Here is a 72,089-nt window from a genome sequence, read left to right on the forward strand (position 1 = left end):
ATCCACAATGGTGGTGTCTTAGAGGGGTGTCTTAGGAGTGGGCCCCACCTAAGACACACCCCTCTCCAATGCATTGTGTCTTAGGTGGGTGCTTAAATCCCCATTTCCACAAAATTCATATTTCTATACTTTTATTTTTAAATTCCCAATTTTATTAAAAATAAAATTAAACATTACAATAATTAAAATAAAATTAATAACATAATTAAATAATGAATTTTGAATTTTTAAATAATGAATTTCGAATTTTTTTGAATTTAAATAATGAATTTCGATTTTTTTTATTTATTTAATTGGGCGCGTCCTTCGGACGCGCCATACACCACCGCCGCTCGCCCCGGAACGAGGCTTCGACACGGCCTCGCATCAGGCCGCGTCTCCAGTGCAACCCCCCTCCCCAAGACCCGGGTCGATCCCCCCTTCGATTCATGCGCTGTGGATGGCCTTACGAGCACATGCGCGTCTGTAAAATAAAAAACGTATACCAACTTTACCAACTTTTATCTTTTTCCATAACAGTTGTTAATTACTTAATTAGTGAGTTAGGTATTGGTTAAGTAGCTAAGTACCGGCGGTTGATAATGGTATGCCCAATTATTTTGAAGCCTATTTATATAAGGATTAGTATCATTTATTGTCTTATTATTTATATATTTTTTTTCAAAAATGTCCTATCGTAAAAATATTGACAATGTAATATTCAATTCATATATATAAAAAAAATACTCTCTTCATAGACAAAATGAGTATCTATTTAAGGGTAACACAAATTTTAAGAAATTAATTAAGTGTGTGTGAGTGGAATAAGAGGGCCACTTTTATTGTGAGTGAGTTGTGTGAACGGACCAAAATGAAAATATGGATACTCATTTCGTGGATGGATGAAGTATTATTTATGTCCCATAATTATTTTTTAGTGTCGTATGTTTGACATGAAATGCTAGTTCAAGCAACTAGATCTTTCTGACCACTTATTCGACCGTCCAAATTGTCTATACCCATAAAATGGCTTATTAGATCAAAATATAGTCAAATTAAACTAAATTTACCTATGAGGAAGAAAGAAGCCATGAATAAAGATAATAATAAGTGCTCCTTATAGCCTCCGTCTTTTGTGTATATGCTGAATCGATGTTTATTAGAAAAAGAAAAATCTAGAAACTCATTAAGTGCACAGAGCAGCAATCTAATGAGTCGAGCCTCGTCAAAACCTTACCGGTGAAAATCCTATGGGAAAAACACTGTGTAAGGCAAATGAGTACACGTCTATTACAAGGGAGAGAAAGAAAAAAAAGAGCAAACACGGAACAAAAACACACATAATAGAACAGGCGACGTGAACATAGGAAGCCCAAACCAACGGGATCCGACCAGAACGGGCCTAAGGCCTAGCACACCAGAGCATTGAGAAAACCCACAGTTTGACACCCCAACGCCCAACAACCAGAAGAAACACGCCAATAAGCAAACTGAAATAACATGTGCCATAGAAACGAGGGTGACTGTCACGACCGCATTTGCTAAGGATAGCAAATTCGGGGAAACTGCGACTAGGGGAGGGGATTTAGGAGCGAGATTTAGAAAAGGGGCATGTTTAGCTTCTTGATGACTCGACTTTGTATAAGGGAAACAATTGAACTTAACTAGATATCAAAGAAGGCCACAAGGGGACCGTACATGATATTATCCAACAGGGGTACTCAATGAGTTTGAATACGTTGTCAATAATACATAATGGTTTGACAAAATGACATAACATCTTAGTAAAATCAGTGTTTGCAGCGGAATGACAATAATTTGAGTATATGTATGAAGACATATACTCTACTCTGAGGTTCTCATCCTAGATCGACAAAAGCTCCGCTTGCACACTACATCCCCGATCACAGCTCAACCTGCACATTTAAAAATACATACAGGGCTAAGTACGAGAGTACTTAGTGGACACTTGCCGAAATTTACATACATGCATAATATTTTATTGTCAAGCCTTCAACAGTAGTAAGATACGAGGGTTTTCCTTTAAAGACTCGTATTTACCAAAAATAATATCATTTCTTTCATCAATAACCTGCGCAGGCATTTTAATATCATTAATCACCATATCAGTAACTCGTGCCGAGAGGGAGGCCTCCCTCTACGGACACTATGATCGGCCAACCCGCTAGATGACTCACGATCACAAGGGTGTACACTAATTCCGAAGGGATTTGCGGTCCCATCCAGAATCCGAATTCGTTTAACATCAGATAGGCAATTAATAACAAAACATAAAGCATTTAGGCATTGACAATATCATTCAAACTCATAGCATAAAGTCTTAACAATTCTACTATATGATTTTAGTTTATACGTAAGAAAGCCCACCTGGTAGTGGAGACTCACGACTAAGCCTTGAACTCTTGCGTTCAACCTTGATTCGAAAAAGAATAACATAAGGTTTTAGTCCGTGGAAAGTTCTCAAATATATGAGGATGCGTAATATAATTATGCATGGCTCCTATTCCTTTTTATTATACTGAGATAATAATAATTAGGGAAACTTTATTACTAGTCCTTGTTATTAAACAATTAACCCAACTAGGTTTCGTCTCAAGAAGTCAAGTAATTAACTATAATGATCCGCTCTCATTAGGGTGTTCTAATCCGTCAGTTAAAAATAAATCCCACTTCTTGTAGTCGATGGGAAGCAAAGAAAACTATTCAACTCATTCGCCCTCTCCGCTCTCTCGCGCTCTGGTTCACCATGCTCTCCGCTCTGCTCTGATCGTTTCTCTGCTCTGACCATTCCTCTGCTCTGACCATTCCTCTGCTCTGGCCATTTCTCTGCTCTGGACATTCCTCTGCTCTGGGAAGAACGACGGGGACTCCAGTTTCCAAAACCAGAATTCTCCGTCCTTATCTCGCCTCGATTCTCACTCGTATACAGACCTTAATCTCTACCTATGTGAGCATGCTGCGATTATTCACGTTCGTCTACGTTTAAAGCTAAAGTTCTCGTCGTTCATCAAGGTTTCAAGTTGTAGGTTCCACAAAAACGTGACTTAACATGTTTTTTGTTCATTCGTTTACAGCCCATAAAACATGATTTCTGCGAGTGTGATTCATGCCGATAGGAGTAGCAACTGAGGTCGAAGGTTACCTTGATATATCGCGTGCTTTGGTCGGGTAAAGAACGATGGTTTCTCTCTCGCTTTTTCGAGCGTCGAGGTGCAAACTGAAAATGAAATGGCTGTTGTTCTTAGGCCGAAAACAGGTGGAAAGAAACATGGCGAAGGGTGGAAAATTAAGCCGAGTTTTTACCTTGTTCAAGTCGGCAGCAAGAATCTCGCTCTACTTCCCTTCGTTAATGGCGTCGAGAGAGGTGAGGCTTCCTGCTGTTGCTGCTGAAAACTCTAAGTGCCGGAAGGAGAAAGGGGTGGCTCAAGGATTGAATAGTGAATTTATACTAGGAGCTCGGTTGGTGTGCACTTGAGTGCCGAAGGGAGGAGCATGGTTGTAGTGTGGCTGAAATGACATGTTAGGTGTACTTGGGCATGGTTTGTTGCATGGGAAAAGATGTTGCTGCAGCACACCTTTCTCACCCTTTTTCTTTCTTTTTCCTTAAATCTTGGATGTGGCAGACGTAGAGAGGTGTAGGGTGGGCGTGTGATGTGATCTAAATAAAAGATCTAAATAAAACCCTTCAGTGTTGGTTTCTCTGTATTAGAAATACTGGTTTCGTGTTTGCTAAAATCGATAAATGCTAAATTAAATCCGTAGATTTAATTCGTTCGTCATTCTAATACTTAAATTAAATCCGTAGATTTAATTAGCTTCAAAGTCGGAAATAATTCACGACTTAAGTAACAACATGAAATAAACTCCATCTTGATTAATAAATAACACAACTTCGCTAAGTTGGTTATAACTTTGAGTAATAATAATTCATCGACTCAAAGATTCTCATCGCGGTCTTAACCACGCGAAGATAAATAAAAATGCATACTGCTAGTGTAGTGACTCTGTCTCCAAAATACGTAATTCAGAAACATAGTTGAAATTCATAAAGTGTTTCATTTACTCAAAGATAGATAAATAAACACAAAATACTGGAATTAAAAACTGATAAAAGAGCGGGTTGTTACAGTGACGCCCCCTCAAACAAGTTGTCGCCCAACAATTAAGCAATGAGCCACACGAAAAAAGGTGTGGCAGCATCATAAAGTTTTCTCCTAAAGACAAGACTTAAAAATAAGAAAAAAGGTTGTCTTTTCTTTCGAGATTGGATTGATAAAGAGAAAAATACAGAGAAAAAAATAAGGGAAATGAGAGGGTGAGTTATTTACCTCTCTAGCAGAAAGAATTCGGTGGTTTATAGGTGTGAGGAAGAGAATGAAAAAGGGTGCTATTTATACTAGGAGCTAGGGTTTAATTTTGGTAAAAGAATCAATCAAGAACAATCTTTCCAAAATTTTAATATTATCAAGAAGGAAAGGTGAATTAGGGTTTCCAATTGGTGCTGAAAATTCTAGAGAAGAAATTACTTTGGGCTCAAGTAATGGGCTGGAAGAAAGAATTTGGGCTGGAATAAAAATATAATTGTTTGGGCTTAAAATATGTAGTAACTTATAACAAAAGAATAATAATAATAATAATAATAATAATAATAATAATAATAATAATAATAATAATAATAATAATAATAATAATAATAATAATAATGCTTGAAATGATTAAATGCTCATGCTCATGCAATATCTAGGCGCGACTTATAAGACTTAAAATTTAAATAGTAAAAAAATAATTAAAGAATTAAAAAAAAATTGTAGTTAAAAAAATATTTTGGGGTACTACAGCTGAGACCAGAGGAGCAATTTCCGAGATAGCATGGTCCCACCATGCCTCCTGAATAATGTGCGAAGCGAGGTGGTCCACGACTCGGTAAACCTTGCGGTATATGTGTTAAACTCTCTATTTTCTCAAACAATTAAAATTATAGCCCTTGTTGCTTCACAATTTTTCTTTCAAAAATAGTAATGGGGATATATATATATATATATATATATATATATATATATATATATAGTTGTGTATCGATAGTAATATGTCTTATGGTTGCGTATCGATAGTAATATGTCTTTAGGTAGTATGTAGTACAAAATTTAGGCCACAGTACTTTTTGTATATGTGGCGCAGTAAGAACATGATACATGGCAGAGATCAAAGTCTTCCAACATAAAATCCACGCAGGGATAAAAGTAGAATAAAAATTTTGGATATTAAAAAAAATCTATTCTATATATATATATATATATATATATATATATATATATATATATATAGAATGGTTTCAATGAGATCCCTCATATATGGTGAGATCTTAGATTGATTTGTATGTGTTGGTTTAATGTATCTTATGACTGATATTTATCTGGAGAGAATTTTTTTTTACCTGGATTCGAATATTGGATGGAGCGAAAATTTTACTAATTTTTTTAGTATCGTGACTATATATATTGCCTTATTCATCACTATATACAGACTTATTCATTAGTCTCACATCTCAAGAAAAATAACAATATCCCTAAAACCTAACCATATATATATCGTTATGTTACAGTGAGATTACAATTTTTTGTGATAAATAATAATAATGAATAAGACAATATATATTGTTGAATAATGATATTAAAAAAATTAGAAAATTTTCACCCCCTCCAATATTCGAATTCAGGTAAAAACTTTTCCCCCCCACTCCTCCTTCAGGTAAATATCAGTTATAGGATACATTAATCAAAACACCAACAAATCAATCCAAGATCTCATTTAAATCATGCCCCACACACACACACACACACACACACACACACACACACACATATATATATATATATATATATATATATATATACATAAAAGGTGACATTTTACATACAAAAATACATAATATTGCACACACAAATGTATTGCATTTTTCGATCGATCGGGTATTTTTTACCGCTGACCCTGTACCATCTCGATCAATTTTTTTTTTAACTGATATGTTTTTGATGCATAAAGTTGACATACATCAAACTTATATAATAAGGATACCATTACGAGCACAAGCGTAAAGAAAAAAAACGTATATACCAACTTTACCAACATCTATTTTATTCCATTAAAAGGTGTTAATTAGTTAATTAAGTAGTTGGTTATTTGTTGCTAACAATCGGCCAATAAATAGCCAAGTACCGGCGGTTGGTATGCCCAATAAATATTTTGAAGCCTATTTATGTAAGGATTAATATCACTTATATTTGTGTGTTTCCTTAAAAATATTCTACCGTAAAAAATATTGATCGTAATTATTTTTCGGTGCTGTGTGTTTGATATGGAATGTGTTTGATCGTAATAAATATTTTGAAGCCTATTATTTTTCGTAAAAATATTGATCGTAAAAATATTCTAAGACGACCGATCAAATCAAATTATAGTTGAATAAAACTAAATTTACCCGTGAGAGAGAAGAAATCATCCAGTAGAATAATAAGCGCTCGTTGTAGCCTCCCTACTCCTTAAAACATATTTAAATTAAATTATTATAAAATTGTTGTGTTTAAACAATAGGCTATGAAAAATAGGCCAAATAGAAAGAAAAAGTCGATCCAACCAAAATCAAATTTGAATGAAAACTCATATTTATTGGTTAGATTGAAAAAAAATTATAAAAAAAATCAAATTTTTTACTATGAAATTTCGTGCCTCAAGATCACGTGCCTCGAGATCACTTATGAGTCGAGGGCTGCATGGACTTGACTCATCCTACTGACTCTATAGAATTAGTTTTGATTTTCGACTTTTTCATTTAATTTAAATGACATAAATTTAAATGATGATTAAATAAAAAAAATTAAAATTAAAACTACATTAATAAAAAATACGAAAATTAAAATGAAACAATAGGGCCGGATGGCCCTATTGAACTTACAAACTCAAATTTTGGTCACAAAATGAAAAATCTCAATATTTGGTCATCTTTTATGCGGCATTCCTAATCTATCATTTTAACCTGGCAGATCCAGCCCAGCTTCCCGTCGGAACCAAATCCAATCTCTCTCGCTGCTCTATCTCTCTCTCTCTCGCTCGCTGCGACGTGCTTTCTCTCTCTCTCTCTCTCTCTCTCTCTCTCGCTTCCCGTCGGACCCAGACCCAGACCCATAGCCAATTCCAATTCCCGCGTCGTGCTTTCAATTCCGGCGGCGTGCTCTTTCTCTCGATAGAAATCGGTCGTGATTCTAATTTCGGCGGCGTGCTTCCCTCTTCTCGCTTTCTCTCTCTCTATCTCTTCCGCGTCGATGAATTGCAAAAATCGGTAGAAATCGGTCTTGATTTCAATTCCGCAGTCGGTCTTCCCTCCTCCTCCTCCTCCTCTCTCTCTCGCCGCTTTCAACGAATTTGTAGTGATCCAACGAGTTTTGGTGCGAGATTTTGTTTGTTTTTTGTTTGTTTCATGTGCTTCATCTTCTTCACATTGTGATTTCTTCATTCTATTGTTGTTGTTTCTGTAATTGTGCTGCGCGTATGGCACTTATGGCACTAATAGTGCCAAAGGGTCCATTTTTTAAACACTTCCCCGTAGGGTTTAGATGTTCCATTTAGGGTTTAGATGATCTATTTAGAGTTTTTTGTTTGTTTGTTTGTTTCATGTGCTTCATCTTCTTCACATCATGATTTATTGATTATATTGCTGTTGTTTCTGTATTTGTTGTGCACGTTTGGCACTTATGGCACTATTAGTGCCATAAGTGCCAAAGAGACCATTTTTTAAACATGGTTTAGATGATCTATTTAGGGTTTTTTGTTTGTTTGTTTGTTTCATGTGCTGCATCTTCTTCACATCATGATTTATTGATTCTATTGTTGTTGTTTCTGTATTTGTTCTGCACGTTTGACACTTATGGCACTAATAGTGTCATAAGTGCTAAGAGGACCATTTTACTTGATTTTATTTTAGATTTCCGTTGGCATTTATGGCACTAATAGTGCCATAAGTGCCAAAAGGACCATTTTACTTAGTTTTATTTTGGATTTTCGTTAGCACTTATGGCACTAATAGTGTCATAAGTGCCAACGAAAATCCAAAATAAAACTAAGTAAAATCTTGGCACTTATGGCACTATTAGTGTCTAACCTGGCCCGGAATGCGACCCGCGTGCCTGACCCTACCCGGTCCGCCTCATTAAGGGTAAAAACGTCTGAAATCAATAAAAATGGCCAAATTTTATGTTTTTTCAATGAGTGGCCATAAATTGTGTTTTATGTTTCATTTTGGCTACTTCAAATTTTACTCAATTAAAATTACATAAACTAAAATACGAAAAAAAATTAAAATTACATAAAATTAAAAAATGAAAATTAGAAATCCCCGCTTCTCTGTCTCGCTAGAATCCCACCACCCGTTACGCATGGATTTCTAGTTGCTTGGGTGTCATCCTCGCGTATCCATGAATAAAATTATATCGTCATGGATCTCTCGCTTGACGCGATTCTTCATCTCGTACCTCTTGGCGATTCTTCCGAGACCTGTACGCGTCTCACCCACAAATTCAACATACTCGGGAGGAGGGACCGAGCTTTCCGACACTTTTCCCTTCACCTTCTCAGCGTTGTGACCTATTGGTTGGGAAGACGATATTTCTCCGACGTCTTTGTCTTCTTGGAGGAATGAATATCTCCTTCAAGGTACAACGACTTGAACTTCTGATTCGGCCAGAGAATCCTCCACGCATTCCACCACTTGAATGGGACGCCCTTGCTACGCGACGTGTATAGTGTTTGCACCTTTTCCCGAATCATGTCGTCGGAGTGACCACTTGACCACTTGGCGTTGGCTTCCACCCATGTAGCCTCTCGAAGCTTTATCTCGACAGTGACACAGACCCGATGCGATTTAATTTGGCGGACGGTAAACGACCTGCCTACTATGGCGTTAACTTGGGTCCATTACTTGCCACCAATAGGCTTCGTTTTTTTGGTCGACACTACCGATAGCATCGTTGGTCTCCTCGATCCACACACGGGTGATGAGATCGGTCCCCTCGAGAGTGTAATTATGGCGACCTCTCTTGTCGCCTGCACTAGCCGCCAATGCCTTCTCCTTGTAGAAGGCCTTCCTTGACGTTGGATGTTGTGGCTCCGCCAAGCCGTAACCTTCTCCTTGAGGCTCGTCACCCTAATTCACCGCCCAAAGGTTTGGTTGGTAGTATGTACCAATAAGATCACTGGTCCAATTTGAAGAAAAAAAAATGGGGAAGTTGGGATCTATTGAAAGACAAAGAGAGAGATTGAGAGAAAGTTGAGGGAAAACTATGAGGAATGATGATATTGTGAAGTGTGAAAATAGTGTAGTATGAATAGGTATTTATAGAAGAAAACAAAAGGAAAAAAGGCAAAGTGCCGTTGGAGGAAAAGAAAAGAAAAATAAAAAACTGCAATAACCGTTGAAAAAAATGAAAAAAAATGAAAATTAAAAATCGATCGAATAGCCATTGAGATTTCAAATTTTAAACACATGCATGATATATAATCGGATGAGTCAAGTTATCCTATCGCGCCACGCCTCGAGCCACCAAAGCCTGCATCGGTTGACTCGATGCATCGACTGACTCAAGTAAGCCGAACGAGTCAACTGATATGGATGCTCTAAGAGGTGTAAGATATTATCAATGTATAATTTGATGATGACACATTAAAAATAATTTAGTTAATTAAAACAAAGAATGCCTATATTTGTAAAAATAAGCATGTTATTATATAATAAACTTAAAGTGTGAGCATTTTAAATTTTAACTTTAAAACGATGCATTATTTGGTCAATTAGAAGAATTCGATGAGAAATTCAGTCACAATGTCTTATTAGGTCAACTAAAACAGAAGTATAAGCAAAATGCGTATTCTCCCATTATCATTAACCAAATAAAACATTCTAACTCATTATCCCACTATCCAATAATAAATACTCTCTTCATCTCCCAAATTACTTTCTATATTCTTTTTGGGCATTTTCTAAATAACTTTTAGTCATTTTGAGACATTACACTAAAAATACTTTAGTTATTCTTAATTTTCAACCTTTCACCATTCTTAATATTAATTATAACATTTTTTTTACCACTTTTAAACTAATTATAACATTTTTTTTCTCCACTATTAATACACTTAACAATTTTTTTTAAACCCATATCGTACCCTACTAAAGGTTATTTGGAGAACGGAAAGAGTATATATTCATTTTGCTCATATTTATTTTAAAAATATGGTCAACTCAATAACCAACTCTAGGAGCTCACAAAGAACTAGATAGAGACCAGGGTTGACAGTTTTTTAAATTGCTATTAGCTAGATTCGAATTTAAGAGTTTTTAAAAATAAAAATTGCTAGAAAATACTCATCTTTGTGATCCATAGCAGCTAATACATGCATCCCACTCGAAAAGAAAACTGGAAAAATGAATAAATTCCAACCACCAACTTCCCTAAAAATAAAGAATAAAATAAAATTCCAACCAGCAAGGGTTCAAGACATTAAGCTTATTACAGTTAAAATGAATTTACCAGATTTTGTGGGGCTGACCCTGCAAACCCGAACTTGGGCCACGCCGACCCGCTTTGACGCGTGTCCTTTTACCTTGACAACCGGTGATGACATATCGGATATGCCCCATTTACCGGCATCAACCGGTCACCCACCCTCCACTCTATTTCTTCCCGCGAACTCACTACAAAACTTCCAAAATACGACGTGGCACTGGGATCTAGGGACTCAATTTCTGAGGTATCTTCACTTCTCAATTCGAGGGTGTTGATTTTCTTCTTCTAATTTGACTTGGTTTTTGTTTATTTTTATTTTTCTTGTTTTGGGTTCTGGTTCTTGGTGTGCTGCTGTATTCTTGATTTTTTTTTCTTGCCTTGTGTGTCTGCTTTCTCTACTTTGTGAGGTAATCCGAAAAGGGGAAAAGAATTATCAAGGATGCATGTATCTGATTTCTTGATTGTTAAGTGCTGCGTGTCTGCATGTGTATTATAAATTACAGAGTAAAAACCTGAGCTTTCCCTATTTGTTTCCTTCCCTCGTTGTCGGTGTGATCAATCGTTTCCTTTTCTCTATGTATATTTTTTCTTTCAGTTCTTCTTGTTCTAGCACTTGGCATTTATGTGCATTGTGCCTATAAGGAGATATTTTTCTTTCTATAGCTGCATCCTGCTCCTGCATGTCCTTTTCTGTAAGGGGAAGTTATCTTTGGTTGCAAATTTATTGAGTGATGAGAAAAGATCGGAAATTTTTATTGTATTTTACTGTTCCCACCTTTTTTTATCGCATTTTCTTTGGGGTGGAAAAATGTAAGAAAGTATTATTACATCAATACCCCTGTGAAAAGGGGCTGTCCGGAAAAAAAATTCATCCTGTCTGGGAAAATTTATCCTCCTTACGGAACATGTGAAAAGAGTGAAAAAAATGGTGAATGTACATTTTCCACCCTTTTCCATCAAAGAAAACACACCCTTATTGTCAGTTCTTTAATACATTTTTGTGTTCCTGCAGTGTAATTTACCTAATGTTACAACTTGTTTTGATTTATGGAAATTATTTGAATTTTTTCAATTCAGGTGTTAGTTTTTCGTGATACACGATGATTATGGCTAAGTGGGTGAAAATCTTGTATGATCTAGGTGTAACAATGTCAATGCTAGGACCACTTAATTAGTGTAGCTTTTTTTGTGTGGTTTTCTGAAGCTTTAAGAGTAGGTTTTTCGAACTTACGATCAGAACAACATAAATTTCATGTTGGCTTTATGATTCTTTAGGATTTCTTGCCACATAACTTTCTGAAGGTGATGGCTTTGGATGCTTTTCTGGATTCCGGCAGCCTACCTATGGCATTGCCTGTTAACGGGGCTGAAGGGATTCTGGAGGCACTAATCTCGGACAGCTCACTCAAAAATGAAGAGCATTTCGGTTATATTCTCAGTCTTGTCCAAATAAACCAAAATCCAGGTTCAAATATTCAGAATTCAACAATTCTAGGAAGATCTTCGACTTCAAGAATCGGTATAGGCCATGATGCTGCCGTTGCAGTCGCAAACCCAACTCTCCCAGCTGGTACTTATTTGCAGAGTCATAGCAACACTACTCTGGAGCCTTACATCAGCCTACCCGTGTCATTTCCAAGTGATGACGGTCTTGTCAATGTTTCTTATAACTGTGATATATTTTCTCAGTTATGTCGAGCCAGAGAAGAAGAGAGTAATAAGCAGAAATTAGAAGGTGCTGTAGGCTCTACTGATTTATGCAAGACTAAACGACAATGTAATCAGAATTCAGTTCCCGCTAGAATGCAACGGGAGCCGGGAATTCTTGCTCCGGTTCTGAAGAAACCAAGACTCCATGTCGGCCAAGGGAACATCCAGCAGCAGCAGCAGCAGGAGAGTATTCAGGAATTGCTGTTGAAGGAATTAGACTGCAACCCACAGCTTAAGGTAATGATGCAACAATCGGTTTTGCATTCAGCTCCCCAACTTCGGGAATCTCACCTGCAGATACAGAAACAGCTGCCAAAACAAAAAATGAGAATACTGCTGCACGACCAGGGTAATCAACAAGAGACTTCTGCTCCATTACTTGACGGTGGCATTTGTTCTCGGAGATTGAAGCAGTATCTATATCATATGAGAAGTAACACACATGTTAGTTGCCTTTTTTCTTGGACTTACATCTATTCTCGTCTTCCATACTAGGAGTTCCTTAGCATGATCTATCAAATTTCATGATTGGTGACTTTGGAAAGGAAAAAAAGTGAAGCTCTATTGGTCTTCTGCAGGACAATGGCATTTCCTATTGGAAGAAGTTTGTTTCTGAGTACTATGCTCCCGGTTCAAAGAAAAGTTGGTGTTTCTCTAAATATGGAAATATTAAGCTGCAAACTGCTGGTGTTTTCTGCCCAAAATCCATGGTGTGTCTCTATGAATCCTTGCATTTCACGCGGAGCCTAAATTTCATATTTTTTCATGTGTATCCTTACACTCGACTTCATCTACATTTCATAATTCTTGTTTAAAGTGGTACTGGTTGTTGTTTCAGGGCACGTATGGCTGTCAAATATGTGGTCTAAAATCGGGGAAGGGACTCGGTAAGCAGAAACATATGTTCAAACTATTGTTCATTACCTCGCCAGCTGAAATTGCTGACAGACAGTATATAACAAAATTTGTCTTTATTTTTCATGTGCTTTGGTAGAGGCAACCTCCGAAACGTTTCCTAGGCTGTTCAAGATGAAGTTTGAGAGTGGTATGCTCGATGAGATCCTGTACATCGATTCACCCCGAGCACATAAAGTACATAATGGACTAGTCCTGGAGTACGGGAAAGCCATTCAAGCGAGTGTGTATGAAACATTTCGTGTTGTTCACAATGGTAAACTTCGTGTTGTTTTCGGGAATGACTTGAAGGTATTAAGTTACCAATTCAGATATGATAATTATTTTAGATAATCTAACATGGCATGAAGGCTGAAGCATTATGATTGGAATTGTTTGTTTCGTGACATTTCACAGATATTGTCCTGGGAATTTTGTATCGAAAATCATGAGGAATATCTGCTCCAAACATTGTTTACTCCTCAGGTACCTATTCTGCTTTTGGCTTGCTTCCGTTCGAGTTTTTGTGATATCCATTACCCTATGAAATAGTTGATTAAGTTTCTTGCACTTGTAGGTGAAGCAATTGGTTCAGGCAGTTGAGAAATATCAAGATATCCAAAATTGTGTCTCGTCTAGAGCCTCGTTGCTGGATCTACAAAGAGTTTGTGACATGTAAGCTTATTTCTTGTGATATATGTAAACTAATCAGTAGATATAACAAAGTCGTTAGAAACAATATTAGGACAAAACACATCAAATCCTTCAACGTATTCACTATATTAATCTTGATGCTCGGATTTGGAATATAATATTGCAAAACAGTTAGTATTGAGTTAGTTCTATATGGTCACAAGAATTCCATTTTTGACTCCCTCTAACTTATATGAGAACTTGGATGCCGTTGATAAGTTTCTCTCCCGTTAGGTGTGTATCAGCTGGGATTCAAACAGTGAGGAACATGGAACTCCCGCTTGTGAATGATTTGGGGTACCCCAAGCGATTTATCCGGTGCTTGCAGGTAAATCATCCTCAAGATTTTGTGCAGCTTTCATACTCCATAGTTTAAGGTCTCGTGTTTTAATTTGCATTGCCTCTGCAGATCTCCGAAGTCGTTGATAGCATGAAAGATCTCATGGCATTCAGTCAGGACACAAAACTGGGAGCGATTGGTATGTGCTGCTAACTTACTTCATTACTAAGAACAGGTTTCATTTTTACATTCTTTTTCCGGGACGAACTTTAGACCCATTTTGATTTTGCACATAACTTTAATATCGAAGACAAACTTTACTATCATGATTCAAATTCTGGCCAAATTGATTCATGGTTATACGTTGTAGCTATAATATTGGTTACAGCAACATCTCATATACTAAAATCAAAATCTTATTGTAGAGTGCTTAAACAACTATTCGCGAGGAAGGAACATCCATCACCAAGGAACGCTACTACCTGTGGACGATGATCAGAATTCACCAGTGCTGTACACAAATGGCTGCTCGATGTCTGAAAATGGAGTGGTTTCAGGACTCAAGAGCTTAGGTTTGGCTTTCATCGGGCAAAACTCCTCAACTATCATGGCTTTCGAGCAATCTTTCGACTCTCATTTTCACAAAGAGGTAGCTGCCACATACTTGCCGAGGTCCCAAGCTTCTGAACGCGGTCAAGCTTCAGTCGACAAGATGCTCCTTGAGATGTTGGCTGCCAGCAGGGGAAGGATCGTGCAGGACAGTCACAAGAGGCCGGATGATGACCAAACATGTGCAACGAGCAAGAAACCTCGTTGCAGTGAGGGCTCTAATGCCGCCACTGCACAGGTAATTTCAACGAACTGGTGGTAAAAAGAAACTCAAGGGTTTCAACTAGTAGACCGTGTGTCGTTTTTTGCAGGAGACAGCGGTATATTTAGTTCTTATTAACAGCCAAAACTGCTACCTTTTTGAAATAGTTATGAAAATGGCTCGTAGCCTTATCCTCCGTCTCATTTTGTTTGTTGATTCTGCATATCGTTGTATATTTCACTTGGTGTAGCATCTATACGGTCACTGCCTACTTAGGGAGAGATTCTTCGCAACAAAAAGCGCTGTAATCTCTCCCACTACCAACGGGGTATATCGCCACAGAATCTACAGAGAGGCCGCCTTTTGTGTGCGTGCAGTCGATCTGTGTCATCGAGAACTTGAGCTTGGTGGAGTTGCAGGAAGCGAGCACGACAAAATCGCCAACGTGATAGTAGATCCATCTCCCAGGCTCTCTCAAGTGGTACTGTTTGGTTGTCTGGTGGCCGTCACTAGTTGAAATCTGGAAATTTGCAGGCTTCTTATCCCAGCCGTGGACGTGCTCGAGGCGGCGGCGCCCCAGCCTCTTGCCCAACTGCAGGCGGAAGAAGAGACTGTATTTTCCTGCTGGGAGTGGGAAGTCAATGTCCCCATAAACCTCAAGCCACCATATGTGTTGGAGATATGCTACTGACCCGAACCTACCACATGGATTATTACGTCAATTTCTAAATATTTCAAAATTAATTAAATAAAATATATATTTTCTAATTTATTATTATCCAGGGTAGATATATTTTAAATCTCAAAATATTATTCTAACCGCATTTTACCCATCAATAGAGCACTAGTATGTGATTTGCAAATTTTAAATACCAAGAAATGATCAATGGAGAATCTGCCCATGGCTATCAAGATTGCTCCCTTCGTTGGCCTACTTTTTCGATTGGACGTCGAGAGTTTTGGATGATGACTACGTCGCAGATGAGAGGGTCGCTGCTGCGCATTCCTAAAGCTACAAAATGATCAATGTATGGTAGATGAGTTCACATGTTTTAAATATATTGACTGGTTGAATCTCATTCTGCGTTTTTTTCTTTATTGATGTTTCTTGTTGTAGTAACTAGTAAGTTGTTGGTGATGCATTTAATAGATAACTAATTTCGTTGTGTAAGTGGATTATATTGAGTAATGTAAGATAAGATGCAAGATAATTATCTCAACTAAATCAATCTAATACAAAAATTCTCTTTACGAACGAAAATCGTGTGGATTTTGCAAACTGGTTGTGGTATAGAATCTTGGTTTTATCATTATCCCACATCGGTCGCAATGCCATAGTCTTACCTCTTTATATTATGAAAATATGTACAATACATTGCCGAGCTCTGTAACGAGAGCTTGTGACCCAAGTGGGGGCATTAATGTGATTGAACGTTGGGCCAAATCACTCAGCTGGGCTTTGGGCTGCTTTTCTGGCCCGCCCGTTCCAAGCGGTGGAGTTGGGCCATGCGGTCCATTCGAAGGGATGGGCCACGTGGTTCCTAAAGTGGAGGGCATCGCGTCAGGCTGGTTTCACAGAGCAGCGTTAAACTTCCCGCTCTCTGCAGTGGAAGGATTACGGGCCTGTGCTGTTCGGGTCCATTCAAGCTGATTTGGTTGGCCCAATTGAACAATCACTTTTTTGCCAAATATTTGATTCATTATAATCATTTTTTTTTTTGGGCTCGTTTTTTTTTTTGGACTCGTTTAATAAGCCATTTTTTGTGATTTTTGCTACTACTCAGTTTGTGTATACATTAGCTGTTGCAACATAATATCATTTTTCTTGCCGAGCTCCATGATATCATAATTGTTATTAAACAAATAACATAATTAAATTTAGGAGAGACTATAATTTGAAATAATCATTAGGTTAACGTAAAACTAAGTTTTTTATGTTTCCATAGTTATTGTAACTATAATTTGAAATAATCATTAGATTTTTTCAATTCTACGAATAATAAACAAGCTCTCAAAATTTTGTGGTTGAAACTGTTTATATTATATTCTCGAACTTAAAAAAATCATAAGTTTCTTGAATTTTTTAGGGAAAAGAAATTATAAATAATAGAGTAGTATATAATTTGTAAGCTTTTAGTTAATTCTTTACATAAGAAGGAATTAATCCTAATTTAGTTTCGTATACTGTTGGTGTGTATAAGGGTGAATTTGTGAAGAAGGGTTCGCGAAGGAACATATTTGGTAATAGAGATGATCGCATATATCATGTTGCTTGACACTACATGATTTTTATTGGTTGCTCCTTTTTCTGTTAATTCATGATTGAAAAGTCTTCAACTCATGACAACCTATTTATTTCTGGGTTGAACTTAAAAACAATTAAAATAACTCTTACTGCTCACAAATTTTCCATTGAATTTTCTATGAAAGATTTTAACATGGTTCGTTCCTTGAATTTTTGGTTTATTAGATCAAAACTTAAATGGATATTTCATTTACATAAGAATTAAAAGTTGGTCTCTTAGATGGGTTTTATATATTAATCTTGGGTCATCTTTTATAGTTTGCTTAGATCGTAAGAAAATTTATATTTAAAATTAGTTAAATATATATAATGGTTGGCGTAGGGATTTATTTTTACTTCATTGCTCTCTATCCCAAAAATAGATAAAATGTTCTTTTTTTTAATTACAATTCACACACACTCATACTAATCACGCATACCGAGCGTGTTACCATGTATTAATAAACTTGAAAATGAAGAAATTGACACATCACGAAATTATTAAATCCTTATAACCTTTTTTTTTCTTTTTTTATAGAAATGGGGTTAGCCCCTTATAATTTTATCTTAATGGAAGACCAGTATTTTCAGGATTACCTAAGAAAAAATGTAAATGGACGGATGAAAACGAACTTGTTACGTAATTTTGGGATAAAAATAGTGTTGTATTTTCTATGTATTTTGAAAGTTCATAACACATTATAATGACCAGTTACTAGACAAAGATGTGCGGAAGAAATCTTTGTTTTATCATCATCCCACATCGGTCTCAATACTATAGGCTTACTACTTGATATACGGAAAGTCGATGGAATATGACGCCGAGCTCTGCAACGGGAGCTTGTAACCCAAGTGGGGGCGTTAATGTGATTGAACTGTTGGGCCAAATCACTCAGTTGGGTCTCGGGGTAGCTTTTCTGGCCTGCCCGTTCCAAGCGGTGGAGTTGGGCTATGCGGCCCGTGCGAAGGTATGGGCCGCTTGTCTCCTAAAGTGGGTGGCACCGCGTCAGGCTGGTTTCACAGAGCAGCGTTAAACTTCCTGCTCTTCGCAGTGGAAGGATTACGGGCCGGTGCTGTTCGGGCCCGTTCAAACTGATTTGGTTGACCCAATTGAACAATCATTTTTTTAAAAAAATTGGATCCTTTTATTATTATAAGCGAATTTTGATAATTTTTCCATCCAACACGTGTTTCCTTAAGCACACGATTTGTTTTTTGATATTGTGACATACCGTATAATTATATTTATGATTAGTGCCCGTAATTTGATTTTTTCATACATATTAAAAAAATATAATTATTCCATTTTGCACTTCTTTATTGTTCCACATATTATTTTCACAGATATTAAATAAGGCTATTTTAATGAAAGAAGATTTTAATGTAATTTAAATTTAAAAAATGAACAATATATTGGGTCATCTTAAAAAGGAATAAAGGACCATTAAAGTGGGGCAGATAGTAGGGTTGTAAATAAATCAAATGTTTTTGTTTGATTCGAAATTTTGATATTCGTATCTAAAATTATTTCATTAGTAATCGATTTTTCACTTCTTTATTGTTCCACATATTATTTTCACAGATATTATTAAATAAGGCTATTTTAATGAAAGAAGATTTTAATGTAATTTAAATTTAAAAAATGAACTATATATTGGGTCATCTTAAAAAGGAATAGATGACCATTAAAGTGGGGCAGATAGTAGGGTTATCAAATGTTTTTGTTCGATTCAAAATTTTGATATTCGTATCTAAAATTATTTCATTAGTGATCGATTCGATATTCGATTTAATATTTAAATATTTACACATCATACAAAATGATGTTGTTTAATTATTTCAAAACATGTGAGTGCCACGTCAAAAATTATACTCCCTCCGTCCACGAAAGAACTTCCTATCTTTCTTTTTTGGGACGTCCACAAAAGAACTTTCTACCTATTTTTGGACTATATCCCACCACTTATAATTCTCTTACTTTTCACTTTTCACAACTCTCAATATTAATTATAACACATTTTCACCACTCTCAATACACTCATCTACCTTTTATTCACTCTCAATACACTCAACAATATTTTTTCTTAAAATCCGTGCCACTCCCTCCTAGGAAGTTCTTTCATGGACGGAGGGAGTATTAATATTGTCACACCAAATGTAGTTTGGGGGTAATTCGTCGTTGAGTGCAAAATCAGATAATTAATAAAGTTCATATATTTATGCACAAAATTTGAAATATGGGTGCAAAATGAGAAAGTGGGTAAAGTTTGAAAATTTACAAGCCAATACCCTTTTTATTTATAGTTATTCTTATTCAACATAATTTGAATTTATTTACAAAATACTCTCTTCGTCCCTCAAACATCTTCCTAAATGAGGGTGATACGAGTTTTAATAAAAGTTAATTGTGTATTTGATGAGTGAAGAATGAATCCAAAAAACGTGAAGATTGTAATGGTAATTATTAGTGAAATTGTTTCCAAAAATAGGTTAATAAGATGTTTTGAGAACATACTAAAATAGAAAGAAAGAAATATATTTGAGGAACAGATGAAGTATAAAGTATCGTCTTTTACGCCAAAGATATGTAATTAACATTATATTGTTAAATATTTTCATTTAACTACTTCCTTAGTTTCATTTATAACATTCCAAAAAAATGAGGCACATAAATTAAGATGGGGTTTTCAAAAAAAAAAAAAGAAGAATAAAACTCAATTAAGAAAAGTAAACGACGAGAGAGAGCAGTAGAAAAAAAGAAGGGTAAATATCAATTTTTGGCCCATCGTTTGAGCGTTTTTTCAAAAATATTCCATTTTAAGCATAATTACAAAATAATACCCTTCATTTCATTTTTTCTTATTTATGGCCCTAAAAAAATTCGGTTATCGGTAAATGACGTGTGCCGGGCAAGTGCCATGTCAGTAGTACACGTGGAATTAAAAAATAAAAGAAAAAGGATAAATATCAGTTTTTGGCCCATCGTTTGGGCGTTTTCTCAAATGTATCTCACCCAAAGCATATTTACAAAACAATACCCATCGTTTCACATTTTTCTTATTTGTGGCCGGCAAAAATAATCCGGCGACCGGTATTTGACGTATTCTGGCCAAGTACCATGTACATATTACACGTCAGAATAAAAAAAATAGAAAAATAAACACTAATTACACGTAAGAAGTGAAAAGTGTGTTTTGATTTCTCAAAATCGCGATTCAAACCCCTGAAACCCCTAATTGAACCCTAACCCGACGTAGAGCTCTTCCACTGCCAATTTTGGAGGTTTTGGAAATGCCCTCTTGGAGATAAGGTTTGTATTTTAGTGTATGTTTTTTTTTTTTTTTTTGTATTTCTTCCTCAATTTGAATTCTGCTTTTCAGTTGTTAACAAATTCGCATGTGAATAGCCAAATGGTTGTGGCTATTTTTGGTTGGCAGATGTTGCCTTTAAGGGAAGAGCGAAGGCAGCGCTCATTGATTCCATACGAAGAAGCCATAGATTAGTGAAAAATGAAAAAAAGAAAGCTGTTGAAAAAATTGAAGAATTGAAAGACGAGCTAGAGGTGAAAATAACCAAATGGGATAAGTGATTATTTGGGCAAACTTGCGCTGTAAAAGTGACAAAGTGCATAGTCCACGAAGTTTAGATAATTTCAGTGATACTGAAATATGTTCCTCCAAAAATTTGCGCTTTGAGAAATCAAAACACACTTTTCACTTCTTACATGTAATTAGTGTTTATTTTTCTATTTTTTTTTTTAAATTATGACGTGTAATATCTACATGGCACTTTGCCGGAACATGTCAAATACCGATCGCAAGATTACTTTTGCAGCCACAAATAAGAAAAAAATGAAACGATGAGTATTGTTGTGTAAATATGCTTAGAGTGGAATATATTTGAGAAAACGCCCAAACGATGGGTCAAAAACTGATATTTATCTTTTTTCTTTTATTTTTTAATTCCACGTGTACTACTGACATGGCACTTGGCCGGAACACGTCATTTACCAAATAATCAAAAAAACATTGCAGGTCATAAATAAGAAAAAAAAAATGAAACGATGAGTATTGTTTTGTAATTATGCTTAGAGTGGGATATTTTTGAGAAAACGTCCAAACGATAGGCCAAAAATTGATATTTACCAAAAAAAAATTTATGATAAATTAAAAGTATGGCAAGTAAGTTAACAAAATTGTTTCTTTTTTTTTTTCTTTTTTTCTTTTTCGAGTTATGACATTATAAATGGAACCGACAGGGTATTAGATATGTCACTAAAATATTTTTAATTTTCAAAAATTTATAAAATTCAATATTTTTTTTGTTGCCTTGTTGTTGGGAATTGAAAGGTGAAGAAAAGGACGACTGATGATATTTTCCCTAATCTCATTCATTACTTTTTTTGAGGGAGTTTTCCTAATCGTATTATGATTGAAGAAGAATGAGATATTTCTTTTCAAGATTCGCCACCACAACTTCATCAATTTTCAAACAATAATAAACATTAAAGCTTAAATATGAACCATTACAAAAGCAATACAGATAGGTGATATGGCAGCAATGGTTGTTGTGGTGGCAGCGACAACAGCCACAAAATTGACGGTGAATAATCTACAACTTTAGGGGTATGATTTGCAGAATATCATGTATTTTAGGGTGGAAATATATTAGTAATTTATTAATTGATAAATTTTAGAGCTAAAAGGTTGAAATGGTAAAATTACTTTAATTTTAATTATCTATCAAAATATGAGGCTATGAAGAGTAAAATGGAGGCTACATCTATAATTACCCTTTATTTAATTCTTTAAATCTAATCCATCTAACTCTCACAATGTTGATGGATCATGTCAACCCTCATGATTCGGTGATTCCCCATATTCTTTTAAATTTCTAATTAGTAATATATGTTGGAAACTTGGAATTTGTTTTTACCCTTTTGCACTTCTTTTCGTTTAAGCATTTAATTTTGTTTGCCTTGGTACTCAAGATCATAATTACAAATTACAAAATCAAACTCCGAATATCTAATAAACGAAAACAAAATAATCTTTTTTTAGGGACAAAAATAAAATAATCTTAGGAAAGAGTAACACAAGTTTTAATGAAAATAAAGTATGTTGTGAGTGGAAAAAGAATCACTATAAAAGCAATGTTAACAATAATAGTGAAAAAATAAAATCATGTGATAAAATAGGTAAATAAGTTAATATACTCCTAAGAATAATATATTATGGGATATTGAATGTAAATAAAATGAAATTAATTTTTGTAATGTGTTAAATCTTCAAATGCCATTTTGTGACGCAAAATCTGAATATTTCACCAAATCGAAAATTTCCTAGGAAAAATTGTTGAAAGTATTTATGGAAAATATTGGATGAGCTCAATCAAGGATTAAAATCAGCAATCTAAAATCCTTGATTAGAGTAGGATTTATTCCTTCCTTATGTAAATCTTTCTCTACCCTATAAAAGGACCTTGTAGTTGACACAAAAGATATCAAGCAATACAATTCAATTCAGTCTCCTAAACATGTCTTCAATCTATACAAATTCATTGATACCATGTTCTAACATGGTATCAGAGCAGGCATGATTCTGGGAACTCAGAAATCATTCATCACGGTTCCAAATACCTCAAAACAATCAAGGCAGTAGTAGCCTTTTTTCCTTCCTTGAAAAAAAAATGTCAGGAAAGATTCAAGCCACAAATCCAACCACCTCAAATAAATTAACTTCCTCAGCCGAATCGGCCTTCTCAAAAATGAGAAGGGAGGCCGCCCGACTACAGATCTTGCAGTCGGCAACCAACCGCTTCGACACCAACATTTCATCATCGGAAGAGATCGGGACCGAACTTACCACCACATTCCGCCCTGCAACACGGCCGGAAGCGCGGTTGCAGGAAATCACCGCCGATAGAAGCGAAGAAGGCGGATGAAATAACCCAGGCGTCTCGGCCGTCGCCGCCGCCCAATCTTCGCTGCCGCCGCCGAATCATTACTACGGCGTGGCTAACTATCAAAGGCCTACCGGAGCAGCGGCGGTGGCTGCGGGAGCAGCGGAGGCGGCCACGAATCGGACATCTCCGGTTGGGCAGAACGGAGGGAGCAGATGCGAAAGGCCTACCGGAACAGAGGCGGTGGCTGCGGAAGCAGCGGCGGTGGTCGCGGATCCGGCGTCCCCGGCTGGGCAGAATGGAGGGAGCAGATGTGAGAGGGAGGCGGATGGAGAAGGGATGGGAGACGTGAGAGGAAGGGGATTAGGTATAGGGTTTGGTGTTTTCACACTAAACCCTCATTCTTCTCTTTATTTGCAAAAGATACCCCATCCTTTAAAATCTGCCCCCCTAAGTTCCAATAAAATACGAAAGCTACCCCGATGTTTTATTAAATTGCAGAACTTACCCCATTTTATGCAAACTGCCCCCCTAAGTTTTCAGAAACTACAGAAACACCCCAATCTTCTACATAATACTAAAATCACTCCCCAATTATGTAGAAATTCCCTAAATTTTTCCGCTGCATATCAAACCTCTTGTGATAATAGGGATAGAGAGGAAGGGTGGATTTTTTATTGTGGAGCTACTGATACGATGACCTTTGATAAAACTGATATTATTAAGTCATCAACATCCCACCGAACACATGTTCAAACTGCTAGTGGTGATTTAACTCATGTTGAAGGAGCGGGAACTATAGAAATTTCTCCTACTCTTCGTCTCTCAAATTGTCTATATGTTCCATCTCTTTCTCATAAACTGTTGTCTATTAGTCATGTTACAAAAGAGCTCAATTGTACCATGATAATGCATCCCCACTTCTGTTTTCTTCAGGATATCAGGACGGGGGAGATTATTGGGCGTGGCACTGAGCGGGATGGATTGTACTATGTGGATGAGATAGCTCAACAAGGCAAGGTGATGCTGGCTCACGGAACTGCTGACCGGGAAGCCTGGCTTTGGCACCGTCAGTTAGGGCATCCATCCATGGGGTATCTTAAGCTTTTATTTCCTAAATTAATAAAAAATGATGAGACTTTATCTTGTGAAACTTGTGTTTTAGCTAAAAGCCACCGAAAATCTTTTAAGCCTAATGACACACAAGTGAACTCCATATTTTCTCTTGTTCATTCTGATGTTTGGGGTCCTTCACCTGTTGTGGGGGGTCAAGGTTTTAGATATTTTCTACTCTTTATTGATGATTGCACTAGGATGACATGGGTGTATTTTCTCAAAAATAAATCTCAAGCTTTTGAAAAGTTCACTCATTTCTTTAAAATGATTCAAACTCAATTTCAAAAACATATCCAGACCCTTAGAACCGATAATGGGGGGGAGTTTGTCAATCGATCCATGCAAGACTTCTGTCAACAAAGAGGGATAATTCATCAAACCACTTGTTCCCATACTCCCGAACAAAACGGTGTTGCTGAACGAAAAAATAGAATTCTCCTTGAAATGACCCGTGCTATGATGCTTGAGTCTAAGGTACCCACCCACTTTTGGCCTGAAGCTATCGCCACCTCTGTTTACCTCATAAATCGCCTTCCCACCAGAACCCTCCAGCTTCAAACTCCTTTACAGAAATTATCCACTATTTCTGATATACCTCTCGCTCTTATTCTTCAACCTCGAGTTTTTGGTAGTTCCGTATTCGTTCATATTCCCAAGCATGAACGGACTAAACTCTCTCTTTGTGCCATTAAGTGTGTGTTTGTCGGGTATGGTGTTAACCAAAAAGGGTATAGATGTTACAATCCTAAAACCCGTCAAATCATAACCACCATGAACTGCGACTTTCTTGAAACTGAGTATTTTTACAATACCCACCTTAACAGTCAGGGGGAGAGTGAGAAAGAGAGTGAGATCTGTTAAGTTGGTTACCAATGCCAGGCCCGGAAGCAGACCCAACAGAAAAAGTTAGCCTTGCCACCGAGCATGTTTCATCCACTCCAGAACAATCTAGTCCGCTGCATGAGCCTATATCTTCTCCGCCACTGATATCTGAGGTAAGAGCTTCTGAACCTACTATTGTGACTTCTGATTCTACTGATCATATTTCTCAAGTCATTGAAGAAGAACAGGAGGATAATACAGTAGATGGAGATACTGGGAGATATGTGCTACCACCCAGGAGTAATCGGGGTGTACCTCCTAAACGGTATACCCCAGAGAAAACTGTGAGGAATTCCCGATACTCAGTTGGGAATATCGCCAAGGGAAACTTGTCCAAAAATGCCACAGCCTATGAAGCGGCCTTATATGATGAGGAGATTCCACAAACAGCAGAGCAAGCCCTGAAGATCGAGCATTGGAGAAATGCTATGAAAAAAAAAGATAGGGGCCCTGAACCGGAATCATACATGGGAGAAGTGTCGGTTGCCGAAAGGGAAGAAAACTGTGGGATGCAGATGGGTTTTCACCATCAAACGAAAACCCGATGGATCTATTGAGCGATACAAAGCTCGGCTGGTTGCAAAAGGCTACACACAAACATATGGGATCGACTATGCAGAAACCTTCTCGCCTGTAGCAAAAATGAACACTGTTATAAATGCCTTCCTTCATGGTGAGCTTGAAGAAGAACGGGAGGTATACATGGAAGCACCCCAGGGTTTTTCAGATGAGTTCGAAGAAGGGGAGGTATGCAGATTGAAAAAGACTTTATATGGGCTCAAACAGTCTCCCAGAGCTTGGTTTGGAAGATTCACCACAACTATGAAGAAGTTCGGGTACCAGCAAAGCAATTCCGACCACACCTTATTCTTGAAGAAACGAGGTGATCTTATTTCTTGCTTAGTCATTTATGTTGATGACATGATCATAACAGGAGATGACTTAGAAGAAATTCAGAAGTTGAAAGAAAATCTTTTCAAGGAGTTCGAAATGAAGGACCTTGGGAGACTAAAATACTTCCTCGGGATCGAAGTACTCAGATCGAAGAAAGGAATTTTTATCAATCAGAAGAAGTATACTCTTGACCTTCTTGCAGAAGTAGGGATGCTAGATTGCAAGCCAGCTGAGACGCCTATGGCTGTCAATCATGGGCTACAGATTGTGAAGGGAGCTGAATTGGCGGATCGAGGAAAATATCAACGTTTGGTAGGGAAACTCATCTATCTTTCCCATACTCGGCCTGATATTGCGTATGCTGTTGGAGTTGTGAGTCAGTTTATGCACCAACCACAAGCTGACCACATGGAAGCTGCGCTCAGAATTGTGAGATACTTGAAAGGAACCTTTGACTATGGAGTACAGTTCAAGAAAACTGGACATCTCGAGATACAAGCCTACACTGATGCTGACTGGGCAGGAAACCCGATTGACAGAAAATCAACAGTTGGATACTTTGCATCTGTGGGAGGAAATCTTGTCTCATGGAGAAGCAAGAAACAAAAGGTGGTGGCTCTCTCAAGTGCAGAAGCAGAATTCAGAGGAATCAAGAGTGGGTTAACCGAAGTCCTTTGGCTAAGAAGATTGTTGATGGAATTAGGTCTTCACCCAACAAAGACGTGCCAAATGTACTGCGACAACAATGCTGCCATCAGCATATCTGAGAACCCAGTTCAACATGATAGAACTAAACATGTCGAAGTAGATAGGCACTTTATCAAAGAGAAGATTGAGGGAAAGATTGTGGAGCTCCCGTTTGTGAGGTCCGAAGATCAGTTCGCTGATATCCTAACCAAGGCTGTGAACTTCAAAAGTTTTTCAGAAGTTCTTCACAAGTTGAGTATCGGAAATCCCGTTACTCAACTTGAGGGGGAGTGTTGAAAGTATTTATGGAAAATATTGGATGAGCTCAATCAAGGATTAAAATCAGCAATCTAAAATCCTTGATTAGAGTAGGATTTATTCATTCCTTATGTAAATCTTTCTCTACCCTATAAAAGGACCTTGTAGTTGACACAAAAGATATCAAGCAATACAATTCAATTCAGTCTCCTAAACATGTCTTCAATCTATACAAATTCATTGATACCATGTTCTAACAAAAATTACAAGGTTAGTGAAAATATTTGGATGAGAGAGGCGGAGGTCGTCCTTAGCAGTTAGCACCACCTAAATCTGGCAGTGATTGAAGATGAAAGGTGCGTCGAGTCTCTCTCATCTATCTCTTCACACACAGTTGATGAAATTAGATAGATTGTAAAGGACTATAAATACATTGAATTATTGGAAAACAGCCAATCTGGAACCCACCCAGGTTCAATTCAATGATTTAGGGTATACCAATCATATGTATATCAATATATAGATCCATATACATGTAACACATTATATAAGACCATGCTCAATGGTTACCGGAGACAACAGAAACGCTCACTGTCGAAAATGCTAACATGAATTTCAATTAGAGTGTTACGCTTAACCTGTAGTCTTAATTAATATGCTATATTAACTCCAGATACAAGGCTTCTTGTTTGCTGGTCAGACCCAGTTCGCTCAACGTTGAGCTGCTCTCTCCATCGCTGAAAGCTCGCCTGGGATAGGGTCTCACCTAACAAGACAAACATCCACACAATCATGAGAACCGACTCTACCATGACTCTACTCAATTAGGGTACAGGCTAGTCCAGATTGGTAAGATAAAGACCAGCACAAGTAAGAAGAGTGCGCTCATATACTTACCAATCTATAGCTTCCTGGTTTGACCCCTCTGCCGACATCAATGAAGTCAAGGAGATACTGTACGATAATTATAAAGAAAATCAAGTCAGCTAACAAGTAGAACATAGTGTATACTTTATATTGTTTTACATTAATGTTATTAGAAATGCTATCCAAGCATATTCTAGCAAGCAACATCCTGTCTTTAATTTGCCATGAGCATATAACTCCAGCTCAGCTTTCTAGTGCACCAGAAGGGTGTGATGTGACGTGAAGAATGCTACATGTGCCCTCACTATGTCCAACTGCATGTTCTTCTACCCCATACATAGAACACTGAACTTGCATAATTGAGTTTCCACTTGGCAAGCAAGTCATTATCAAGCACTGATCTTCAAGTTCCGTGAGAATATAAGCTTCAACATATTACCTGCAGCTTGTCCGACTTCTGAAAACGTCTTCCTCTCCTACTTCCATCAGGCATCCGCACAAGAAGTGTGATAGCATTCTCATCATCTGGTGTTGGTTCCTTAGGAAGGGCAGCTTCTTTTGCTGCTAATTGCCTCTTGATTTCCTAGCATACAGTAAAAATGCCATGTATGAGTAATGAGGATACACAGAAGTACTCTACCAAATTACTATCAATTACAAGAGCAAGAATGGCATCTTTAATTTGTAAGATGACCAAACTTCTTAATAAAATAATACTGCCTCTGTCCACCAAAATAATTGGTAGATGTGTGTTGAGTAGGAATGAGTGGTTGTAGTTAAAAAGAGAAAGTGGGGCCATATAGAAATGAGTGGTTGTAGTTAACAAGAGAAAGTGGGGTCATGTTCAAAAAAGGAAAGTAGTAGACTCTTTATGGATGCCAAATCAGGTAATTGTTGTATACTCTTGGTGGACAGAGGTAGTAACAATTTTTTAATATATACAGTGGCTGGTGATATGTGAACTGCAGAGATACATGTCTAAATTTATGTTTCTCTCTAAATTACTGCTAAGCACAAAGAATTTGGTGGTGAAACAGATTACTTTCAATATTACTTTTATATGAGAGCTACAGTGACCTTGCAATATTGATTTTTGAGAAACAGATTACCACAAGAAAATCTAACAAGGTGAATTTCAAGTTTATGCCACATTATACTCATTAATCTGAGGTAATAAGAACAAAACTAGTTACTTTGCATAATAAGTAATGATTTATGTTAGGTCAGAAGAATTAATGTGCTAATGATGCACACGTGGAGTTGCTACATGTGATTAATTCATATGCCAATCAACGCAAGCTACCTCTTCTTCCTGCAGTTGCCTGCGCAATTCATCGTCCTTGCGTATCTCTTCAGCAAGAGCAGCTTCAGCTTCTTCCTTAGCCTTCAATTCCTTCTCCCTGTCAGCTTGTAATGCAGCAAGATATTCATCATCCTGCAATAAAAAAAGCCATCATATAATTATACTCAAGCTCCAGTTAAAACACTAACCACCACTCAGGCACACAAAGCAAAACCTGTTGTTCTCGTATCAATCTCTGAGCAGTAAGAGAAGGTGATGGAGGACGAGGTATACTCCAGGGGTTAGGACCCACATCTCCGTGTAAGCCATTCTGCATCATCCGATGAGGAGCATGAGGAAAATGATATCCAATTCCTTCGGGTACTCCACCAAACATTGCAGCCTCAAGCATTACAGCTTCGTCGTGCTCCACAGATGAGATGCCACCCCACTTCATAAAATTACACAAGCAAAAGCAAGAAAGAATGGATGTATTTATTCATGAAATAGGGAACTTCATCCGCATTCGAGATGATGGTATAAATGTGGAAAATGCCATTCTAGAAATTTAATCAGTTACCTCATCAGAAGGGAAAACACCTCCATTTTGCTCCTCCGAGTGATGAGCATTATTATTTGGCGGACGACTTGAAGGTGGGTTAACTTCAGCTCCTTCGGCATCTATTGTTGCGTCAGTAGAACTGGAAGTCATGCGCCTTCTCCTGTGCCTGACTAGTTGCCTCTCTTCAACATCTTCATTTTCATATTGGACAGATGTACTTCCTATCTCCAACCGAGGTAGCCTAAGAAACAATATGAAAGACACATTGAGTTCCAACATGAGTTCACCCAATTTATATACGCACATTTTGAAACCCCAAATTATTCTTTAATGTTGCTAATCCCAACAACACTAATTGATTAGCTATGTTCCAAATCAAGTAGTTCAAAAACTCTGTGAGATGGTACCATAAAATATGCTCAATATCACATCCTTTTCGTGTCAGTGTTAGGAGTAATATAGTATACATATTCCTCATCAGTATCTAAAGCATAATATAGTGACATGCTTGGACCGAATAATGGAAGAAGGAGCCCGTCCAAATATTAATGACAAAAAGTATTTACCTTCCATCTGAAGATGTTATCCTCCCCATTTCATCTGATGATGACTTCTGAGTCTCCTGTTGAGAAGCACCAACTTGTCCTTCTAGCTCCTCGAGCACTTCGTCCTTCTCTGCAGTCTGGTTATTACCACTTATTAACCACAAAAACTACAGTAACTTAAAAAATATTTCTCTCTAAGGATCAGAATACCTGCAATGAGAGGGAAACTGCATGTGAAATCTCTGCATCCTCTCTATTAGACTGTACGGACTGAATGGGATCCCCAGGATCCTATATCAGAATGAAGTTAAGAACAATAACAACAAATTCAATAATTAGGATTGATATCAACTTCTACATCATCAAAGTATCACATACCAGATGGTCATATTGTTGATTTGGCATAGCAGCATCCTGCCTTGAAGCCTCAATTGCAGCCTGTATCATCTCCTCCTCTATATCATAGCTATCGTCAGGCACATCTATAACTGTGGGAGCAGTTGGTCCATGTTGATCAGAACTGCTTCGAATAGCATGCCCCTCTATGTCAGTAATACGTCCTAAATTTGGAATGTTTTCGTCGTCGTCATCACCATCATTAGGAGCACTACCAGACTGAGCTGATGTTCCAGTGCCATCTTTAACCTTGTCTGGCGCAATACCAGTAACACTATCAATTAGACTTGTTCTGAAGTTGGGTTCAATGGAAGAAGAATGATTCACATCTCTAGCAAATGGTGGCAAGGAAGAATGTGGTCTAGGGGGCTCGACTTGAATTGGATCATCAATATCCATAATGTTGTCCCCAGGAACACCAAAAGATGCCTCTTGGACTCTGCTCATAGGAAAATATATAAGAATTAATTAAAAGTATCCTGCACTAGAGCATAGTAATTGTAAAAAATAGCTGATTTAGACGACCAAAGAAGGTAGCAGCAGAAAAAACACCAACATGTTTCTATCCCCTTCAGTGAAATGCGCATTAACAGCTTCGTTGAGGCTGCCATGATGCTCCTGCTCAATCAAGGATATGACTAGTTATCAAGTCAAATTCTAGTGAAGAAGAAAGAAAATAATTTAAGGAAAAGACACTTAAGACATTGCAATCCCCCAAAGACCCCAGTTTTAGTAAGAAATCTTTGTGATATATTCACTTAAAGCAAAGTATTACTTTCCAAAGATTGGTTCACATAGAGCTTTTTGCGCCTCGATATTAAATACAATTAACATGTAACGGGTGCTATATAGATTTCATTTATTTAAAATGACAATAAAAACCGCCCACATCATTCATTACTTCATCACATACACATGAGAATCTATCAAATAAGACTAAAAATGCATTCACGCAAAGCTATATCTATACCATATACAGCTCAGTTTCTCATCAAGCTGGAGCAAAAGATTAAACTTTTTTAGCTTATACAAATTCTAAAACTATTAAGAACTAAAAATTCAGAACTGACAGAATTCGCCAAAAAGGGGAAGACCAAGAACCCCCATCTCTCATTCACACAGTCGAGCAATGCGGCAACTAGAAAAGTAAAATTCCGATAAATTGATCAATTGAATAATAGAAATAAACGAAAATCGTTCAGCACAGTAAATCAAACAGTAATTAATAGTGAATTACAAAAATACCTCCAATTTTCGAACGGCTGCCGCTTCAGAAACACCGGTGATGCTTATGAAAGTGTCGATTGCTTCTTGATCAGGTCTCGCCATTTTCCAGATTACAATAATTAATTTTTTTGGTTTGCAGAAGATGAGAAGAAATTTGGAATGGGGAAATTGTAATATATAGGGATGAGGAGTCAGCGGTCATTTTCGTTTGGAGTAGGGGCAATTAGTAAATAGTGCAAAAGTTTGGGAATTTAAAAGCTACTCTTTTCTTTGCTTTGTTGGGTTTTCGAATATAACATGCCTTGTTGCATAAGACATCTAATGTCCTGTAAATTATAGTGGATAGTAGTTGATAATAATGATATTATTATAAGTAGAATTTGAATCTCACTATTATTGTCGTGAAAATTTATGGATTCTACTGCTATAAATGAAAATAAAAAGATATCGTGAACGAATCAAAATGACAAAAATAGAAATGATATCGTGGAGAGATGGAGTACTTCCTTCATGCCATTAGTAATACTATTTCATTATTTTTTGGCACCAAAATTAAGAAATATATAATTAATTAATAAATTGAATTGGTGAAATATTTTAATATACACTAATTACTTAACTCTCTCATCCCCTCTTATGAATCTGGCGAAAATCACCCCCCACTAGAGGCTCGCCATCATTATCGCGTCCTTCTTCTCCATTGAGGTTCGCCTCCTTCGATTAGTCGACACAAGTGTCACCACCGCCACTTCTTTTATGATTTCATCCAACCGGTCAAACATAAATCTGTCAGTTACTCTGTCGCAATTAAAAACAGCCTCTACACGCCGCCATCCTTCTTCTTCAACGGTCTCCCCTTGCCACCTTGCGTTGTGTCGCTCTGATGCGTCTTCGACTTTTGGGCCATTTGGCCCTATTTTTCTCTTTCTTTTGTTTTGTTTGAGTCCTCTAGGGGAGAAAACAGGTATTCAGGAGGAAGAAGGCTCAGTCAAGGGCATATGCACGAAATGTGGTCAGAATGGGCATTACCGGAACAAAACTATCCAAACTTCCAGAAGTGAAACTTACCAGGAAGAGAGCTCGGCGAAGTACCCCTCAGAACCATTCGAGGCGCGGGAATCTCCGAAGTGTACCACCTGGTGTGAGGCTAACCGAAGGAAGCAGTTGGTAAGGCCATAACAGCAGTCACAGTCAACACAGATGAGCTACATATGAACCAGGAAGAGAGCTCGGCGAAGTACCCCTCAGAACCATTCGAGGCGCGGGAACGTTCGAAGTGTACCACCTGGTATGAGGCCAACCGAAGAAAGAAGCTAGTATGACCATTCCCGTCAACAGCAGTCAGCAGCTGGAGCTATATATGGAAAGACGTGTGGAGGAGATTGCCCGGAAGATTCTGGCGAATTCTAGCAATGGAAGGATCTGGAATAATGTGGAATCAACCCCAAATCCGCTGGAGATCCATTATCTATCAAATCAAATCAAATCAAGGATCAAGCTAAATATGGAAGGAAATAATCTGCCAGATTTGGTCTGCCGGCTAGGGTTTACCGAATCGCTATATATGTGTGGCTGGCAGAGGGCAGTCTTGCGAGTTTGAGAGCAGTTTTGGGGTCTTACGAATTTCAGAGAGAAAATTTATATTCTAGAGTTTAAGATTACTCTTCTAGACTTAGATTTTAGTTAGTTCACCAAGAAAACAATTTACTTTGTTATTTTACATTTTTCGCACCAAACACTTTAGTTGCTTTTCGTATTTCAATTCCGTTGTGACGAACAAAGCCAAGGTTGTTTCCTTAGGTATTTTTATATCAAGTATTTCGAATTTCCTTTTATTCATGTGTTCATTCTATTTTGCATTTACATTTTTCAATATGTGTGAGTAGTCCCCTTGGTGAGGTTTAAGGGGTGGAAATAATTGTTGTCAATATGTAAACATTCGTGAGGCATTTGTTCTTTCGGTTGAGTCTCGTGGTTCCGGAAGGATCTGTTCGATATCATGGGCAGTAGAGGCCTAACGGGAGACCCTCGTTCGGTAAAATGCTGTCCGTGTCAAGCAAAGGCCAGGGTATACCAGGGCGTGACAACCGGTATACCCAAGACCGAGTAGCTGAGCAGCGTCAACAAAAGGTGTTGTAGATCCGGAAGGTGGGGAAAGGATTGATGGGATACACTGTCCTTCCTCAGTCTTGGGCTTCTCTAGAGAATATCCATCAACTGTGACGAGGCATAAAGCCATGGTTATCAAACGAGGAAAGCAATCTCGGCGCCGTAGCATGTCTATGACTGGTCGGTCGACAAGGCCGGAAATAGTTGAGTCCAGGAGGCATGTGTCACTCTAGTGCGGAGTTGGGGACCTCGGGAGAGAAGGTTGGTGAGGGCCATACTTGGTGAGTAACGGGTATGACTACTATCTAAGGAGGAGTGAAGCACTGCCTTGTGACCGGGGATTGTGTGACCTTCGGACCAAGTGACCGCAATGAGATCAACCATCCTAAGTGTGAAGTATAACCTCTTGAAACGCCCCAATGTCTTTGGGCCACGCCTTGAGTTTATACGGATCATGGACGGATCATCAGTATGCCTATGACCGAAATAAATATTGACAACAGTTATGACCTAACCGTAAACCTTACCCTTTGTTATATTTGATCTTTGTTTAAGTTTACTTGTGCAGATAAACAGGTTGAGACCGTGACAACTCAATTTGTGCACCCGAAGAGTAAAGTAGTTCCTCACTCTCCGTGGGATCGACCCTATACTTGCTGCTAATACTGTTATTTGGTTGCGAGCAATAGGAGCGTGTACTGTCCGTCTAGGGCACACACAAATTATTTTGATACCGCGCGCCGGGCGACGGGCGCGCGTCGCTGCGATTCAGAGGTGCGACTCCACTAGAAACCCTAGCGTCGCCTTCCTTCTTCTTCAACGATCTTCCTGCGTCGCTCCACCGCACATATGAGGATGAAGAATGAGGTTTCTCTATGGGGAATGGGGAAAGCAACAGAAGGAGATAGAGAGAGGCGGCGGATGTGAGGCAAAAATGAATTAGGGTTACAATGTTTTAGAGTGAGAGAGAGAAAGCCAGTCATTTTCCAATTAGGGTGGTTGGGGCCACAAGTTAATTAAGTAATTAATTCTCTAATATTTTGCATAAAATGGAATGAGACATTACTAATGGGAGACCGTTAACTAATTTCAAAAGTACATTTTTATGTAAATACATGAATTATTAGTTATTTTATGAATTATATACTGTAATTTTTTATTTTGGTATTATAATATATAAACTTTCAATTTATCATAATTTTTTATAACATTAAAATCACTAAATTAAAAGTTGACGTTGAGGCTGGAATTTGCCTATGTGGACTCATCATCTGACGATCAATACACGTCATTTTTAACTAAATAAAGCAACGGCGTGTTGACACTTTCTTTACCAAAACTCAATTTTTGAAGGGCAAATTTCTCAATGAGCTAAAGAACCTCAATTTCGTAGGGAAGTACACACCAAAACCATCTACAACACCTTCCACCACAATCAAGTAATCATAGCCAGATTGATTCGCCTATACTTTTTCAAACATGCGACAATTCGTCTACGTTCATTTGGAATCTTATCATCAGAATGCACATCGTGAACGATTGCGCTCATTGAGCGATTCAACTTTATAATTTGATGATTCATATTCGTTATGAAAGTGTGCCTCTACGCTAAGATGCACTGTGACAATGTGAGCCTGAACAAGTATACCTTACTCGCTCTTTTGATGGCCTTGACCGAGATGGAGAGTATCGAGAAAGAAATGGGGATTGAAGTTTAGGGAATCAAATTTTGGGAATAATTAATACTCCATCCGTCCCACGAATCTTGAATCATTTAATTTTGGCACGAAATTTAAAGAATTGAATATTAGTGTTTTAAGTGTGTAAGTAATTAAGTAGAAAAGTGATTATATATGTAAGCTTCGTATTTTAATCCTTTTTTATTTTATTTTTTGAAATGATTTTTAATTAACCGAATATATAAATTTAAATTACATTTTCATTTTCTTAATGCAGAAAAAAATTAAAATAAATGTAAATAAAAATTTCATTTTTAATAAATTTATTTATTTAAATAAAATTTAAATAAATTTAAAATTTAAACGAAATTAAATAAATTTATTTTTTGTTTTTTAATTTAAATTACATTTTCGTTTTATTTTTCATTTTTTCAAGAAGCTTCCTTGCAATTAGGCGGATTTTAATTAGTACAATTAGGAGATTTAATTAATTTAACTTAAATTGTACATCCCTTATTTTTTGCCTAATTTTTACTATAAACATAAATGACTCAAGATTCGTGGGACGACCAAAAAAGGAAATTGACTCAAGATTCGTGGGACGAATGAAGTATTTAAAATGAGAATAGAGAATAATTTTCAGTTTTTTTATCGTGAATATATGTTTTTGAAAAAATTATAAAGTTTTGATTTGATACCAAAATCCAACTAATGATTATATGTCAAGGTTGTATCTTCTAAACTGCAACTCATATGTTAGAGAGTGTGCATTTTATGTTTATATGATATCAACTCCATGGATCAGCTGACATGCTCAGATAAAGCTTGAAGATCCAAACTCGAGAAGATAGGAATTCGCGAAGTATAGAAGACTAGTTGATACTTGATCAGCTGATGACATCCGACTGAAAGACGTGATCGCTAATAGTGCACATGTTATACTTCACGAGAGCTCCAAAAGTCAAAAGAATTAAAATGAAGTAAAAAATTATATTATAATTACCAACAAAATAAAAGTAAAGTAACTCTAAAATTGAATATATATATATATATATATATATATATATATATATATATATATATATATATATATATATATATATGAGCTAGTCATTGTTAAAACATGATTGTAACTTAGTGTTGTTGAAAAAGAGGACTATATGTTATGAAATTTGAAAATGAGGACTATATGTTACGGAATTTGAAAATGATGACTATAATTTCAATTTTTTACATTTACACTCCTATTTAACACATCAAAATGAGGACTATAGATTTCATCATGACCCGAAATAGGAGCCTAAATGTAAAAAATGAAAGTTATAGTCTTCGTTTTTAAATTTCGTAACATATAGTCCTCATTTTCAAATTCTGTACATAAAATCGTCTTTCTGAAAACACTGAAAGTTACGGTACTATTTTAACAATTAGCTCAATATATACAGTAACTACTATGATTTTCGATATGACATATGAAATGAGAAAGTACCCAACGAAAAATCAAATAATAATGTTTGGCTTGTTTTAGAGAAAAAATGTCAAATAGTAAGTAATTTTGTTATGAAAATTGTTTCAAATTTTCGGGACTGAGGCAAGACAACCGCCTCTAAAGAGTGGCAAAACATAAATATTTATACTGAACGATCTAACGAGAATGCCGAAATATGGTGAGAAATGAAAATAAATTTGAAAGATCAAATATTCAAATCCTATAATTAATATAAATTTATTTAAATTTATCATATAAAATGAAAATAACAAATAACTCAATATAAATCTAAGAATAAGTCAATATAAATATATGAAAAAAAAATCGCTTGTAATGCATGAATAACCGTTCAAATTCAGGTTCGAATTCTGGAGGAGACACAAATTTCACAACATTAGCTAAATATGTATATTCATGCATTAGAAACAGTTTATTTGTTGATTTATATTAACTTATTTATCATTTTCATTTTTCACGAAAATAGTACTCCCTCTGTCCCACGAATCTTGACACGTATTCCTTTTTGGGCCGTCCCACGAATCTTGACACGTTTCTAAATATAGTAACAATTACTTCTCTCTTACTTTATCACATTATCACTTTATTACCTTCTCTATCCTACTTTATCACCTTATCTCTCATAATTTATCACTTTTATACTTTATTACCTACACACTTAAATCACTAATCTACAACTCCTTAATTCCCGTGCCGAAACCAAACGTGTCAAGATTCGTGGAACGGAAGGAGTAATTCTGAATGTAATCTAACCCTATTTCTATAAAGTTTAATTCCCTTTTTACTTACCTTTGATGCTTTGTTGACAAATAAATTTCACATATTAAAATGTATAGTAAAAGATTAGTGGAGAAACGGAACTATAAATATGTCCTCAAAACACATAATTAAGGTCTACACTTAATACTCTAGCAAATTCCTCTTTTATTTTTGTGGAGCTTTGAAGAATAAATCAAGAGACAAGAAGATCATGCAAGCATTTAAGATTGAAGAGTTGCTCCAAAATATGATTTTATGTTTATGTATTTTAATTTAATCATGTTTTCTTTTGATTTTAGTGTTTTAGTTGTCACGAACATGAGTGGCTAATCCCTTTTTATTCGATGACTAGACAATAGGTGGATAATGTTTATTTGATTTTGGTTTATGATACGACATTATTCTCATATACACAATTTAAATCGTACACTCACCATGTGTTAAATAATTGATTAACTAAACCAACTGTTTGCACAAACCTTCAATTGTCATTCCTAAAAGTAAAAATAACACAAGTTTCCATCTTTGTTGCGCTGTTAATTTCACCCCACTTGGCAAAGGTGAAGATAAAAGGATAATTTTAAATTCGAAAATAAAGATATTAATTTGCTGGTGTATTTAATTTTCTTTCTATAAAATATTTAACTTTAATATTTGCATGTGACCTTATTGTGTTAATTAAAGACAAAATGTGGCTGGACCGTTACTATTAGGGGATGAAGCTGATTGTTTGATGGGCCAGCTAAGGATTTGCTATGTCTAGTAAAGCCCAATCCAACAGGTTCGAATTTGTAATTCTCTGCGATTTTTTAAAGAGTGTATAAAATTTGTTATATAAAAATATGTACGTATTATTTTATTTCATCTTTGTGCTCTTATAGCTGCAACAACTTAAAAATCATGTGGAATCAAAACCAAGCCCCAATTATTTAGTTGTAATTTGACATACTTTATTAAAATTACGATAACTATCATTATATACATTGCTTTCACAATATATATATATATAGATATAGATATATATATATATATAATATTTATTTATTTTTTCTTTTTGGAAACTAGTTCCATATGACATTCCAATGATATACGACTTTGACTATAATTCACTTCCAAATAAAATAGTTAATTCAAAAGACTTACAAAAAAATGGATGAATATTTTGATTTTTTGTGTAGAAGTAATAACCTGGCCTATTTTAGTAAAATAGTCATACTTTTCTTTAAAATGTTATTATCTAAATCTCTTTCTCAGAACTAGATTTACATGGCTATCATACAGTATATGATTTTAATTATCTTTAAACAAAGTAGTTTAATTTTAAGAAAGTGGTTTAATATTTGAAATTTCGTGTAGACGCAATATTCTGGCAAACTCAGTAAGAATATCATAAACTTTTGAAACAACCTAACTTTTTACCTTTAATTTTTCTTTTTTGTAGATTCATGTGTCTTTGATTAAATACTTCAAAGACTTGCAAAAAATTGATTAAAATATTTTGAATTTCTGTAAAAAAAAAAAAAAAAGCAGTATCTTGAAAAACTAGTGAAATAAAAATAACTTCATGCAATAATAATTTAATTCAGAAATTTCATTTACAATGAAAATAGTTTAATTATTAAGTTGACTGACAAATTAGAGTTAGATTGCCAGGACAAAAAATCAAATACTCCCTCCGTCCCACGAATCTTGATATGTTTCCATTTTGGGTAATAATTATTACCTTCTCTCTATACTCTATCACTTTTATAACTCTCTCTCTCCTACTTTATCATTTTAATTACCTTCTCTCTTCTACTTTATCACTTTTATATTTTATTAACTACACACTTAGGGCGTGTTTGGTGTAGCTTTTCGGATTAAGACATATTAATTATCTATGGATACCTTTTACGGATTTAAGCCAGATTAAATTTTCGTATGGGTGTTTGCTACCAGTAAAAGATAACTCATTAATCTTTACATATTGTTTGGTGCTCAATACAAAGGCAAAGATAAATGAGTTAAAAGACACAACTATCCCTCCATTAAACCCATAATCCCAAGCGTACCCCTTTGATTTTCAAAGGGCGATACTTATTCCTATTCCTTCATAATCTGTATATTTCACTTCTCGCGCCATAGCTAGAAACAGTAGTTGAAACGACACGCCTGGAAGTGGAGGGTTTGCACAGATCTGCGCCGCGACCAAAATGAGTTCAGCCACTCAAGGTGAAAACGCTTTGAACTTCTTCATATTATTTCTAGAATTCCACCGTGTTATATGCGTTGATTTGAATTTTACTCTCTACTTTTGATATTTGTGTCTAAAGCATATACGAAATATGTTATGCTCATGTAAAGCAATGCTTCAAATATTTAAAGATCTGAGCTTTTTTTATGTTTCGTTGCCGGAAAACTTGGGTGTTTGGGGTGATGCATATGCTGACCTTTTTAGAGAGGGGGACTACTGTTCCATTGATTATTTTTGTGTTGATGCTACTGTCTCAACATGTTAAAACCCAAACACTCATGATGTTCCAATGTTATTTTCTATGGCGTTTAGCAACAGGAAGCAATGGATTCGTTCGTGGTGGTCGGATAAACAAGACCGACAAGACCCGACGTAGTTGGTCGGTTCGAGAGGAGGAGGTTTTGTTGGCTGCTATGAAAGAGTTGGTTGCGCAAGGCTGGAAATCGGATAATGGTTTTCGCGCCGGATATTTGAGTAAGTTGGAGGAAGCGATGAAGAAGGAATTCCCAAATACGGATTTGAAGGGAATGCCTCACATAAATTCCAGAATCACAATATGGAAGAAGAATTACTCTTCGCTATCGGGAATGCTAGGGAAAAGTGGATTTGGCTTCAACTTGAATGGGAAACACATGATCGATTGTACCGATGAACAATGGGAGGAAATCATGAGGGTAATAGGCTGTTTTTATGTTGTATTTTATAATTTGTGGGGCTGCATTAACTAACAATCTAAACTTATTTCAGCGTGACAATAATGCGCGAAATATGCGCAAGAAGAGTTGGCCATACTTGGATGATTGGAGTGAGATCTTTGGAAAAGATAGGGCTACCGGCGATGGTGCGGAAGATATCATGGAGGCTGCGCACGAGATGTACCGTAACATCGACCTCACCGAGCCACACGTTGATGGAGATTATCATGTCACTCTTGATGACATGTACGAAACTACGGATGCAGCTGATAGTGTGAGCCAAAGCTTCAAACCAGCACCTGAAGTGCGTGCACCGGCGAGGAAGAGGAAACGAGATGACGACGTCGATAAGATGTATGCCGCACTGTCTGAGATAACAAGCATGACGGGCGAGCATTTGAATACAATAGCAAGTAGGATGGGGTACGATTTCGACATCTCAAAGGCGAGGAAGGAGGTCTTTGCCCAACTAGGCTCCATCCCGGGACTAACCCTCACGGACAAGTTCGAAATCACCGACTTGCTTGCTAAGGAGGTAGAGCGCCTTGACGTTTTTACCAGCCTGCCGGATGAAGCGAAATCCGAGTATGTGCACTACCTACTTCGCCTGAAGTTCAAGTAGCTTGCTGTTTGAATTACTCGGAGTTGCTGCTGTTTTTTGTGGAACCCCTAGGTTACCTTAAGTACTCCTTGTGTGTGATGATTTGAATCTGTTTAATTTGGGGTTTGTGTTCTTTTTTTTAAAGTACCTAGAATGCTATTATGGACATGCAGTATATGTTTGGCTTGCTAATGTTGTTGGATTATTGATGACATTTTATCATTTGAAGTCATTGGCAGATTTCTTCTTTGTTTTAGTTATTCAACAAATTTGTATTGTCCATAAAAAGAAACAGGTACTTGATGCGAGCAGTTAACCCAAGAAGGCAACAATGACACTATAAATATAACAACTCTAATACTTGATTTGTTTCATTATAAAACCTCCAACTTAATTATAGAAACCAAAATTAGAGGACAAAATCTATGCCCTCTTATAGCTGTTGAAGTATCAACAACAAAATAAACTTCAATGAACCAACTACAAAAGGAAATTCAATGGACCAACAACACATGCGTAGCAATGCATGTGTTGTTTTATTTCAGGTCCAAATAAAAAACATAGCTTCTCGAAAACCTGAAATCTATTTAAAAGGTGACGACGACGCACAAGAGCTACCGCCAAACCCACCTTCGCTGTTTTTGTCATCTTTCGGTTTAACCGAAAATGCATTTTTGGGCGGATACTTGGAACGAGACGGTGCAACGAACTTGTCTTTTATTTTTGACCATGGGACGTTCAGGGGCGGATCCAGGATTTAATAATGGGGTGGGCTGAAAAATAAATATTTCGACACATTAAATTTTATACTACCAAAATATTTCGTTGTTCACATAAGTTGTGCCCTGCGAGATTTCAATACATAAAATTCATCAATAACTGAGTCTATATCTATATGTTTAACAAAATCTCTCTCAATATAAAGCATTAATGAATCTTCAAGTAAATCATCCCCCATCTTGTTACGAAGTGCCGTCTTCACATGTTTCATTGCAGAAAATGCTCGTTCAGTTGTAGCAGTAGAAACAGGCAGCGTCAAAATGAGATGAATCAATCTAGTTAACATAACATAGACCTTCGACCTTTCGCTCTTAGCAAGTAGTTGACTCAACTCAACAAGTGTAGAAACTTGAAACTCTTGCATCACTATCACATCGTGCTTATAATGTCTCAACTCATATTCTAATGAAACAATATCTTGATCAGTGAAATCTTCAGGATAGAATTTCCTTGCAAGCTTGCAAATATTATCACTGTCGAATGATTCAAAAGCATTTTTAGGATCTAAGGCCACACTGAGAGAAAGCAATTCAATTGACACATCATTAAACCTTGTATTCAACTCCATCAAGATGTAATCTATTGCTCCATTGAAAACATCAAAATGATAATGATGTTCAATTGTAGTTTGCCCACGAGAACGACCAACCTTGTATGGAGATCCTAAATCGGGGACATCAATATCATTCTTCAAGCAAAAGACCTTAACTTCTTCGAAAAATTCTTCCCAGCCACTTTCTCTGAATTCTTGAAGAATAGTTTTAGTAGTAGAGACAAAAGCAATAGCAGCCAAAATATCTTGAACTTTTCTTTGAAGAATCTGACAAAGAGAATCAGTAACTCGCATAATCCTATGCATTAGGTGTAATGTGAATACAAATTCAAAGCTTGCCATATTTTTGTAAACTCCTTGAACTTCGGCCTTAGATCTTTCATTTTGAGAATGTTCAATGAGACATTCAAACACTTTACAAGTTGCAGGATACATACCTATCAAACTCCTCACGGAGTTATAGTGTGAACTCCAACGAGTAGCTCCAGCTCGCTGCAAATTACCAATTTGATTGGCACCACTTCCAGAAACAAGCTCTTCTGCAGCCAATAAACTCTGAATTTCATTTCTTTGAGCAGCGTGTAGTTGAGAGACACGCTTTGGTGAAGAAGTTATAATGTTAACAACATTATCTAAGTGAGAAATGAACTCCCAAACAACACCAATATCTTTAGCTGCAGAAACTATTGCCAATTGCAGTCGATGCGCAAAACAATGGATATAATAGGCATATGGGCAATCTCTAAGAAATAAAGCCTGAAGTCCATTCCATGAACCACGCATATTACTAGCACCATCATATCCCTGACCTCTCATTTTCTCAACATGTAGATCATGATGAGAAATAACACGACATATCTCTTTTTTCAAAGTTAATGAAGTGGTGTCACTAACACTTTTAATTGCAAAAAAACGTTCAGTTAAAATTCCATGATCATTGACAAACCTCAAGATAATGGCCATTTGCTCTTGCTTGGAGATATCTTGTGCTTCATCAACAAGAATACAAAAATATTTATCTCCAACTTCTTCACGAATCATTTGACGTACTCTGTTGGCCATAATATTCAAAAGCTCTTTTTGAATTTCTGGAGCAATAAATTGGGCATTTTTCGGAGCATTATCAAGAACAACTTCATTTACCTCCTTATTCATATTTGCAAAAGCCTTCACCAATTCAATAAAATTCCCACGATTCGATGAAGATGAAGACTCATCATGACCTCTAAAAGCACAACCTTGAAGTGCAAGCCATCGGAGGCTTGTGATCGAGGTCTTCAAGCGCAGTCGATTCCTCTCCTTCTCAATAATCGTTTGAGAATGCATCACTTTGTCTATATGCCCAACTGGTCTCATCAAATCTTCTGCACGTCTTAAGCACATAGTATGTGGTGATGTAGCTGCAGAACCAACATGAGTAAGGAATGCACAATTTTTTCCTTGATTTATTCTTTTCCAATTGTCAAATCCTTCCTTGACTAATGCAGAAGAGCCAGGCAGATTAACTTCACTGATGAAAAGAAAGCAATAGAAACAATATGCCTTATTTGTGGAAAGCGAATACTCCAGCCAATGAAACTTATCAAACCATCTCTTCTGAAAGCTACGATTTTGAGTGCCAAACTTTGTAACAGGATACGCTTCCATTTTCGGTTGATAAGGCCCAGCTTTTAGATATGCACGTCTTATATCATCTCGTGCATTAACAGAATATTCACACAATTGTTTCCTTTTACCCGGATCACGCTCAATACATGTAACTGAATTTTGCTCCATAGGAGGTGAAGGAGATTGATTAGTTTGATTTCCAGCGGCCATGGTTGAATTTGAAGGTTCCAAGCTATCTCCATTGTCTTGAGTATCTTGACGATCACGTTTCTTAAAGAAAGATGATATAAGTCCTTTTCCTTTCTTTGCAATATGTTGATGCTCCATTTAAATTATTGAAGAACTACAAGATATAAAAAAACATTAAGAATTTCATTACATTTATTTATATTTATTTAAAATATTAATTGCAATTTACAGGTGAGTTTCAAATAAAAAATAAGAAATTCTTCTACCTCTATTTCAAGTTTCAATTTCATCAGTATTCAGTAAAATTCAACAAAAATAAACTTAATTTTAATATTAATTCTAATTTAGGGTTCTTGAATTTACATACCTTGAATAATATGAGACGAGAATAAGTAAATAAATTGGAAGTTCAATTCTCCACAGCCACAATAGGAGAAATTATTGCTTTGCAATTGCTGTGTGCGTCACTCTTTGTCTTTGACGGTAGGTTAGAATATTTTTATGTTTTCATTAGATAGTTGGGCTGGGCTATGGGTAATTTATGAGGTGGGCTTGCTATTATATATTATATATATATATAGAAAAAATTTGGGCTTTGCACTGGGCTGGAGCCCAGTGCAGCCATAGCATACATCCGCCCCTGGGGACGTTGGCTGAACCTTTGACGTAGTTAGGGAGCGCCGGAGAGACACTAGAGCAAGCGTCATCTTGAAATAGCTTACGGTAAACATTGGGCGAATTCACTTCATCTTCCGATGAACTACCATCAGGATTCATATGAGTGCCTCGGTTTTTTTTAGCCGTCGGCGAAGAATCCTCTATCACAATGACCGTATGTGTTACCTCCGCCTTCACATCATTAGCGCCAAACAACAAACACATACGGTAGAACTCGGGCTCGCCGCGATGATAGTACGCTTGGTAGAATGGGTCGTCCTACACGATGGAAAAAATGTTGTGACTATTTTTTATTGAAATTAAAATAAGACAGCTGAAAAAAAAATCACGACGAGACATATTTACCTTGAACAGCCGAGACCACACGGCGTCATCGGCGTGGACAACATTTGTGAGTTCATCCCAATCTGTTTCGGGCAAGTTCATGAGCTGCTTGAACGTCACATAACGACGTTGGAGAAAATCCACCCGATCCTCGACGTTGGCCAATGATAAATCGGCATTCAGTTGCGAGTTTAGTGATTTCATAGCGTAGATAAGTACATGTGGTGCAAGCTGCGGCGGCGTTGGCTTGCACTCCTCGATTTTCTCTGTTAGGCATTGGAGTAGCAGCTCATCTTTCGCGGCGTCCCAGTTATGAGTATAGAGGAACCATGTTTGGGGACCAACAGGGGGGAGTGACATTTTGGGTAGAAAGCAACGATAGGAATAGCAATGGAGAAAGGTGAAGATGTTGTGTGTGATGGTGGATAAAAACGATCATCACTAGTGTAGCTTTTATAGAAGATCTCAAGCAGTATATCACCAATTGTGGTAGGATGAATTTATTTCAGTAATTAATTTGGTGGTGGGTGGAAGTTAGTTTGAATATGCATAAACATTGCAGCAGAATTTGTTCGACTAACAAATCAAAAAAGGAGACAAACAAATTTAATGCATTAATATCAGTCAATGCATTTGGGAAATACAAATGTCTCCAAAATTCGAAATATTTGTTTATCTATTTTATGATAATTGTTGGTAGGTTATATTTGTTTTATAGAAACACAAAATTTTAAAATTTAATTATATATTCATTAGATATAAAAATATTATAAATTGATATACTATATTAACATATATTAGTGTTGTGTATATCTTAATATATCTTATTGCCGGAAAATACATGTAGTTTGTCACTTTTCTGGTTTATAACATGACCTTATAAATATTTATCTATTTAAATTATGAAATTATAAAATATTCGGACCAATAAATAGTTTAGGTACATATATAATAGGAACTATATTAAAAAATAAATAATATTATATATTATTTACATATATATATATATATATAGTATATTGTAAGATTAAAAGAAAATTAAAAACTCTAGAATAATATAAATTATAGAAAGCAAAAACAAAATTTTAAAAACTCTAGAATAATATAAATTTTGAAAGATAAAATATATAAATATATTGATCGAAATTTTGTTAGTATTATAATCATGTATTATTATGTAGAAACAATCAAACAAAACTAGTTTATTTTTTGTATGTATTATAGTTGGACTCCATATTTTATTTTCTTTTGTTAGTTTTACACAATATTTAACTTTCCACCAAGAATATTTGTTATTCGAAAAATCAGTCGAATAGTCATAATATCAGTCATTTAATCAGTCAATGCATTTGGGAAATAGAAATGTATCCATAAATCCTCACATAAAATCTGTCAGCTATAAAATCAGTCAATGCATTTGGGAAATACAAATGTATCCATAAATCCTCACATAAAATCTGTCAGCCATAAAAGTACACGAGTATGAGATATTATACTACAAATTACCATCTTGAATTAAAAAAATAAAATAAAGGCAAACCAATCGAGACAACGAGATATAAGTTCGAAATATTATAACGAAAGGTTCAATTTCTGAAAATTCAATTTTACCAAGTGCGGATAAGATTCAACACAAAAACGACAACACAGAGGCATAAGAAAGTTAGGTAGTCAAGTACATAGTCAATGGAGCCATGAACCATCCCCTTACATAAATTTGCCCATCACAATTCCAACAACAACTAACACGACGGCCAAAAACAGGATCAAGGTTATAAGTTCGAGATATCCAAGTGGAGAATGCAGGCCAATGCTCCGATGAACTATATCTTGAGCCGTATCAAAGACAGCAGGTGGCATGAATTGAGAATGCGCTCGTGGTTGATAGTTCTGAATTGGAGAATTGGTGGAAGAGGCTGACCTCCTTGAACACATACCGTGATACTCATCGTACCAATAGAATCCCTTGGGGTGATCGCCTTCTAGTGGACATTTGTAGTAATATCGACCCGGAAAATTTGCTCCGGGACCAGCGCACTTCAGTTTCATTGCTCCGTGACCGCAACTACAAAAGGGGGTGGTATGTGAAACTTCAGACATGGCCTCCATTCTGAAATTATACACAACACAACAACAAGTATATATCAAATTTACAGAAAAACACAACAGTAGCATTTGAATACTTGTTAATGGCAGAATTTACACAAGTTCCATCATCAACTATACGCATAATCAACATATATAGAGATAACAGTTTACTTAACCATGAAATCTGTTGTAGGGAGACATATTTTAGGCAGAAGTAATATACTGCTGCCACATTCCTTCCACCAAAGTATCTCTAGCTGTGTTCCAATGGGGAGAAGTCTCGACATTATCAATAAAGTTAGGAGGTTCAACCTCCACATCACCATCTTGAACCATCGAATCGTATTGCTCTTCAATTGGGTCGACAGCCATTTGTTTGCGGATAAAGTTGTTAATTAAAAATGTTGCCATTATTAGCCTATTTTGGACCTTTATCGGATAAAATGTTGTAGATCTTAGTATCCCCCATCTCATCTTCATTATCCCGAAAGCCCTCTCAATCACATTACGTGCCTTAGCATGTCTCAGGTTAAAAAGTTCCTCTTTGTTTTGAGGTCGAGCAGAATTAGGACCCCACTCTTTGAGGTGGTATCGAACACCTTTAAAAGGTGTTAGAAAACCCTCGCTATTTGCGTAACCATTGTGACAGCCCGAAACCCATTTAATTATTTAATTATTTTGTTTGATTGCATTATTTAAATTTTTAACCATTTTTTTTTATATCATGAAAAGAATATATTTATATAGCAAGTTCATAAAATATATAGTCGCGCCCCTAGTTAGATAAATAAATTTAGATTACATATTACGACTTTAGCAATAAAATTTTATGCTCAAGAATATTAAGTCATATTTGGGCCAATAAAATAAACATTTGCAAATCTTCTATATTGGGCCTTATGTGTATTTTATTTATATATTTTTCCTTGGGCTGAAATTTAAGCCCATAACATTTTATAAAATCAAGGCAATACGTGTTTTTCTTCCTTAGCCAAGATATGTATTAAATTTTAACCACAAATTCTAAGCTTATTTCCATCAGCCACGTGATCTGATTTATGCTACAGCCACGTTTCATCTCAAACTTTCTTGAGCTGCAAGCACCATTTCAAGCCTTCTTATTTAAAACATCAGCCTTTATCACCTCTGTTTTCCACCGCCTCAATTTTTCCAATGTTAAATTCTTTCATTTTCTGAAAATAACTCAAAAACCCAGCAATCAACTTCTTGTTTCTGCTGCTTTCGATTCAAGTGGTAATTTTAATTCTTGTACAGAGCTTATGTAATTTTATTTCAGCATCTCAATAGTTTCTCTATTTTCTGCCCAAAACCAAGAGTTTCCAAATCCAAACTTGCATACATACATCAATAAATTTAGTGTTTGTATTTCATAAGAAATTGAAATAGAATGCATATTTCACTGTTTTTACAATAAAGAAACTTAGATTTAGAAACCTAGAATAATGGAGGGAATTAAAATGACATGGGGTAAGGGGTTGCTCGTCGGAGCAACGGCCGCCGCTGCATGTGCCGAGGCGGCGGTGTAGAGAAGCAGGGACGGCGGCGGCGCTATGGCTTCGGCGGCTGCCCCGCTGTTCCAGTCGAGATAGGGGGAGGAGGTGGCTGGGCGGCTGCTACTGTCTGTCGTGGGACGGCGACGGCGGTGCTTCTGCCGGGCAAGAGAAGGTGGTGGCAGGCGACGTGGATCGCCGGAGAAAAGGGAAGGGGAGCTGCGGCTGCGACTGGGGCACAGTGAGGAAAGGACAGAGAGGATGGTGAGGAGAGATAAGAGGGCAAGAGGGAGAGAAGGTGGAGCTGCCGGTCTCCGCCGACGGCGCTGTCGTCCGGTGGCGCGGCGGCAGGTGACCGAGAGAGAGAGGGAGAGAGGGAGAAGGGAAATGGGGGCTGCGTATTTTGTGTTTGTGTGGTGGAAGTGAGTTAAATTAGGGATTTAAGGGAGAGAAGGAAGTATGGGCTTGGGCCTAGGAAGGTTTTAATTTAATTGTTGGGCTCTTATTTTAAATGGGCTGGACTTCATTTTAAATTGCATTATTAAGTTGGGCCTGATTATTTTTTTATTAAATCCCAACTCAAAGTTTTAAAGAAGCATATATTTTATTATTTGATTCATTAGACCAACTATTTTCCAAATGATTTTATGATAATAAATTCTTAAGATTTAAACTACTATTATTATTATTTTAAAGTTCAATTAGGCCCTTATGTTTATTATTTGAATTTATCTGACTAGGTGCGGCGCGACTAGGATATGGATTTTAATTTGAATTATCAGAATTAGCTTTCAAGTTGAAGTTCAAATTCAGGTGTGGGATTTATTTCAGTACATGCTGTGGTTAATTGTTGTCCATTTTAATATTATGTGTTTGCCATATGTGTTGTAAATTCAGTTATATCGCTAGGGGCCCGCTCAATGGGTCCAGGACTTCACCGTCCTTGGTATGCCACAATGCGATTTCATGTTACAGTTAAGGTTGCAACCTATTCGCCAGGGGCCTGCTCAATGGGTCCAGGACTTTAAAGTCCTTGGTATGCCACCGTGCGAATTTCAGTTATCAGTACAGTGCAGTGCGTATGTGTTGACCATTTTATTAACGTGGACAATTATTGCATGTTTCCCACACTGAGTATATTTCATATGCTCATCCCATATTTAACATTTTCAGGTAACTAAGGTTGGAGACGCGTGGAGGATCGAATGGGCGCGTCAAGTATATATATATATTTTGGAAAATATGATGGCGTAGTTACATCTAGCCTTTTGCTTGTATAGTTTCAAAGTCTAAAACTACTTTTGAGATTTTAATATAACTTATCAGGTTTAATGTTATCATATTAGCTTTTCCTCCATGGCTGGCCTTCTTTTAAAGTTATTTCAAATATTTTATTTAGGAATTTATTTCTTTGAATTTCTTTATAATTTAAATCCTTATGTTTTTCGCTGTCAAAAGTCATTTAAATTCATTTTAACACTTTAATTAGATTAGGGTGTTACAACCATTGTCACACAAATAGTATTTTCCTGTTGTGAACACAACAAAGCAACAAAAATAGTTATATTCCAGCAATTATTAACAACCATCAATGGCAGCTATAGTCACTAATTAAGTATGTGAGTTTTTGGATATACCCTTGAGAACTTTTAATCCGTGTGGTCTGTTCAATGCGTCTCGCAAGATCCTACAATCGTTGGCTGAACCTTCCCACCCGGAAAGGACGTAAACAAAGTTCAAGTTCCGATCACAAACGCCTAAGACATTCGTAGAGATCTGCCCCTTCCTTGTCCTATATCGAGGTTTGTCACTATTGCTCACTGTTACGTTGATATAGGTCCCGTCTAATGCGCCTAGACACCCCTATTCATGAAATCAAGTTAAAACAAATTTATATTATTATATATTAACAATTCCACATAGTTTAATATGGAATTACTATAGTTTAATTTAGTTACCTTGAACCATTTCCATCGCGTGTCCGTGCATTCATCTGTGACAGCCTCGGGCTTAACCAAGAAGATATCATGTAATCTAATAATTGCTTCTAATACCGCGTGGATATAATGCGATATTGTTTGCCCAGACCTCCAAAAATCAAATCTCACTACCCTATTTTTTTTATGATGGGCCAACATAGACAAAAATATGGCAACTTGTTCCTCTACTGTAACATAATTACCATTAACTAAACCCCCTCTTACCCTCAAGATTTGACATAGTCTCCCAAAGGTACTACGGTCCATACGTAAGTTAGAAATACAATCAATGTCCGTGTAACCTATCATTCGATCTAGATGTTTTATTTGGTCAGGCATCCTACAAATCATGCCATATTTAGGTACTGCAGTCCCACGTTTTCTTTTCCTTGATTCAGCCTTAGCTATATATGCAATGACAATACCAATTTGTGCAATATGATGAAGCAAAATGTGTTGTAGTACCAAGAAAAATATGTCTTTATCACAAGGACGTATTCTTCCAGCCATCTAAAACAGAAAATGGGTATTTGTAAGTCACAACTATATTTTTCAGCATATATTTATGCCTATTGTAGCACAAGATCCACATTAGGTAATCACAAACTTTATTTTAATTCAACACCAATAGATATAGCAGCAACAAGCCATGTAATAACAACAATGGGGCCAACGAAGTAGTGTTAAATCAAGCAAATTATCTCATATAGTACAACAACACAATTGTAACACTAGCTATATCAAATTGATAAATTTTCCTCAATCAGTTTATCTATAATGTCGAGAAACGAAGAACAAACTTACTTACCTTCAATTGTTGCAATGCAATGCCCAACCAAGCCTACCGTCTCTGCGCCGCTGGTATGTATTCCACAACAATGTCGTCTACGAAACAAAGAACAGATGAGCTTAACCCAATATTAGGAACTGAGATAACCCAATATCTAGGTGCAGAACTGCCAAATATGTAGATGCACGAATGCCCAATATCTGGGTCAGAGAGCAACCAATTTGAGATTCAAGTTCTTGTCTTCCTAATTTCAGACACATTAATCGCTACATATGTAGATGCACACTGCGTGGCCGTTTATCCAAACCAAATAAAAATTCTTGTCTTCCTAATTGCAGAAGTTCGTGTGAAACAGATAGAAACATTCAAAAAATGTTGAAATCAAAGCAAATAAATCAACTTATATCTTGTGAATCAAACCCTAGAAATGGTTGGGGAACCTTAGCTCTCAAAAAATGTTGAAATCAAAGCAATGAAATCAACTTCCATATTACGAATCAAAAAATGGTGGGGAAATCTTAGCTCTCAAAATCAAAAGGACATCACAAACAATAGGAACGAAAGATTATATTGATGAATTCAAACCAATTTCTAAAGTTTGGGTTCTTACCGTTCTCCAGCAATTCTTCGATCTGCTTCTTCTTCGTCACGAGTTTCAGAGAGTAGCGAATGTGAAAAAACAGGCGGCTGGGAATTTTTGACCTAGAAATCGAGTTTTGAATAAAGAAGTCGAAGGGTAATTAAGGCACCGAAAATTGTTTTCTGAAAGCTGGAAAAAGAATCGGAGGGGTGAGGCGCGAAACGTTATACGGAGAAAACAATGGATTTTCACCGGGCCATGTGTTTATTGCGGGCTGCTCATAAAATGTTTAATGGGCACCAAACAATTGTAAAGTGCCCGAAACCTTTTCTTATCAGCAGTATTTGAGGGCACCAAACACGCCCTTAAAATACTAATCAACAACTCCTTAATTCTCGTGCCGAATTCAACGTATCAAGATTCGTGGGACGAAGGGAGTATATATTTTTAATTAATTACGAGGGCCGTGAATAAAATTACCCTTCTTGCAAAATATGTTCCCAAAGCCCAGTTACATTTGAGACCATGAGAAGAAACCATATTTCACATCATTATACCTTAATGTCTATATCTTTATATTGGATCAGATGTCCAAGTCCATAAGAAAGATAACCACCATTTTATTAGAGGAAAAAGATAGTATTACATTACTTGTTAAATATCATCACTTATAATATCCCTCAACTAACAAGAAAAAAATAGTGATCCAACAACTTGATCGCTAACAATGCACAACATGTTGCGCAAGACAGTGTACCTTCTCCTATCGCAATTTGATCATTTCAAAATGTCTTAATTTGTTAGGCATATACTTCTTCATAAAATAATTATAATAATATGTAGTATTTGAAATGCATTTACAAAATAAATAAATGGTTAATTGCTTGTAAAATACTGAACTTTTATCAAATTTTAGTTTTGCATACAAACTTTAAAAGGTAGCGTGATAATTATTGAGCTTTCATCAAATTCAAGTTTTGCATACAAACTTTAAAAGGTAGTGTGGTAATTATTGAACTTTCATCACTTTCTAATTTTACATACAAACTTTAAAATATAGCGTGATAATTATTGAACTATTGACGTGACATACAAATTTTGCATTCTAATTTTGATTTCGACTAAATTTAATGCTGACGTGGTTAGCCGAATAATTGACGTGACATAATCGGCGAAGGAATAAAATAACGTATGTGATGACATCGCAACCACTATTCGAAATTATGCAAATTAAGTCAGATTATTCGGCTAGCTACTGACAGAATTAATCTCGATTGACCGCATTACTTTTAAAAGTTTGTATGCAAAATAATGAAAGTTCAGCAATTATCACGTTGCCTTTTGAAGTTTTTACACTATTTTTTAAAATTTGTATATAAAATCAAAATTTGATGAAAATTTAGTAATTATCACGCTATCTTTTAAAGTTTATCTATAGAATTTGATAAAAAAATCAATATTTTATAGTTTATTAATCGTAAATAAAAAATGAAAAATGACAGGCAAAAGACTCCTAAAAACATTTTAGCATTACTGTTTGAAAACATTTTAGTGTGGGTAAAGTTACATTAATCCTTTAGCTTGTCCAAAACATTAAATTTAAGCAAAATTAATAAAATGAGGTTCATGCTCCTATGCCCAATTTATGAATGCATAGCTGTCATTGATGACCGAAGCAGAACAATCCTAGTTTTCTACAACTTTTTCAGTTTTTGTCCTAATCGTGCATCCCCATATCTTCATACTCGAGTATTAAAAATCATGTAATTACATTTTCTTGGATCTTAAGTCATAATAATGCACAACCGACTTAATTGCTATAATAATTAATAAAGACATTAAATTTTATTGGAACATTGTGTTCGTTTTAACAATAAGGCGAAATTAATACAAGGAGTGTTCAAAGATGTGTAGCTATATATAGTAAAAAATACTCTCTTCGCCCCATGAAATTAGTCTCTTATTCTATTTTAGGATATTCTAAAAAGATAATCCATTTTTATAATTAATATTATATATAAAAATATTATTTTTTACAAAATTAACCTTATTTAATACTTCACTTAAATGTAAAAATGATGTGTGAAAATAATAAATAAGAGTATAAAAGATAAAAACATAAAGATTAAATACATTTTGTTAATATGTGTAAAAAGTGGAAGGGGGCTAAAATGATGGGACGAAGGGAATATGAATTATTCATCGATTTTTAAATTAAAATTACGATAAATTCATCAGTTTGCTTAATCAATTCGCAGTTCATGATTCAAATCACATAAGTTGAAACGAAATCATATTTTTTCATAACGAATTTATAGTGTTTCATCAAGATGTATTTTATACTGTACATTTTATTTTTGTTATAACTCAATACCATATATATATATATATATATATATATATATATATATATATATATGTACATATATAAATGTATGTAATATACTTAATTTACCTTTTTTAGTTGGAGCATTCATGAACATATATATTTTTAAAGTTATATACAAGAATTACCTTTTTTTATTAACCTAATTGTCAAATTACACATACCAATGAAATAAAAAAATTACATTTTTAAATTTATTAATTATTATGCATATATAAAACTAATTACTATATGCTAAAAATATTAAATAAAAATAAAATAGAAAAAATTTCATAATTATATTTTCACATTTTGAAATGATACACTTATTATAAAATAAGACACTTAATAGAAAACGGATGAATTATATATTTAACAGTTTATTTTATCGTGCAAATAGACAAAAGAAAGAGCAGCTTTGGAATATTTGGATAATTTTTCTTATTATTGCCAACTAATGTACGTGTTAACGATTGAAAATTTGAAATCGGATATTTAAATAATTAAGCAAATATATATATAGATATAAAATTTTCGCAGATATCAACGTTTTTCTTTTTCTTTTTTTTTCCTTTTTGAAAAAAAAAACGCAGATATCAACGTTAATTGATTCATTATTTTGGAAGATGTAATGTACGTGTCAGCGTACTTGGTGTACAAACTAGTTGTATTTGAGTAATATATATCCTTGGAATATGCAATTGCAATATTTCTATTCTATTTTGAACATGGACTCAGCGTTTGCTGAGGACTTCTTTAAAGAAAGAAAGAAATAATAAAAAAAAAATCATCCCATTTTAGCTCATTTTTCATTTAAATTAGTACTTTTTCATATAAACTTAATTTATTAACTGAACCATCAACTTTACCTGAATCTGAATTCTAGGCTCTATACCAGATTTTCGTTAAATTTTTAAAATATATTTTAAGATAAGAAATAGATGTATATGGGCTCTTGATGAAGGGGTTATTAGTATACGAATTCGGATCTATCATTATTAAATTGAGGTTTATTATAAAGTGAAAAAGAAAAAACATCCCTTGAAAGCACAAGATGCAGACTAAGGGCACAAAACTTAAAAAGCGAAGGAGAACAACTCAAAAAGGAAAGTCAGGATCATTATCCAAATCATCCGACCAACGCCTATGGACGACATTATTCATTGCAATCATACTAGGCCTATTGGTGACGTCAACCACAAACTCCCTCGGCTTGTTACCCATTTCTTCCGCATTCCTGAGACGACTTTTAATACAACCTTCCGGAATTGCATGTATAGGCTCTCGTCCCTTTACCGAACCCTTTGGACGACCACGTCCGCGCTTCTGCTCCGAGAGTAACTGCATCCCCTGATTAACTTGCTCCTCTAACCTAATAATACGACTCGCCATGTCATCCGGAGAAGAAATTGATTTATTATCAAAATCAACTTCCTTAATCGGCGAATTAACCCGCTGGCTCGCTGAATCTTCTGCCCCAACTACCGGTTGTTGCTCTACTACAGCTCCACTATTCGTTCCAGAATCCAACTCCAAAGTTCCCTCTACATTCGAGCCCTCCTTATTACTAGTCTTGTCCGTGTGAGGCGACCCATCATTTTCTTCCTCATGTAAAGGCTCTGCTTCATAATTGGAGTCCGCAATGATAGTCTCCTCCACTTCCTCTTCCTCATCCTCATCTAGCGCTTGATATCGGTTAGCATCCCCCGCCAGAGGGAGATCATTTTTCTTAAAAGGTACTGTAGACGCTTCTTGAAGATCAGGATCTGATAGAGGTTTAAGAATATCAACTTTGGGCTGCCATGCAGGAGTCGGACCCTCTCCCTTATCAAGATTCTTCACAACCATAGCAGGAGGCTCAGTGATCTTTTGCTTGCTCGTGGCCCTATCAGCTCTCCGGCATTTATCCGTTGAATGACCTGTAAGTTTACAACGCGAGCAAAAAAGGGGCATAGATTCAAAACCAAACTCAATGTAGAACGATCTATCGCCGTCATCAATGTACATCGAGTTGAGAATAGGCAAAGCCATGTCAAGTTCCACCAAAACCCGCGCAAAGTGTCCCACATGACCAGTTGCGGAGGCATTATCAATTCGCATAGGATGACCAAGCACACGACCTATACCAGCAATAATCACCGGAGTCCATAACTCCACAGGAAGATAATATATCCGAACCCATACCTGAGCCAGAGACGACACTTCCTTATACGGATCGAAATACCTAGTCCATTCACGGAAGCGTACGTGGCCGATTGACAGTTGGAGAAAAGAACTCCCCTTAGCTTTCTTTTTCGCTTCCATCGTCAAAAATTTAACAACGAAGAATCCCTTAGCCATGGGCACCAGTTGACAGTCGGCGCACTGCCATATGGTTCGAAGTTCATGAGAGAGGTCGGCGAACGTGCGTGGCTTGTCCCCTTTACGTTGGATAAGTCTACCGATTAGTGCAAATTGAAACTCTTCCAACTTTGTTTGATATTCCGATTTGGGCACTGAGAGGGTGACAACCTCTCCTTCTCGCTGTATTTGAAGGCCTCGGAGGCCATACGCTGTAACATCCGGCTTCTTAAGGGATTTTGGTTGGACTTTATCAGCTACTTTGGCAGCGAAAGAAACAGCCGGAGCAGTACCCGGCACCTGCGCTACTGAAGTAACAACAGACGGCAGCGGCTGTATCAAACCAGGGATGGCCTGGTTAGGATCACCGATCAAACTCTGCGCCGGTGAAAAACCCGACGAGCGCTGCCCAACAGCCACTGCGCCGGAAGAATAACCCGGCTATCATGTAAAATAGGTCAAAGTGAAAAATTGATGAATTCAAAAAAATAAATTATCTTTACTTATGGAATTCTAATCCTAGAACACAAATCTATTAAGCAAAGTGGTGATCCTAGATTTCAATCTAAACATTGAAAATTATTTATATTTCATAATATACATCGGAACTCATTTGAAACATTAAATATAAACAAATTTAACTTAAATGATAAAAATAATTAAGGGTTTTGGAATATCTCAAAGTTTCAATCCCACCAAAATAATCAATGAATTAACCTTATTATTTTTTATCTATCAACGCTAATACTTCAAAGTAAACGTCCTCTTAGGGGGCATTTCCTTTGAAGAATTAGGTTTGATGATTGATAAAAATAGTAAGATTAATCACTTGTTTACTTTGATGGATTACAACTTTGGGATATTCCAAGACCTTTGATTATTTTTATCATTCAAGCTAGTTTTGTTTAATTCTTATTCCATGGAAAGAGTGAGATTAGAAATATCCTACTCTTGAGGATAAAAATACTCAATCATCCATTTTTATCAATAATGTAAAGTAAACGCCCTCTTAGGGTATAATCTCTTTGATTAATAAAATTATTAGGAGAAAAAGAGGGATAACAAAAAATTATCTTTTTAAATTTGTTTTTTATTTTCCCTCATATTCTACAAAAGATATTTCTATTTTTTCTTTTCACTATAATATATGAGGTGTATTATTATCCTTTTTTGTGATAATATTATTCCTCCTTAAAATGAAAATGAGAAATGAGAAATGAGAAATTGTGAACTTCTCTTTTATAGAAAATAAGAGAAAGAAAATCAAATAAGAGATTTAAATAGAGAAGTTTTTGCCCTCATTTTTCTTGATAAATTTATCAACAAAAAATAACACACCTCTAAACTACAATTTTATTAATAGTTCGATCCAATATATTATCATATTTGTAGATATAAATTTAAAGCATAAAATTCGTACACACTACTGCAACTTAATCTGAGAATCTAGCTCATATTTTTGGGAGATTTGTTGTCGTTGAAGATTTCGTGATCAGCTGAAAAGTTTTACAAATGCGATAAGTTGAATATCAATATAATTATGTTTCAGAATTTAATTTAAAATTTCCATGGGAACGGTTTTATATTTTTTATTCTTTTGCATCAAATCCAGCTATGGAATCCTGAATTTAATTTGAACTTAGTAGGATTCAAGTTTGAGTGCGATAGATTTGTCAAATAATTAATGTGGGTTTATTAATCCAAATAAATTGTCTTGATTGCGACCCATTAGTAGTCTTAGTTACTCTTATACATATTCAATTATTCATCACATTATAATTAATTTAAATAAGTTACAAGTCAAGATCATAAATATACATTGTTAATTTTTCTATAAAAAAAGAGTTCAGATTCTGTCAAAGGAACAGACAATTAAGGATAGAATTATAGAATATATAATGTATGTTTTTTTAATAGCTAGAACATTTATATTCTTATAAAAGTAATACTTACTTTATCAAGAATGGTTAGTCTTTTAAAAAAAAAAAAACACCCTAGGGGTGAGGGGTTAGGCTGACCCCCAACCTGTGCATAGCCATCAATCAGTATTCCTTACATGACGTTGCCCAAAAGTGACAACGCCCAAAATGAAAAACGGAGAAAAACATAAGACAGAAATAACAAAACCATATATAATTGCAACCCAAGAGTGACTACAGCCAGAGGACAAAGAAAATAACATCAAGAACCAACTAACTATCAACATGATATCTGAATCTAAACTTAGGATAACCAAGTTGATCCATCCTAACCAAAGTAAGAAAATAACGAGGAGCAAATAAGCAATCAAAAGTAAACAGAGCCATGACTTGATGGCCTCTCCTAATCATGAAATCTGCAGGCTGATTTTCCTCGCGATGGATGTGAGTAAAGCGAACTTGTCGGTGCCGAATAAGCCGCCGGATCATACATCATCACTTTAAACTTTTATTCACCTAGGATATTACATATGATCTCACTACAATTCTAAATGATTAGATTTTGTCGTTAGTATTTCAAATGTATGTTGTTCGACGTATACTTCATTCGTCAACGAATAATGTAATTTTATTATTCTTTTCATCCTAACGATAATATCTCAATTTTTTTTTGGCGTCCCATTTATAAAGTTCTAATCCAAAAAATGAAATAATTTATCTTATCTAATATCTCTATCTTTTTTTGATAAATTAACATAATTAAATAAAGAAATTTAAAAGTCGCGCCACAGAGAATTCGAACCCAAGATCTTTGGCCTTAGGCATTAACCGTTTGGCCTACACACGCACACAGTAATATCTCTATCTTTCTCATCATTTACTTTATTTCTTTCTTATTTTTTTTTTTGCTATTCTCTCTATCTCGCTCCTCATTTATTTTATCTATCTTTTACTTTATTTACATTTTTTTAATTTGTGTGCTCCATTATTTTGGGACGTTATTATTGGGACATATGAAGTATTACTTTCGTTTGTTCATATTATAATCTTTCCTTGAAAAATATTTTTATATTTTAAATTTTATTTATATGTAATATTTATATAAAAAAAATTATCCATTTAACACATTAATTTTAATAGATTATTTTCTCTATTTTATATCTTAAAATTATTTATTAACCTTGTGCCTCAAATCATATTATAATTTTGATGAACGGAGGGAAAATACTATTTCTTGAAAGAAGAAAACTTTGAGTGGCTGAGAATGTGTAAACGTGGCAGCAATCTCCATTACAACTTTAATTATTCAAAAAACCTACTTGTATTTATTTTTAATCCTTGCATTTATATTTTTTGAGTGACTGGGAAAAGATAGATGATTAATTATTTTATTAGAAAACGCTTTATAGTTATTTGTCACGAGAAACGTGGTTAGCAGTAAAATGGTCAACCCTAGCTAATACTCTGGCAACACTGGCATAACTTAGACATATTTCCATCTTTGTTAAGCTGATTTAAGTTAGTTAAACCATATGCCTCAAAAAGGAATTACCAAATTAAGCTGAAGTTAAGCAAGAACATTGATGAAGTCAATTAAGTAGTCAAGAATACTTGAAAATTAATCCCAAAAAAAATTGTTCTAAGGCTAATTATATAAACAGCAGTTTAATAGCCGGAAAATCCATATACTTTTCACATATTTTTATTTTTTTCCATAACTTTTAAATTATGCATGACAATACATGAATTAAAAAATCATTTGGAATTTTCTCCCGGTGATATTTTCACATCAAAAAATGTGTGAGTGAGCCCTAATTCTCTGTCGTTTTCTCTCTCTCGCTCGCTTTCGCCACTCAGTCTTTGTCTCTTTCTTTGATTCTCACACTAATGGTGTTTTTGCCTTCAAATATTCCATTTCATAAAGTAATTCTATATTTAGGGAGTGCTAGAGTCCCATGTTTGCAAAGTTGTTTTAGTCCAAGAACTATCTACAGTCAACTGGAATCTAAGCTAAATCCATTGCTAATCTTCAGCTTCAGGATGAACAGATCATAGCTGGAACGTTAAGGATGAACAAGTCTCGGCGAATCCCCAAATAAAATCTAATTGCACAAAAGCATGTTCAATTTTAATACAGAAACGACGTCGTTTTAATTAAATAAAAACGACGTCATTCAAGTTGTCAGACGACATAGCCAAGCTAGCTTTCAAATTGTCAACTAGGACTTAATTTCAGTCGGAAAATATCGTCAGGGGAAAATCCTGAATGATTTTTCAATTCATGTATTGTCACGCATAATTTAAGAGTCATGGGAAATCTATAAAAGTATATGGATTTTCTTGCAATTAACCCTTATAAAAAAATTATATTTCAATTAATCATGGTTAGTGATAAGAGAATTTTAATTCGATTAATTTGGCCAACTCATTCAGTTTTCGAACTAGTCTTATTGAGCTCGAATTATTTTCAATTCAGCCTTTTTTTTTTTTTCGAGCTAAAAAAATTCGACTCTAATATAATTAATTCTCATTTTGGGTTGGTATTTTGATCACTCGTCTCTCCAAAGACAAGGGTATTACTGAACTGCAATGCTTCGATAAAAATAGCATTAAAGGTTAGATCAGTGTTTAATATTAATTGATTGTGTTTACAACCTCGTTTGAACTGAGCACAATTGGCCCCAGGCCCTCGAGCAAATCAAGCCTCATTTTTTATTTTTAAATGGCGCTGATTTATAAATAAATATCAATATAGCTAAATCAATAAAATAACATCAAATGCTTAATTAATTTCTAAATGTAATTGTGTTAGAGCACTCCCAACAGATCACCTAAATGCATCACTAACTCTAAATTTAGGCTAAAACAATTGAAAATGAGATAAAAAATGCATCCAGCAGATCCCCTAAATTGGATGGGGCCCACAAAAAATTTTACACCTACCTAAATTCAATCTTAAATTTACACCCACCCTAAATTTATTTTAAGCTTATAATTAGTAGGGCCCACACATAATTATTGTTTTTATGTAGAAAATAGGAGATCTGGTGTATGCATTTATAAAATTGAGATTCTAAAATTAAATAGGGAAGCTTTAGGGAGGAATATAGGAGCATAATTTTAGGATTTCTGCTGAGAGTGCTCTTAGAACCTCCTTTGAACTTAAATAATCTCTATTCTCGAATAATCGGGTGCTACTCCATATTGATAGCAAAACAAAATCCATTTTTAAATATGGGGTTAAATTTAAATATATAAGCCATTTATAACTAATCATTAATTATTTTGGATATTTGAATAAAAATATAGTACTTTCTCCTTGCGAAAGGGTCCCGCTTTCTTTTGATAGTTTATTTCTCTACTTGCTTCTTCTTCTTCTTTCCTTCAAACACAGTTGTCAAAATTAATAGTGAAAAACATAAAATCATTTAATCCAACAGAAATGGACATTTGATTTGGCGCAATACGTTCAACAATATGAATTTTGGTCACGACTATAAATTAAAATACATATATATATTTATATATGATTGAATTAATTGTGAACAAAGCATTATTGCGATACATACTATGAGCACTGCCGATCACACTAGCCCTTTTCTTTTTTCATTTTGTTGTTTCTCTTTATATTTCATAAATTATGATCATAATCATCAAATTTATAAATTACATAAAAAATAAAGTCTAATCTATTAGTTTTATATTCCTCTCTTTCAAATTAAAGGATAAAGAACAGATCGGACGTTGAGTTTTAAGTAATTGAAAATTTGATTATTCTTATCATAAATTACAAGACATTAGAGAAAAAATAAAATGAAAGTATTTTTTTAGAATTTGTTAGAGCACATTCTTTTATAGCCGTTCGTGATCAGAGCAACTCAATTGAAGTAGACTAATTGAGTATTCTTCCAATCACAAATCAACTAGATATACATCGTGTGAATTAAATTTTGAAAATAATATCGTACGTGGGAAAAATTTATCCATATATATATATATATATATATATATATATATATAGTGGATTAGTAGTTGATAATAGGGGTTAATGCCCCTAAATTCTATAACTATTTTTATTTTCGCGTTTTGCATCAGTTTCAGAAAATCTGCCATAGTATATCCCAACATCCGACGAAGAATTCCGGCAACCTAACTTAATCTACGTGTCAAATTTTTTGATGACAAGACGGAATAATGTCTACATGGCAAATACATGTTTTTTTTAAAAAATAAAGGACGTGTTGTGAAACAATATCGTTCTGCCAAGGATGCCCAAACCCGGCCCGGTCCCACAGCCCCAGACCCAGTCCAGGAGCCTCATCTCTCTGACCCACAGCCTGCCGCCAAACTCCTGCTCGCGATGTTCGATGCTGCTGCAACTGCGCCAATCAAGGAGACATAGTCGGTGCTGCTACAACTGCGCGTGACCGTGGAGGATTCGCTACACCACCAAAACCTCACTGCATCTTCTTTGATTAAAGCCTCACCGCCATCGCCCACGCTCTTTGTCATCCGATGTCGTCCGCAGTGACACGCCCGCGCATGTCCAATTTTGTCGTCGCCGGTGACAGAGGTGAGAGGCACCGCGATTGAATCGTTGCCACTCTACCCATCGCCGCGCACAGACATCGGAACGGAGAGGAGGCCGCCACAGCCTCGCCGCCGACGAGCGACGCAGGGCGGCACCTCCGGGAGACGACGTCGTTTTATGACTAATAATTTTAAAGAAACATGAGGCAAAACGACGTCGCTTTGATTATCAGAATTTCATGACACGTACATAAGTCCAGCTGCCAAGTCAGTTTCAATTTTGCCGGAAAACTACATAGAGTGCAAAAACCGATTTAAGGTTTAGTTGAGATATACTGTGGCAAATTTTCTGAAACTGATGCAAAATGCGAAAATGAAAATAGTTATAGGATTTAGCGGCATTAACTCCTTGATAATAATAGGTATTAGTGTGAGTGGAGTTTGGATCTCACTATAAATGTGTGTAGGGAAATAAAGTGTTTTATGGACATTACTGCTATAAATGGAAATGGATATGATATTGTGGACGGACCAAAATGGTAAAAGTGAAAACGATAACATGGACGGAGGGAGTATATTTTTTATAATTTAGAGTATGCTACTACAATAGTAGACTAACAATCCTTTTGTGTGTTATGCTTTGCCAAACACTCATTTTCTACGGGTTTCTTCTCTTTTTTGGACTTTTTTTTGTTCTTTTGAATTCATTTGATTTAGATGAGTACGCTTTTTTTTCACTGGTGTTATTCTCAACAAGTTTTCGCCATAGATTTTTAGTGAAGCTCAGCCCTTAGTCAACGGCTATGCTCTCAAGGGTTATTTTTTTTTTCCTTTTCCTCTTTTATATATAATCTTATTTCAACAACAAAGTAGACTAACATGTAGTATTATTTTTTGAACGTTCAAACCGATCAATAATTGTTTTGGAATCATGGTTATACCAAAAAAAAGATGTCATTTTTCATGTGGCTATCAATCATTATGTATAAATCTTGCATAAAGATTGCAAGTGATGAAGCATATCGTGACACAGTTGGTCTAGAATTGAAGTTGGTATCGAAGTAAATCCATCACCAAAGATTTCAATCTAACTGCGGCTGGTCAATCCCAATTCCCTAACATTCAAAAGTTTGTCCCCTTCAAGAATTTTACCCCTAAAGAGTGATTAAAATCCACTCATTTTCTCCATATTTTTGGGCAAAATAAAAGGTAAGTAGAGTAACAATATGCCTTTTTCGGACAAGAGGAAAAGCTCCCAAATTGTTGCATCTTTCGCCTATTGACCAGGATCTTTGTCTTATTTTTTCCAACATCTCCTCACCACACCAAAACTAATTATTTTCATTATCAATTATCTCATTTCCTCACGAGTCACCATCATATTATTATTAAGCCTAAGCTATTACTTCTATAGATTTTTTATTTTCATATACTATAATAGAAGAAAAAATATTCCATTCTAACCTAATTATTGATGGTCATCTTTCGATTCGCGCAACTAAGGGTAGTTTTCGAAGATTTCATGGGATTTTAATAATTATTATTTTCATGGGTAATCATGATATTGTCACAGGGAATCACAACCATTCGTTATAGCAAAATTCGCTGAAATCTCATGATTTTTCGATCTTTTGAACTTAAATTAGGCTTTGAGCAAAAACATTTTGAAAAATCAAATAAATCGTACAAAATCGTTCTGCAACTATATTCGATTCTTTCTTCTAATTTAAAAATCAAGAGCATCGGTTCGATTTAAATATATATATATATATATATATATATATATATATATATATATATATATATATATATATATATATATATATAAACCGGCCGGTGGCTAACCGATGGGAAGCATTATAATTTCATAGGTATAATATAAATATTATATTAAGTTATTTACTACTCTCTTCGTTTTTTTATTAAGTGTCATCAGCCGTCAAAATACACGTACTAATAAAATAAGAAATTTATATTTGTAATCTTATAAATCATCATAATAAATGCATGTGTACAAGTAATTACTAAGTATATTCTAATAAATAAATAAGAATAAAATAAGAAGAATTAATGTCATAATTATATTCTCAAAATTTTGAAATTGTACACTTATATGTGACCAAAAATATCGCAAAAGTTGGAAAGACAAATTATATATAGGGTTTAAAGTACCCACATTGATAATATATCTTACAAAACTACCCACCCATATAATATACTATCTTATAAAACTACTCAAAGCACAATCGGTGTTGATAGGTTTGCATGGTTTTTTGTAAAAGTTCTTACACGTTTTTTACACAATTACAACTGTGTAAGATAGATAGTTAAAAAATATACAAAATCTGAGAAATGTGTATTTATTGTAAAGTCACGTCACTTTGTAACCCTAATAAAAATATTAAGTTTGAAAAAATGTGGGCACATTTGTGTATTATAAAATATCAATACGAAGGCAAAAAAAATTATATTTATGTATATTGTGAACAAAAAAATTCAAAAGCCAACGGACACAAAAGCCTTTGAAAAATCATAGCCGGTTGCCGAATTCGCGCAAAATTTTCACGTGCGGCTTCTGCAGACGGCTAGGGTTTTTCGAAGGCTTTTGTGTCCGTTGGCTTTTTAATTTTTTTTGTCCACAATATACATAAATATAATTTTTTTTACCTTTGTATTGATATTTTATAGCACACAAACGTATTTGCGTGTGCATGTCATTATGCCTATATTTATAGGCGGGCGTTTCATTACCTGTAGAGTGGATATGCTCACAGGTAACTGTGACATCTTTGACTCTCAGTGGTTCAAGACGTTGCCGCAACCGCGTCAGACCCAGCTGATCGATCTGAAGCCGTTGTAGTGCCTTTTTAGTAGGCTGCTTGACGTGGCTTTTTGGTTTGAGAGGACGAACATTTTCCAGAATCCAATAGAGAACCTCAGTTGGCGTAAATTGAACATCCGCTACGCCGAGATGGGTGAGGTGCTTCACCAGCCGAACCAGTGCAGCTTTGGTGTCTATGCGTGCATGTCTATAGAGCGTTTGATTTCAGGGTCGCCGAGCATTACGAGGGGCGATCGTCACGCCCCTGACTATAGGTGCAACCGTGCAAGATAGGCAGTAGCATCTATGAGTTTTGCGTACCATCGAAGGGTTGATTATGTAGTTTTAATTTTTTTTTATGATTATTTTATGAAAAAACAACAATTATGACATGATATTTGAATATCTGTAATTCAATATTTCACTTTGTTATCAATTGCATCTACATAAAACTGTAACATAAGCTCAGAAAATAACAAGCCTCCGAAAAATGATATTCTGGCGGCATGAGCCGTTGACCAAAACGTCAATGGCGTCTGCCGCCGAAATATCATTTTTCGGAGGCTTGTTGGTTTTTTGAGCTTATTTTTCACTTTTATGCATGACCAATGTATCTTAAGTTGTATCATGTTGTGCACTCAACTTTTGTGGTAAACATTGTCTGTTTGTCCAACTTCTCAGTTATAATTACAACTCATAGTTGTCATGACATGTCAATGGTGGTCATAACTATAGATGTCTAATTTCTATTTACAATTTGCAAAATCTGAGAGTGGAAAAGCTTCTAAAACATCAAAAAAACTCCAAAACTTCAACAAGCCTCCCAAACATTTGCGTCCGCGATCACTATCCGCCTGTAAAATGGTGAACGACTTTTGCTTGCGGACTCAACTTTTTGGGAGGCTTGTTGAAGTTTTGGAATTTTTATGATGTTTTACATATGTTGCAATTGATATTCAAAAGAAAAACATTTAGTATTATCCTTCATGAATACATCAATTAATCCAATAAGTGTGAATATCTGTAATGTTATTTTTCACTTGGGTATCAATTGAATCCTATATAAAACATAGAATTAATATGAATTAACCAACAAGCCTCCCAAAAATGAAGGTCATTCGGAACGAGCCGCGCACCAAAAAGGATAACGGCTTGTTGGTTAATTCATATTAATTTCATGTTTTACACATTATCAATGTATCATAAGGTATTTTATATCCAAATCGTAGCAAGATTAAAAAAAAAAAAAGTTCAAATCAAGGTCCTTAATAACATCAATATAATGTAAAACGTGTTCTTTTCATTAAAATCAACATACAATCAAACATGCAAACTATAATTTATACGAAGAATATGAGAGAATCACCTTTTGAGGCAGAAATTCAATACAAATTGCACCACCTTTCGCAAAAAACCACTTCTCAAATCTTTAGGGTTTCTATTCTTCAATTTTTTCTCTAAACTCACGAATCTATGAGTATTCACTACGCCAGATTCGCTCATAGATAACGGATTTTATCCGTTATCTATGTGAGAAAAATACTATTCTTTTGTTTACTCAAATCTTCTCTTTTTTTGTTTCATTTTTACTAGTATTAATCAATTTTTGGTATTTAGGTTTCTAATAATATTTTTAAATTTTATATAACTATTATTTAATGGAAAAAATTATGAGTTTTAATTTTTCAAAGTCTATATTTACAAATAGATTCAGATTTTAGAATAACCAATTTAATTTTTATTTTTAAACATAATATAATATAATATAAATTTAAAAAAAAAATATGTTTATACATAACAGTTTTCAAAGCGCTTATACATAACGGTTTAATAAACCGTTATAAAAGATGATCATAGATAACGGTCGACTTAACGGTTTTGTAGTACCGTTATGTATGTAACTAATAGGTAACACACAAACATAACGGTTTAACTCAAACCGTTATCTAAGCGTATGGACAACACTACATAGATAACGGTTTTTTGTCAAAACCGTTATCTTTTCCAAAAATGCGCTCATACATAACGGTTTTTCAAAAAAACCGTTATGTATGAGGTGTTATGTATGTGCATTTTTGTAGTAGTGATTTGAATTTGTGTTTTCTCATTCACAAATGCAGCCTTATAAGGACTAATATTAGATTTTTTAGTACAAATTCACGTGAAATATATTGTTAATTTAGTACAATTCAATCTATTATTTCATGTGCAATAGAATGCATGCATAACGTGAGCATTAAAGCCTCACTACAATCCAAATTTTTGCAGAGTCACCTTCTCTTATATTTTCACGCGCGGCTTCTGCAGACGGCTAGGGTTTTTCGAAGGCTTTTGTGTTCATTAGCTTTCTAATTTTTTTTGTCCACAATATACATAAATATGATTTTTTTTTTTTTGCCTTCGTATCGATATTTTATAACACACAAACGTGCCCTCATTTTTTCAAAATTTTCAAACCTATAGTACATGAATGTGAGTTAGTCTTTATTGCCATTTTCTCAGATTTTGAACAATTTTTAACTACCTTTCTTACACAATTGTACTTGTGTAAGAAAAGTGTAAGAACTTTTGCAAAATTCAATGCTCACCTATCAACATTAATTGTGCTTTGAGTAGTTTTACAAGATATATTCTATGAGTGGATAGTTTTATAAGATATAGTATTATCAATGTGGGTAAATTTTTATATTTAGACTTTTATATATATATATATATATATATATATATATATATATATATGCACATGCAACACTTTCCGCAAATCCATTAAAAGATAATGAATTTTAAGTTGAATTATAAAAGTATATCTTTAAAAAATAGGACATAATAACATAATGGTTATGGGACTTTAAATTTGACTCCAAATAACAGCTAAATCAAAATTCGTTTTATCGAAGCACACAACTCACTTATACACATATACACGTGTGAATATTATGCATCCTTTAATTACAGCAAAGGCCAAAGGAATGGATTTGTGCATCATACCTTCTTAATAAGTGGGACATGGCTCCAAAAAAATTAAAAAATAAAGTAAAAATATAAGTGGGACATAATTGGCTCTTCAACAACGTACGCCTGCATTTTATAATTAGGTCATATTTCACTAATCGTTCCCGAACCGTTTTAGGTGTTCGGTTACTCAATAACCGCTTCGGTTTAAAAAATTAAAATTAAAATAATTTACTAGATAGAGGATTTGAACCTTAGTCTTTAAAGGTACACAAAGCAACTTATCCACTAGACTAAAGCTCAATCTTATATTTTAAATATATCATAATTTTATTTTAGCTAAGACTCGATATTAAAAAAATCAATGAATTAATAATTAAAAAATATATATTAAATAATTTATTAAATAATTTTCAGTTATTTCGGTTAACCCGTTTCGGTTATTGGGTTAACAGATATCCGAAATTTTTCTAAAAATGATACCCGAAACCGAACCGATAACCGAAAAGTTCGATTATTGGATACCCAAACCCGAAAATTTTAGTTCGATTAACGGATTATCCAAAACCCGATAACCAATTAGACAGCCCTGTTTTACTTCATAATCACGAAAACTTAAATACTTATTAATTTGTGCTCACAATTTCTTATTTTCAACTAGTCTCCAAATTAAGAATTAATTCGAGCTGTCATTATTCTGCATTTGGTGAGCCTAAGCTTCAATTGAGCAAACCTGCCAACACTAACCAATTAATTGAACTAATTAAGGTTTCACAAAAACTATAGCTACGGTGCATGCATCCGCACCATACATCTATACGTTCCGCAACCCTTCATTAGAGAAATGTAAATCCACTCATTAATTATAATTTAGCTACAGATTATTTATCTATAATTAAAATTTGTTAATTTATAATTAAGATTTAATTAATGTCCTCGCCATGTGAAGTTTGCATGGCGCAAGTGTCAGCATTTTATATATTGTAGAATACTTTTGTCCAACATATTAGACTGACTAATAATTAGTACTCTTTTTTTTTGTAACTAAGAGATATTCATAATCGCTATCCGCACTGCATGTGTTTTATGAATAAATTTCACTTTATGTGCAATAATCTAACTATACAAAAGAGATCGGTTGAACTAAACAAGACATATACGGCAAATTAATATGCATAAAATTAATTTAATGTAAAAGACAATGGTACAAATTCATAAATTATTAGCCTGAGCCCATTTTTTTTAAAAAAAAAATAAACTAAAATTTTAATCATTTTCTTATTAGATCAACATATACAAACACAAGCTCATCTACTAAACAGAATAGTCACTCCTCATGGATCCAAAGGGTGGTTAAGACATTTTATTCAATCTTTTGGGGTCAAAATAGTCATGTCCTTTTTTTTACTTGTATCTGAATTAAAGAGCCACGATTAATAAACCAAAGAACAAAGGGAGCATTAAATTTTAATTAGTAGAATTATACTATAGTTGAATATTTGAAGAGTTTTTTTTTTTTTTTTTGGAGAGAAAAGGAGAATATTTCAGGTTTGAATGTCCCTTTTGACAGTAAAAGGTCAATCTGCACACGAGTGTTAAGGGGACTGCTACAACAATCACCAGACAAAATTTCTTAATCACTGTGCACTGCTTTCTCAAAAAGGCCTTAATTTAATGCCTAAATCACCCATTCAATAAATGACTCTTGATCTCTAATACTACTACTATAGTATATTCTAACAGTATTTCATTCTGCACTCTTATTCTATTAACATCCATCTCATATATATATAGAGAATTCGTATCAAATGAAAACTTGATTCTTCATAAAATTAAACTACGAATCCTTTATACTTAACTTATAAAATAACTTCACTAAATTCTAATTATTATAGCTATGTACCATGAATTTATTCAAAAAATGATCTAATTAAAGTGATCTAATTACTCCCTCCATCTTTTGTGTGATAATATTATCACTCCTTAAAGTGATCTAATTAAAGGAGGAATGAGAAATGGTGAAATTCTCTTTTATAAAAAAATGAGAGAAAAAAGAGAGAGAATTTAAAGGGATAATTTTTTGTTATCCCTTTTTTTCCTAGTATAAATTTATGAATCAAAGAGAACATATACCTATTGAAAAAAATGGCATTTCATTTTGCAATCCAATTCTATCAAACCTCCTAAATATATTCAATCGATAACTTCTGTTAGAAACTTTACGCTCCAATTCTACCACTCTACTTAGGGATGGCAATCTACCCGCGGGTAGTGGATATCCGCGAAAACCCGAACCCATTAGGGTGGGTTTGGATACCATTTGATATCCACGGATAGTTTCGTGGGTACAATTCACTATCCATTTAGTTCGTGGGTATGAGTTTGGATACTTACTATCCATACCCGCGAAACTCGTTTACCCGCGAAAAATACCCGCCAATTACCCGTCAATTATCCGTCAATTACCCGTCAAATATCCACAAAAAATTCTATAAAATATGGGCTTTAAATACATATTTTGAGATTATGGGATAGTATTTTATATTTTAAAATAGGCCCAAACAATAAGGCCCAAAGTCTAATACTGAGCTAAATGAAAGAATGGAAGCTTTTGGACTTGTCTTGAAGATGAAGAAGAAGAGTTCAATGAAGAGGGT

At 35.3% G+C, this 72,089-nt stretch overlaps 4 protein-coding genes across 6 annotated transcripts; 1 reads left to right on the top strand and 3 right to left on the bottom strand.

The window, feature by feature from the left end:
* The first annotated feature begins 10,672 nt into the window (after window positions 1-10,672).
* Window positions 10,673-15,632, top strand: LOC131008562 (probable transcriptional regulator SLK2). Its single transcript, XM_057935485.1, has 13 exons — window positions 10,673-10,797; window positions 11,829-12,500; window positions 12,567-12,707; window positions 12,842-12,973; window positions 13,102-13,150; window positions 13,258-13,469; window positions 13,575-13,643; window positions 13,735-13,832; window positions 14,085-14,178; window positions 14,260-14,329; window positions 14,556-14,977; window positions 15,192-15,427; window positions 15,476-15,632. Exons 2-13 carry the CDS (start codon window positions 11,859-11,861, stop codon window positions 15,630-15,632), a joined length of 2,322 nt encoding a protein of 773 aa, XP_057791468.1. The 5' UTR covers window positions 10,673-10,797; window positions 11,829-11,858.
* Window positions 15,633-27,449: 11,817 nt separating this feature from the next.
* On the bottom strand, window positions 27,450-32,097 carry LOC130985120 (plant UBX domain-containing protein 8-like). The gene is made up of 11 exons (XM_057907914.1): window positions 31,861-32,097; window positions 31,172-31,233; window positions 30,598-31,054; window positions 30,430-30,510; window positions 30,241-30,356; window positions 29,693-29,915; window positions 29,348-29,563; window positions 29,134-29,265; window positions 28,270-28,413; window positions 27,861-27,917; window positions 27,450-27,729 (listed from the first exon to the last, which is right to left on the bottom strand). The coding sequence occupies exons 1-11, from the start codon at window positions 31,942-31,944 to the stop codon at window positions 27,622-27,624; spliced, it is 1,680 nt and encodes a 559-aa protein (XP_057763897.1). The 5' UTR covers window positions 31,945-32,097; the 3' UTR covers window positions 27,450-27,621.
* A 10,157-nt stretch (window positions 32,098-42,254) lies between these two features.
* Window positions 42,255-44,693, bottom strand: LOC131008576 (uncharacterized). The gene has a single exon (XM_057935508.1). It carries the CDS (start codon window positions 44,691-44,693, stop codon window positions 42,255-42,257), a length of 2,439 nt encoding a protein of 812 aa, XP_057791491.1.
* A 2,480-nt stretch (window positions 44,694-47,173) lies between these two features.
* LOC130985127 (uncharacterized) lies at window positions 47,174-52,799 on the bottom strand. 3 transcript variants are annotated; one of them, XM_057907928.1, is made up of 5 exons: window positions 52,536-52,799; window positions 51,944-52,020; window positions 51,115-51,645; window positions 50,794-51,019; window positions 47,174-47,622 (listed from the first exon to the last, which is right to left on the bottom strand). In XM_057907928.1, the coding sequence occupies exons 3-5, from the start codon at window positions 51,643-51,645 to the stop codon at window positions 47,603-47,605; spliced, it is 777 nt and encodes a 258-aa protein (XP_057763911.1). In that variant the 5' UTR covers window positions 51,944-52,020; window positions 52,536-52,799; the 3' UTR covers window positions 47,174-47,602. The 3 variants fall into 3 exon arrangements, 1 of the variants encoding a protein (XP_057763911.1); XR_009088900.1 differs by lacking the exons at window positions 50,794-51,019; window positions 51,115-51,645; XR_009088901.1 differs by lacking the exons at window positions 50,794-51,019; window positions 51,115-51,645 and having other exon boundaries at window positions 47,174-47,667.
* Window positions 52,800-72,089: the final 19,290 nt, after the last annotated feature.

Source organism: Salvia miltiorrhiza, chromosome 1 (assembly GCF_028751815.1).
Source record: "Salvia miltiorrhiza cultivar Shanhuang (shh) chromosome 1, IMPLAD_Smil_shh, whole genome shotgun sequence".
Classification (NCBI taxonomy): domain Eukaryota; kingdom Viridiplantae; phylum Streptophyta; class Magnoliopsida; order Lamiales; family Lamiaceae; genus Salvia; species Salvia miltiorrhiza.

What these genes read in the sequence shown, in the direction of transcription:
- LOC131008562 (XM_057935485.1), top strand. Translation starts at nt 11,859, where the DNA reads ATGGCTTTGGATGCTTTTCTGGATTCCGGCAGCCTACCTATGGCATTG. An exon ending in ATATGAGAAGTAACACACAT is followed by an intron (nt 12,708 to 12,841) that starts GTTAGTTGCCTT and finishes GGTCTTCTGCAG; the next exon opens with GACAATGGCATTTCCTATTG. An exon ending in CTAATGCCGCCACTGCACAG is followed by an intron (nt 14,978 to 15,191) that starts GTAATTTCAACG and finishes CACTTGGTGTAG; the next exon opens with CATCTATACGGTCACTGCCT.
- LOC130985127 (XM_057907928.1), bottom strand. Translation starts at nt 51,645, where the DNA reads ATGGCTGGAAGAATACGTCCTTGTGATAAAGACATATTTTTCTTGGTA. An exon ending in CGCGATGGAAATGGTTCAAG is followed by an intron (nt 51,020 to 51,114) that starts GTAACTAAATTA and finishes TTTCATGAATAG; the next exon opens with GGGTGTCTAGGCGCATTAGA. An exon ending in CGGATTAAAAGTTCTCAAGG is followed by an intron (nt 47,623 to 50,793) that starts GTATATCCAAAA and finishes CCCCTTTTGTAG; the next exon opens with TTGCGGTCACGGAGCAATGA.
- LOC131008576 (XM_057935508.1), bottom strand. Translation starts at nt 44,693, where the DNA reads ATGGAGCATCAACATATTGCAAAGAAAGGAAAAGGACTTATATCATCT.
- LOC130985120 (XM_057907914.1), bottom strand. Translation starts at nt 31,944, where the DNA reads ATGGCGAGACCTGATCAAGAAGCAATCGACACTTTCATAAGCATCACC. An exon ending in GATTGATACGAGAACAACAG is followed by an intron (nt 29,266 to 29,347) that starts GTTTTGCTTTGT and finishes TTTTTATTGCAG; the next exon opens with GATGATGAATATCTTGCTGC. An exon ending in AACCAGGAAGCTATAGATTG is followed by an intron (nt 27,730 to 27,860) that starts GTAAGTATATGA and finishes TTGTCTTGTTAG; the next exon opens with GTGAGACCCTATCCCAGGCG.